The 72,089-nt window shown below is 44.0% G+C and overlaps 1 long non-coding RNA gene across 2 annotated transcripts; it reads right to left on the reverse strand.

The window, feature by feature from the left end:
* Positions 1–41,996: 41,996 nt before the first annotated feature.
* Positions 41,997–43,111, reverse strand: LOC310966200. Of its 2 annotated transcripts, XR_014593799.1 has the most exons (3): positions 43,045–43,111; positions 42,556–42,652; positions 41,997–42,279 (listed from the first exon to the last, which is right to left on the reverse strand). It is a non-coding gene; the product is annotated as an uncharacterized lncRNA (long non-coding RNA). The 2 variants fall into 2 exon arrangements; XR_014593800.1 differs by having other exon boundaries at positions 41,997–42,652.
* Positions 43,112–72,089: the final 28,978 nt, after the last annotated feature.

Raw genomic sequence — 72,089 nt, forward strand, 5'->3', positions numbered from 1 at the left:
CGTTAACGAACCTCTATCACGTGACGAAAACTAGACGAAACGAAACGAAAATGCTGGGCATGTGACGATGACTAAGACTAAATATATAATGCAATTTCGTTGACGAATAAAAACGAGACGAAATGTCTCTTCATTTTCGTTGACGAAAACGAGACGAAATAACGTTTCCCCTTTGGCTTCCAGTGGAGTTTAACACCGCAGAACCCACCTGGAAGGAAGTCCAGGAGGTGGTAACATCTGCAAGAGCAAGCTCTGCTCCAGGTCCCAGCCAAGTGCCTTACAAGGTATACAAGCGCTGTCCAAACCTCCTCAGAATCCTGTGGAACCTGCTGCGGGTGATTTGGCGCAGAGGAACCATCCCGGAATCAATGGAGACAGGCAGAGGGAATCTCGATTCCAAAAGAGGAGAATTCCACCAAGCTGGAGCAGTTCCGATCCATCTCACTTCTCAGTGTGGAGGGAAATATCTTCTTTAGTCTCCTCGCCAGAAGGATGACGGACTTCCTCCTGAAGAACAAGTACGTGGACACCTCAGTACAGAAGGGGGGCATTTCCGGAGTGCCCGGTTGTCTGGAACATACCGGAGTGGTCACCCAGCTGATCAGGGAGGCACGAGAGGGGAATGAAGACCTGGCGGTGCTTTGGCTCGACCTGGCCAATGCGTATGGGTCCATCCCCCATAAGCTTGTGGAAACCACCCTGGACCGTCACCACATTCCCTGCAAAATCAAGGACCTCATCCTGAACTACTATGGGAACTTCAGGCTGAGAGTTACATCAGGGAATGTATCATCTGACTGGCATCGGCTCGAGAAAGGGATCATAACTGGCTGTACGATCTCAGTTATCCTGTTCGCCCTTGCCATGAATATGTTGGTGAAAGCAGCTGAAACTGAGTGTAGAGGCCCCTTGTCAAAGTCTGGAGTTCGGCAATCCCCCATTCGTGCCTTTATGGACGACCTGACGGTAACCACCAGATCAGTGCCAGGGTGCAGGTGGATCCTACAGGGCCTGGAGAAGTTAATCCGCTGGGCTAGGATGAGCTTTAAACCAACAAAATCCAGGTCCATGGTCCTAGAGCGGGGAAAAGTGGTGGACAAGTTTCGCTTCGTTGTTGATGGAACGACCATACCATCGATCACTGAGAAACCAGTCACAAGCTCGGGAAAGACTTTTGATTGTAGCCTCAGAGACACAGCTTCCATCCAAGCAACCATCACGAAGCTGGAAGCTTGGTTGTCCACTGTAGACAAGTCTGGCCTACCCAGCAGGTTCAAGGCATGGCTGTACCAGCATGGCATTCTTCCCCGTATCCTTTGGCCTTTGTTGGATTACGAGGTGACTATGTCCACGGTAGAGACCCTGGAGAGAAAGATCAGTTCCTACCTCAGAAGATGGCTGGGTCCGCCACGCAGTCTCACAAGTGCAGCACTGTATGGCAGAAGTAACAAACTCCAGCTTCCTTTCAGCAGCCTGGAGGAGGAATTCAGGGTCTCTCGTACGAGAGAGGCACTAGTCTACCGAGACTCCAGCGATACCAGAGTTGCATCAGCAGGCATTGTGGTTCGGACAGGCAGAAAGTTCAAAGCTCAAGAGGGGCTGGAGCGGGCAGAGTCTCGACTGAGACACAAGGCCTTGGTGGGCACGGTGGCAATTGGGCGAGCAGGGCTGGGCGCCATCCCGCAGCCACGGTACGACAGGGCCCGGGGCAAAGAAAGGCGGGACCTCGTCTTGAAGGAGGTGCGGGCAGGGGTTGAGGATGTGAGGACCAGTAGGATGGTGAACATGCGGCAGCAGGGTGCATCAACAAGGTGGGAAGGAGCGCTGGAGAGGAAGCTGACCTGGAATGACATCTGGAAAGCAGAGCCCCAGCGCATTAAGTTCATGGTCCAAGCTGTCTATGACGTGCTACCAAGACCATCCAACCTGCATGTGTGGGGGAAGAGCGAATCTCCAACCTGCCCTCACTGTCCGGGAAGAGGCACGCTGGAGCACATCATGACCAGCTGCCCTGTAGCTCTTGGAGAAGGTTGTTACCGCTGGAGACACGGCCAGGTGCTGAAGGTAGTGGCCGAGACCATCTCCAGTGCAGTGGCTAACAACAAACAGGCCAGCAGCCAGAAGTCAATTCCATTTGTGAAAGCTGGAGAAAAGCCACGCTCAAAGCAAACACCATCGTCCGGCCTTCTCTCCTCGGCATCAGAATGGGAGCTGCGAGTTGACTTGGGCAGGCAGCTCAAGTTCCCAGAATGTGTAACAGCAACTTCATTGAGACCAGACCTGGTTCTGACATCTGTCTCTTCAAAGCAAGTCCTCCTATTGGAACTGACAGTCCCCTGGGAGGACCGAATGGAACAGGCCAATGAGCGTAAGCGGCTCAAATACCAGGAGCTCATCGAAGACTGCCGGAGGAGAGGCTGGAAAGCCTGCTGCGAGCCAATAGAGGTGGGATGTCGGGGCTTCGCTGCACGCTCCCTGTGCAGGTCCTACAGCCTTCTTGGCATCTTGGGTGCTGCTTGGAGGAGAGCCATCAAGTCCGCCACAGAGGCTGCAGAGAGAGCCTCCAGGTGGATCTGGATCAAAAGGTCCGAAAAGTGGGCTAACGGTACTGGGGCACAAGCCGGGGATTGATCACCCCGGCTGGGTCGCCTGAGGGAGGGTGTCTGATGTTGAGAGACCTGAAACGCCCGTCGATCTCAGGTTATAACATCACTGATGATGTGTCCCAGCCCATCCTAGGATGGATCTACACACTTACTTTGAAGTTTTTTTTTGTTTTCTTTAACATGAACTTTATTTAAATATGCAATTTACAAATTATGTCAAACCTTAATACAGAACACAGTTTATAAGAGCTGCTTCACAGATACAATACAAAAAGTCAATAAATAGAATAATACATGTACAAAGTACATTCCTGAGATCTCATAAGGTAGTATAACAATGAACCAACATAAGCAGATACTAGGAACTAATACAATATCATTCTGTCATCCCATAAATATATGTAATAATTTTTGCAGTCATAAATTTCACTAATTGCCAGAAGGTATATCAAATATCTTTTCATAGTTATCTAAAAATTGTATATTCTTTTTATTTTTAACCAGGGCTAGGGATTTATAGAGTAAGTTAAATTCAATCAAAAAATGAGGAAAGGTTGGCTTGGAGGCTGAAAACTTTTGCTTGTGAATAAAATATTTCCCTAACAAAATGAAAGGTTAACCAAATATTGTAGACACTGTTTTTCTTATTTTCATAATAGCATATAACATCTTTTAGGGAAAAACAATACAATATGTTAACATGGGTGAAAACATGAGAACTCAATTCTGACCAAAATTGCATTGTGACATTACATTAAAAGAACAAATGGATTAAAGTTTCATCAGCATGCCCACAAAAAACACAGAAGCTGTCCACATCCATGAATTTCGAAATAAAGGAGTTAACAGGATAGATTTTATGAAGAATTTTGAAATGGGTTTCTTTTACTTTGTTATGAATACAGTATTTGTAAGGTAAAAGCCATGCTTTTTCCCAGTTTATGTCCTCTAAATGAGAGCGCCAATAACATTTTCCTCTTGGAGAAAACCTCTTTTTACCTTGAAAAATCCTCCTTATATGTTTATTGTTACAATTTTTGTCTCTTATATTAATACCATTCAAAATAAAAAACAGATGTGCTCTGTGGTCCAATTCTATCACAGAAGGATAAGTGACTTCTCATCAAAATAATTAAGCCAGAGGGGATGGCTTTTATCACTGAGTTGTATTCCTTGAAAGGTATAGGAAAATCATGCCGAGACATAAAACTCTCATAGGAGAGGACAAAACCGTGTTCATCCAAAACAGATAGGATATTATTAATACTTTTTTCAAACCATCTGGAATAAAAAAGAGATTTATTCCTTATAGTTATACACTCGTTATTCCATATAAGAGTTTTGTGAGGAGAAAAATTGTGCGCAAAGCATAATTTCCAGGCGAGAAGTGATTGCTGATTAAATTTGGACAGTGTGACAGGAAGCTTGTTGGGTGAGTAGTTGCAGGATAAAAAATGAAAGCAAGCCCACCAATTTTGTAAAAAAATGGTTGGGGATGAAGAACCATTTTATGTGCCAAACATCTTTTTGACCAATTGATTTTAAAAGTATTTATAATATCAATGAAATTAAGCACTTCAAGACCAACTTCCGCTCTGCTGTTAGATAGAACTGCATTTTTAAGTTTGTACGTTTTATTTCTCCAGATGAAGTCCAGAAATAGTTTGTTAATTTCTTTAGCAGTGGCATAGTTCATAAAGAGGGAAAGAGACGGGTAAACAAAGTGAGAGACGCCTTCAGCTTTCGACATAAGGACCCTGCCGTATAATGTTAAGTCTCTCTGAAGCCAAAGATTAAAAATATCTCTAGTTTTTTTAAATCTTCCAGAAAAGTTTAGTTGTTGCCTTGCTATTAAATTTTTTGTTATAGCAATGCCCAAATACTTGACTGTGGTTTTTACTGGGATATTATCTATGAAGGTATCAACACAATTGTGTATGGGCAATAATTCACATTTAGATACATTGAGTTTCAAGCCTGATGCTAGTGAGAACTTTTTCACTAGATCAATAGCTTTAACCAACTGTTCTTTATCTTTCAGGAAAAGAGTTGATCGTCTGCCAGTTGAGAAATTCTTATTTCTCTATTAAATATAGAGATGCCTTTGAAATCTGTATCATGTACTATATTTAATGACAGTAATTCAACAACTAAAATAAATAGAAAAGGTGAAATTGGACATCCTTGCCTAACACCGCGATTTGTACCAAATCTATTAGAGGTGCTGTGGTTGATGATCACTGAGCTATTAATTCCTTTATAAAACATTTCGATAGTATCTATAAATTTGTTTCCAAAACCAAACAATTTAAGACATTTTGTAAGAAACTTATGTTGAATGGTGTCGAAAGCTTTGTAAGAGTCTAGAAAGAGAATGAACGCTTCTGAGTGTACTGAATCAGCATAGTCTAATAAATCCAAAATAAGTCTGATGTTATTACTTATGTGTCTGGGGCGGTAGTAGCTCAGTCCATAGGTGACTGGGCTGGGAACTGTAGGAATTTTACACACAATACGTTAGTCAATACAGAAGGACCTCACAGAGTATATATTGCGTAATTCAAATTCTCCAGGAGGCTTCCTGGAGTCAGAAGAGTCGTTGGTAGTTTAGTGCGCCAGCAGGCATTTATTAGCAGGAGAACATCGGAATGAAACAGACGTCTGGAGAAATGTTCTATTCTCTATCTAGAGCATCTGTGAACACACAGTACCCGTGATCAGAGTCAAGAAGTTCTGATATCTATTCTAACTACTCCAGCATATAAACTTGTTACAAAGGCGTGGTTATGTGTGCGCTTTGTGCGTGCATATGTTTATTTTTGAAACAGCCGTCATCTCGACACCCACGCGTAGGGGTTCCCTCTGTGTCCACAGGAGTCTTCTTCTTTATCTGTGAAGGAAACAAAACACGGACAGCAATTCTCCTAACTCTTACGCTATCTGCCAGATTCCTGTTTGAGCGCTGACTAGTTCTTTGTCTTTGTGACCTTTTCCTGTGCAGAAAAAGCAGATACAGATTGAGTGTCAAAAGTTTGTGTGCTTTGCTGGGAGCAGAAAAGTTTGAGCTTGAACTTAGAATCACTATTACACTTTAAATGATCATAATTTATAATCACACTTATCACATTCTTATTAATCATTACTAATACACACGCTAACATATGATTATTAATTGAGTCATTGATTATCACACTCTTATTAATCATTACTAATACACATGCTAACACATGATTACTATACTTCACACATTGATTTTTAATTCTTCAGAACCGGAGGGTTGCTGGTTCGAGTCCCTGTGGACCATGAATGGAGTGTGGACTGGTGGCTGGAGAGGTGCCAGTTCATCTCCTGGGCACTGCCAAGGTGCTGTTGAGCAAGGCACCGAACCCCTAACTGCTTGGGGCGCCGGTCACTGGCAGCCCCCTCGCTCTAACATCTCTCCATTGGTTGCATGTATATAGGTCCTGTCTGAGCATGTGTGTGTATTTCGGGCCTGTGTGTGTGTAAAATGAAAAAATAATAGAGTGAAAATTGAATTTCCCCATTCGCGGGACTAATAAAGGAATTCTTCTTCTTCTTCTTCTTCTATCTTTAATGAAACCTGATTGTGTTTCGGCAACAATATGAGGTAGACCCATTTTTAATCTAGTTGCGTAAACTGATGCTAGAATTTTGTAATCAATTGTTAGGAGAGTGATAGGTCTCCAGTTTTCTATCAATAAGTCCTTATCAATTGTCACTATGTGTTTTTTAACCTTACCAATAAACATTTCACAAGACGGATTGTTGAATTCTGATTTGTACAAGTTGCTGTAAATGGAGAAAACAGAATCAGAAATTATTTTTTGATACATACATTTACTACCATTAATATTAAGCATACTTAGTGATTTTCTTTGACTGTTTCTCTTCTGCAAAGCAAAAAAATAGCTGGAGTTTGTTTCCCCCTCCTCCAACCACTTGGCTCTAGATCTCACAAATGCACCTTTGGCTAGCTCAATGTAAATCTGATCGATTTTTAACTGTATTTCCTTTACTTTCAACTCCTCTTCAGAAGACAAGTTGGATTTAGATTAGAGAAAACCAATTCGGCTCAGCAATTCAGCTTCTGTTTTATCTTTGAGGGCTTTTAACTCTTTACTTCTTTTTACAGCAATACTCCTTATCATAAACTTGAAGTATTCCCATTTTTGTGTATATTCGTTGTCAGCAATTTCATTAAAAATTTCATTGGATAGACCTTTTATACTATCATTAAAGCAATTGTCATTAAGAAGGGCATTATTGAATTTCCAGTATCCTCGTAATTCAGACGTATTCTGTGAACCCCCTAACTTCAGAGTGATTTTCTTATGATCTGACAGTTTTGGAGGGAATCTATCTATTGCATTATCAGGACACTCATTAAAGTCGCCACCTAAAATAACATAAGAGTTAGGATATTTGTGTGATAGATAATTTATCTTTGATGTTATCTGATTAGAGTATCTTACTATATGAATGCATATTATGCCCATAAACATTACATACTATGAAATTTGAATTATCATGCTTGAAAATTACGAGAATCCATCTACCATCATGTGAAGACACCACCTCTGAGATTTCCCCTTTAAATTTATGCAATAAAATAGAGACTCCAGCAGAGCGGTTAGAACCATGACTACAGTAAATCTTATGTCCCCACTGCCCTTTCCAGAATTGTACATCTGACTCACTTGAATGTGTTTCTTGTAAAAATATTAAGTCAGCCCCACTATTTTTACAGAATAGGAAAGTGGCTTTTCTTTTCAACAGATCGCATATACCTCTAACCTCGGTGAGACGCAGCTTGTTGTCCCGCAGAAACTTGCAGCCCTTGGCACTCTTCCAAACAGCATCACGGATACGTCGCAGCGCGAAGAGGATGATTAGGGACCGGTGGGAGCCGTCCTTTGTCCTCTAACCAAGGCGATGCACAATGTCAACACCCTCCTGTAGATATTCATGAAGCCCAGGGGCAACTTTTCCAAAGATGTTAATCACCACTGCTCTCACGTCTTCATTTGTCTCCTCTCTTACTCCGTGTAGTTTCAGTGTCCATCTGTAACAATAGCGCTTGTTTTCAGCAACACAGAATCCGGTTCTCTTTTTTCAGTTGTTCCATTTCTAGCTCTGTCTTCTTTAAAATGTCTTTGTGGCAATTAATATCCACCACAAGTTGTTCAACTGTAAAAGAGAGTTTTTCAATGCGTTGAGACATTGCTTCTGTAGTGAGTTCAATCACTGAAATCTTACGGAAAGTCTTGTCATGTTTACTGGAGAGCTCTTGGATAGCTGCACCAAATTTTTTAGGTGTTACAGGTCTGGGGTCCGTTTCACAAAGCAGGTTCAAAAAACTCTGAGTCTAACCCTGAACTCGGAGTTGATCTACTCTGAGATAGGAAACTCTGTGTTTTCGGTTTCAGAACAGCAGATTTGCGTTAGGTTGATCAACTCAGAGTAGTTTGACCTGGAGTTAAGCGCGTGCACCACAAGTAAAAAAAGACAGCATCAATGGAGCCCTGATTCGACGAGTCACCATAGCAACGGGGAAGCGGAGGGCTACGCTACCACTGGAAATGGAAATATTAATGCGCTCATACGGTGAGTTTGAGCAGATTTACACCGCTGCTGCAGCAAAAGAGAGGGAGACGGTGCGGGAGAACATTGCTGCTCGGGTCAGTGCATAAGTTTAAATGTAGTCCTGTTGCAATCACAGTAATATCACAGGGGGAACTGCTTGAGTGGGAGCCTATTAGTTTATTTCATTTAAGTGCATTCCCACGGGGGAGAAGCGCAATTGGCAGCAGCTTAAGATGAAACATAAAAACATTGTTCAAACAGGTAAAACATCGGCACAATCTCATGGTGACGCCTCATTTTGAGCATGTTTTACATGGTAAAGTAAATATTACCGTAAGTGGCTGTTTTATATGTTGTATAAAAAACTCCCATTTGCAAAAAACGCAGCGCAACACACAATATCTGCTGGGATGTGAGAGCATGACTTTGGTTGTTAATGTTGGAAATGTAAGGACGGATGAGATGGACTGTGACGTGAAACAGTGTTGTGCCGTATTCAGCAGCCCTGCCGTGAAATTCACCCCTTCGCATTATAGGTGATATTCTGGATCAGAAGGCTGTTGTTTCCACCTATAGGAGTAGTTTATATACAGGTAACCCAACTAAAAGCACACACTTTTGAACCAATGAATTGCAAGAAAAGCTGGGATTATATTTAGGAAACGCTGAGTCAAATACATTCAACTTGCTTAAAAGATCCATTTCATTCATTTTGTAATTATGGCTGCAGTATATTAAGGACGTCTATGTGCAGTCTGATAATGTCTCGACAAATATTTAATTCTCTGCGCAGTAATGCTGCACCTTCATCCACGGGATCATTATCAAAAGGACATGCCATGGTCGTGAAATAGTCGCCACCTAATATACAGTAACTTCTAATGTAAGCCTACTGACTGATGTTTGCAGTGATTTTCTGAAAAAACAGACGACAGAACTATACTACGCCAAAACTGACTGAATGAATGAGGAAATCAAATACCGTGTGTGGCTGAAAGAGGGCTGAGACAGAGAAAAACTCAAGGTTTTCTGAGAAAAACCTGGTCCCGACCAGGTTAGTTTCAGAGAGCATGTTACCATGGTAACTGACGAAGAGGTTAAGTTACCTCTCTTTGTGAAACAGGCTAGAGTTACCCCTCTCTCTCTGGTTTGAGTTACCTCCCTTTGTGAAACGGAAAACTCAGAGTTTCCCTCATTTCAGGGTTAACAGACTCAGAGTTTTCACTAAACCTGCTTTGTGAAACAGGCCCCTGGTCTGAAAGTGTGTCCATTGTATCTTCCCATCCGGTGCATTCACCTCTCCTGACATTTTAGAGTCACTCAGGTTAGCGTTGGAAGTCATCTTCTTTCTGTCTTTGACGTTAACGTTCGTTGGTCCTAGCTAGCTTGTATTCAGACTTTTACCGTCTCGGTTTACCCTCTTTTTTAAATTTCCACGGAATAATAGTCCTGGTACCAAAGCATTCCTGTACTTAAGTCACTTTTTCATCATTACAACTTTAAAACTATTTCATATTATGTCTGCCTAATCACAAAGCCTCAAATTGTTTGACGGAGAAACTTTGCACCCCGCGTCTTACGCCTCCGCCATATTTCTTTCTTTTTCCACAACACATGCCGTTTTCCTTTCCACGTCTGTGTAATGAAAGACCACAAAATCACAGGAAAAAACACCACGGATCTTAAGAGACACCTCAGGGCATCCCATGATGACATTTAGGTGAGTCAAGACATAACGTAACGATACTTTCTGTTTTATTAAGCTCATGCGACATGAGGCTACCGTTAATGTGTCGGGTTTTAACGCTAGCTTTTCCGTTAGCCACTGGAGGTGTGTGTGTGCGTGCGTGTGTGTGAGAGAGACTAGCGTGTTTGTGAGAGAGACTAGCGTGTGTGTGTGTGTGTGTGTCTGTGTGCGCGCGTGGCTAGCGTGTGTACATGTATTTATTTGTGAGAGAGTGTAAAGTGTGTTTTTAGTTCCTACCTGACTGACTCACTCTATAGGTGCACTAAACTTCCCCTTGTTGGCCAAATACTTTCACTAGTTTTGTATTTCACAGAGCAAATAACACTGAACTGAATTTAGCATCAACATAAATTGGATTACTTATTCTAGACCTGTACATGCATGTAAACTTAAGATATCTGCATGGGTTTGGCTAAAAGAAAATGTTGGTTTCCTCAATACTACTAGGTACTTTTATTATATTGATTAAATATAATTGCATCACTAAAAAGAGACTAATATACAATTTTCTTTAACTAAAACTAGACTAAAATGTCATAGGTTTTGGTCGACTAAAACTAGACTAGACTAAAAGTAAAACAGGCCGCCAAAAACAACACTACTTCTAGATCACTAAGATCCTCTGAGGCCAATCTGTTAGTGGTTCGCAGAGTAAACTTAAATCAAGGGAAAGCATCTTTCAGTCATTATGCAACAAACAGCTGGAATAAAGTTCCTGAAGATGTGAGACTTTCACCCACTCCACTTTTAAAACTAGACTGAAAACTTTTATGTTCACCTTAGCTTTCTGCTAAATCTTTGCACTTTTAACGTCCGCACTGTTTTTATTATTGTTTATGTTTTTATTCTCTTTGTGTATGAAAAGTGCTATACAAATAAAGTTGCCTTGCCTTGCCTTGCCTATAATGCGAGGGGGTGCATTTCACGGCAGGGGTGCTGAATACGGCACAACACCGCTGCTCTTGCTCTGTAGCGGGGTTTGCCAGCGGGGTTATTAGGTATTCTGTTAGAGGATACCTTTGTCACCTAGAAGAACCATACCAAGATGTTAATCATCTGATACCTTGTTTGATTTAATGCAATTTATACACATTAATTCATTAATTCATCTTCAACCGCTTGTCCCTGTCGGGGTGGCGGGGGGCTGGAGCCGAGCTGTTTTGAAATGTAAAAGAATCGTGTGTGTGTCCGTTATGCGTTTTAAGAATCCGTTTTGATCTGTATTTAATATGTGACTACTTGCTTAATGACAGCTGAGGTTTGTTCATTATTTTCAGCCAGATTTTGCTGTGCTGCACCGCAAATACACAGGCTGAAATTTGCGTACACGATCTCAGACCAGACGTGAGATTTGATCGGAGCTCCTGCTCACGTCCAAATTGATAAATGCCGAAGTTTGCCAGGAAATGGTCGTACACACGTTTTTCTGCCGTACGTTCGTTTGATAAATGAGGGCCAGGGTGTTTATCCGGTTTCTGGCCAATTTGGAAAGAAGGAAGGGGGATGAGATTCCGGACAGAGTGGGGACAGTTAGGCTTAAGAAAGCAGTTTCACTGGAGCCTATGAGTGAACATGTTGTGTGGGGCCGTCTCCCCTCAGAGTCTTAACTCTCGGTTGATAGTACTGTAGTCGTGGAGCCAAGCTCATCACGTTGTGTGCCCCGAAACATACTAGTCGGCAGGGTAGTGACGCCTTTGTGGGGAGATGGTTGGGTTCCTGTGGTGGGTTTTCCCGTGCATTGCACTGGAGGATTTTGAGAAGGGTACTGAGCAGACAGTTCACCAAATGGGCGGGAAGGTAATCAGTGGCAGTAGTCATGGCAGCAGAGTGGGAGTCCTAAGCTCAGGGATTTGAGTCTTCAGGAGTTGCCAGTGGATGATTGTGAGGTTTCTCCAATTTGGAAAGAGATATTGACAGATTAAATTGTGAAGTATGAAAGCGTGTTTTCCAGACACAGTTTGGATTGTGGGGAAGCTACTGGTTTTTGTCATCGTATTCGGCTGACCGATGACCGGCCCTTTCGATTACCTTATTGCAGGCTCTCCCCAGTCCACTACCAGAAATTGAGGGAGACACGAGAGAAATGGGAGAGAAATGGAGGAGCAAGACATAATTAGGAAATCTAGTAGTGAGTAGGCTTCACCCCTGGTTTTGTGCTGGAAGAAAAACGGTGACCTGAGACTGTGCACAGATTTTTCGCTGGCTGAATGCCTGCCCAGTCAAAGACGCGCACCCTCTGCCTCATCAGGCGAACGTTCTGGCGGCGGATGGGGGGCAATGCCCTTTGTAGTACGCTGGACTCTCCACGAGGACGATAAGAAAGACACGGCTTTCTCATCACCATTGGGGCTACATGAGTACAATCGCATGCCTCAGGGTCTTTACAATAGCCCTGCAACTTTTATGAGGATGATGCTGACGGTTTTTGGCGACCAGAACTTTCTGTCTCTGCTTTGCTATCTGGATGATGTGCTAGTTTTTGGCAGAAAAGAAAGGGAAAGCTTAGAGCGGTTAGAACTGGTTTTCCAATGTTTGAAAGAACATGATCTGAAGCTCTCCCCAACTAAGTGCAAGCTTTTGTGAAGATATGTCAAGTTTTTGGGGCATGTGGTTTCTCTGGAGGGGATAGCCACTGATCCTGACAGGGTACAAGCTATAGTGAGTTTGAACGAGGCTGATATCATGGAGAGTGATGGGGTCACACCCTCCACTGACAAGATTCGCTCGTTCCTTGGCATGGCAGTGTATTACCAAGATTTCATTGAGAACTGTTCTGTGATTGCTAAGCCACTTTTCAGCAACAGCCACGTGGGGCGCATGGTAAAAAGCGGCTGAAAGCTGTATGCAGACTTGCTCCTATTGATTGGAGCACAGAGTGTAGACAAGCTTTTGAGACTTGAAACAGGCTCTTGTTGACCAAGTCTTGCTAGCCCATCCGGATTTTGCTAAACCATTTATCCTTTCTTGTCGATGCATCCACCAGAGGATTTGGAGCCGTACTTTCACAGGTTCAGGATGGTCATGATATAGCTTGGCTTATGGGTCAAGTCTAAGTACCCAGCTCATAGACTTGAGTTCTTTGCTATGAAATGGGCCATTCATGACAAGTTTAGTCATTGGATGCAGGAGCAGAAATTTACTGTGTGGACAGATAATAACCTGCTTAAATATGTTTTGATTAAACCAAAACTTTATGCATGTGAGTATAGGTGAATGTCAAAGCTGGCTCCTTTCGATTTTGACATTCAGTACATCCCTGGACCTAAGAATATTGTGGCTGACACTCTGAGCAGAGAACCTTTTGTGAGATGTAAGGTGATGCATTGGTTGACGAGGACTCCCTATCATGTGTTGTTGGAGAATGCAAGTGGTGTTTCTTTGCCTTATAAACAGGACACGTTTCGTCTCTCCTGCGAGCAGACGGACGTGGGAAGGCAGCCCCCTAACAGAACACTGAAGCAGTGGGAAAAACTTGTAATCTAGCTGGGTGTCCTTTATTGTGTTTCCAAGCATCCTGTGAGCAAAAAGAACATTTCCAGTATGTTGTCCCATTTGCTTTGAGGAGTCAAGTGCTTAAGGGTGTACATGATGATGCTGGCCACCAGGGGCAGCAACGCACTTTATGGCTTGCCAGGCAACGTTTCTGGGATACCATGTCCATTGACGTCAAGTCGTATGTCACACAATGTAAGCGGTATGTGTTGAGCAAGGCTCCAGAACCAGAAGCCAGAGCTCCATTGTTACTACTGCACCACTGGAGTTAGTATGTGTTAACATAATAACCAGTTGATGTTTAGTAGTTACTGATCATTCACCAGGCTAGCCTGTGCCCATCCCTGTTCAAACCAAACTGCAAAGACAGTCGCTTGCGTGTTGTGGAATAACTTATATTCTGTTTATGGATTCCCGGCGCCTCTTCATTCAGATCAAGGAGCTATTTTTGAGAGTACACTCATAGCTAAGCTTCTACAGTTGGCAGGGGTGGCAAAGTCCCATACTACACCGTATCACCCTATGGGTAATGGGCAGGCTGAGCGCTTTAACCGCACTTTGGGTTCCATGATCAGAGCTTTGCCGCCGCGTTCAAAAGCAAAGTGGCCTCCAATGTTGAACACACTGACTTTTACATATAACTGCACCGTTCATAAAACCACAGGGTTCCCACCTTTTTTTCTGATGTTTGGCCGCACTTCTCGCTTGCCTGTCGATGTGATGCTTGAGAGTGTTCTGTTGGATGGAGAGACAAATATTAGCAAACAACAAGCCAAGCAAGCCAAAATTTACAACAGAAAGATGAAGGGCTTCTCTGTTGAAGAGGGTGACAGGGTCTTATTGGCAAACAAAGGGAAAAGAGGGAAGAAGAAATTAGCCGACCGATGGGGAAGTGCAGTATATGTGGTTGTAAGTAAGAATGATGAGCTTCAAGCATATGGCATTCGTCATCCTATTACAGGTCGGATTAGGACAGTCCACAGGAACCTGATCATGCCTGTTAAATGTCTGCCTCTGCCTTCATGGGGGAATCTGATCAGGAAGAGTTTTCTGCCCTCAGTTCCGATCTGGGTCAGGTTTCTGTAGAAATGTTGGGTCAGATGGAGCAGAGTGATATTCGGACCACTCGCTGGGTATCTGAGCATTTGGAGTCTCAAGCTGATGATGAGACTGATCAGTCTGTCTTTTTTGGACAGGTCTGGTGTTCGCAGTGACTTAGAGGAGGGACAGCAGGTTGATGGAGAGGATGCCAGCGGACTTTCTACATGTGGTACAGAGGTTGAGAGAAGTAAGGAGCTACAAGCTCATGTGGACACAGAGTCAGTTATGCCAAACTCTGAAGACTGTCAGCTGTTTGACCAGTCTGTTGATGCCCACAGCGAAGGGTTTTCCTGTTGGCAACACTTTACACTCATGGATTTCATGTGTAAATGGCATATTTTCCTGGGGTTAAACGCGTGACTGATCAGCTCACGTTTACCTTGATCCTTAGCTGGATAGTTTTTCATAACTGGTATGGCTGGTTTATATTTCATGAGAAATAAGGGAATTACATAGTTACACATGCAGACACTGTATGTGAAGTTTCATTCGGTTTTTTTTTTCCGTCATTTTCTTCACCAGTGTGATTCGTGTTCATCATATAGCGCAAAACAGTGGGGGTTAATGTAGTGGGGTGTAGTGGTTGTTGCGCCATATTATGGACAAGGCAGTGAAGCGCAAACTTTTATTTTAAAGGGTAGCGTTTTGTGATGTCATGTTTTTTTTATTCCGTTGAGTTTTATTACTATGAGAGGAAATTGTGTAATTGTAAAATGTTCATAATAATGTTTTGAACAGTAGTGTATACTATGTATGTTGGAGTATTACTGGGAGTATAGCAATGTTTTATTTTCTAAAATAAATCAAATCTCTAAAGATAAAATCTATGTAAAATCTATGTTTTGTTGAACACAAGAAAGAAAAGGATTATTTTTGCATTTCATAAGATCTTGAAGATTCTACTTATTTTTAAAAACTGTAATCATCACAATCATGGTCATATAGTAATTCAGTTAAGTGAAGTTGTAGTTGTCATTGCTAAAGTGGCAATTAACTCAAAATTAATTTACAACATTTACATTTCTATTTATACATACAGATAACTTTGGTGTGACTTGCCTAATATGAGGTATCTGCCCTCACTCCAAACGCAACAAAAATGAACAAAAAATGGCACTTTGCTTGTGAAGCGATAAAGGATATTTCAAACTGAGCAATTCACACCGAAATAATGTGAGCAACTCCGCACTTTTATTAAGTTATCTTGGCGAGACGGCAGTGTTATTATTAATCATAAAATTCAGCAAACATTCAACACAATAAAAAAGATACATACACAACTTATAAAAACACTATTTGATATCTCAATATTACAGACATTTGTTCATGTAAACATTGAAATAAAACCAGTCTACTTCGTCTCTGATAACCTCTCTAGTGGTAAATTTGAATATTGCTTTGTCTTAATCACTTGAAATGCCTCCACACCCTACTTTTCCCCAAGGTATCAGATCTCTTTTTTTTTTGTTTGCTACCCATTTGTGTATTTTAATGTCTAGACCTTGAAATTGCATTTCGAGTTTCAGAGACACCCAACCTCACTTTCTCATAGTATACTCAAACTGTCACGTGGGGTGACGGAGAATACACAGAGGAACTCAGGAAACAGTATTAACAAATTTAATAAAACTTATTTACAAAAGGTACACTAAACACAAAGGTAAAACAAGAGGAGAACTGATACAAACTGACAAGATGAGTGGACACAAGAGGACAGGTACAAAGGGAGACATCAGGGTATGTAGAGGGTATGATCCGGCACTGAGTGAGGCTCATTACCGGGTTGATATACAGAGTGGCAGGTGATTAGTGCCAACAAGAATCACCTGCCAGGAAAACAAACTCAAACCAGACAACAGAAAGAAAGCACATACAGAAAAACACAGACAGAGGGAGACAAAAACAACGACTAAAAAGGAGAGAGAGAGACTGTCCAGAACCAATTACAACACAAACCCTTTTGTATTTTAAATTGTGTTGATTAGACCTCTTAATTCACACTCCAGGATGTCGGTGCCGAGACCTGTGAAAGACAAAAGTGTGAAAAGATACCCTGAGTAGGGGGCCGACCCCACAGCAGACAAAGGATGTAAAACACACCCAAGGGTGTCGGATCGTCCGGGATAGAACGCGGACAGTGAACAGGCCATCCTGGAAGAAAATAGCTTTCCAGCCTCCAACCTCAAAATCTCTTCTGAGAAGGGATGACTGACAGCAGACACCCCGGATCGTTACAGCTTCTGCGAACATAATTCAGCGAAATTTATCGGGTGAGCATTGAAATATTGACTCTTTTTCTCTTTAAAAAAATTGGGATTTAAGTTGACATAATATTTCTAATTTTCATTGTATCCACAATTGTCTCTAACCAATGACCCAGGGTCAAAGTTTAAATACTTTTGTTTCTTTTTTTGCTGATATAGTATAAATTAAGTGGTTTTCGTTTTTATCACTTGTGCGGGCTATATAATATTTTATTATATTGATATACATAACGAAGTGGTCCTTACAGAGACGTCTATATTGAGTGTTTATCGTGCATGAGCTCCAAAGCTATAAGTGGCAGTAAAGGGGAGTAAAGTCTCCAGCTAAAGGGCCTCCAGCTGAGTTTGGATTCCCAATAGGGGGAAATCTCAGGTTGAAAACTATCACTATTAAATGAAAAACTAAAGAAAAAAGAACCAGATATGAGAAGGAAAAATAAATTATCTGTAAAAAAAATTGGAAACTATAGAAGATCAAAGAAAATCTTTACAAATTTGGAAAACGGAAGCAGATGCAAGAAATGGGAGAATAATGCAGAAACAACTTCCTTTGCCACACGAAAGAACTGAAACCAATGAAAAGCAAGATTTACTCACAAAAAGAACATCAGACTCGCAGATTTCTTCTTCTTTGTTTTCACAGTTCGCAGCTTTGAAGCTGGATCCAGACCTCATAGGCAACCCAACCCCCCAACCTTCAGCTCTGCCACTATACAACTCTACGACCACCAACAAGAGAAGAGAAACAGGCGCCTTCAACAGGACACAACAAACAAGTTTGGGAGCAGCTAATCCTGATGCGCCTGTTCAAACAAAAAATTCTTCAGACAAACCACCTTCCCCACACATAGACTACGTCTTCCGAATCAAGATGCAGCCTTCAACATGCCTATGGTTGAAGTCTCTGGACCAGAAGGTGCAACATTGGTTTTCCGTGCATGGACTTCTGCTGACATTACAGCAGCCTCTCAAAATCTGCCCAATCCTACAGTAAAATATTTGCTGAGCAATTTTCTACCTTTTGTCGGGAGTTTAAAAACCACAAATTAACTAAAAAGACTCTTAATCACCAAAATGAAATCAACAGATTGGCAAAAGATATCTGGAAAATTCCCAAATGCAGATATCGGTTGTAAACACATTCCCTGGGAAGATGAGTCTAATGCCCTTTATAGAGATATTGTCCAACAACTCTGTAACGCAATAAGTCTCCGTTTTATTCTTTACCAAAAGCAGAAAAATTTCCACGACACCTCCAACACAACACAGTCTCTGTATATTCTTTGGATAAGAATGTCTTTTTTCAGCTGAGATTACAAAATCACACCAATTCATTCCAGTTAGTAGCATCTTGCCAGTAGTAAGCATGTTTGCTTTAGCTCCAATTTTCCTGACTTAATTTTTAGATATGGTTAGTCAACGTAGCTCTTAACATTTGGACATTTCATCTCAATTTGACCAAACTGATATGGCTCTGAAGGGTCAAAGATTAACCCATCTGGAGACGCCCCCAACGCAGGGGTAGTGGTTGACCCTCTTCATCTGGCAATACTCCCAGATAGCATCTGCCTCCATTTCGAGACCCCCTTTCATAGCTGCTGTTTAACGAGTCCCATGCAGTATCCAATCCGCCAGACCTTCTTCAGCGTTCTCTCCACCTTGAGAGATCTCCCTTAAACGTCAGTCTGGCCCTACTATTTTGCGCCATATCCGATGTGACCTCAAGGCTTCTAAGGTGTAGCTGTTGTGGTTCACTACATACAACTGCACAACTGGATGGCTGCAGGAAGGACAGGTCTCTCTTTGCCGTGGCTGGTTGCTGGTAGGACAGTGGACTTCCGGCTTGAACCTTGCCAAGGAGAGAGTTAACCAGAGGAATTTCACCACTGATGCCCATGCTGCAGATCATTGGTGCCTCAGCTGTGCAGAAAGCTTGATAGACCTCTTTCACTCGAAGGATGGAAATGTCAGGCAAGTCCCCACTGAGGCCATTGTAGAGTGTGCTCCTGTGAGGCATAGTGTAGCACAAGGCAACGAATATTTTCATTCATATAGCATATTGTAAAAAACACACATTGAACAGCTTTTAACTTACACAAGCGATAAAATGATTGTTGGTTCCCTATTCAATTGATTAGCGATTAATAAATGATTCATAATAATCTATTAATTGATTAATCTGTTAAATTTGTAATGGAAATAAATCATTAACATCCCTACCTTACACCCTCTGTTGGTGCTCTACTCTTTGGCTTAGCAGACAGCACAGCTGTCCACAGGGTCAGGCTCTATACCCTATGAAGTTAGGTAGGATAGTTTAGAAAATATTGCCAATAGATAAAATGACTTTTTTCTTGACTTGCCAAAGTTCTGGGCTTGTGCCATTGCTGTTCTCCCTCAGTAGAGCTTAGCACAGGGGGGGCTGCTGGCACCTTCAGCTGGGAGTAGTGTGCAGACCAGAACAGTAAAGCAACACAGTGGTTGCACAACACTGTTCTAATCACACACATGCAGCTGTGATGCATCATTTCCACAGGACTGGAATCTTTCAGCACCACCTACAAAACAAGAGTTGTTGTAAATACATATTTATCTTAGCTTGATTTATTGTTTAACCAGTCCATTTAGGATGCAATCTTGGTTTATAAAGTTTTTCTATGGCAAATAGTATTTTATATTTACAGATCAAGTGTTATGTGTGTGTATGTTATATAATATGTCAGATGCACTAGATCAAGATCAATAATCGTTTTCAATTTAATCTTGATATTTTAATAGTTTTAACACTAAACTACAGCTTAAATAAAAGGCCAAGCTGAGTTCAAACATAACAGAAGAACACATGCAAGAAGAGCTGATGAACAAAACATGAATGTATTAAGTCTCTGGCAACCAGCTAGGTAAACTTACCTGCCTACTTGGTATGTAGAGCTTGAATCCCTTTTCCCGCTTGCTTCTCTGAGCAGGGGATCAAGCATCAACGGTGCGATGCATATCGTTGACATTGATTTTTGGCAGATCTTGCAAACATCTTGAAAAAATTGCCATTTTTAAGGATGGAGATCGACACAGGAAGTAAACCAGAAACCAGTATGGTGATCACTGGCGAAAAAGGAAGTTCATCACCAGGCTTGTGAACAGAGCCTTATATCGGGTTTTGCGTCCGCGCATGCTCTGTAGGCAGTGTTGGGAGTAACAGCGATTAAGTGTAACAGCGTTTAAGTGTAACGCCGTTTAAGTATAACGGCGTAACTAACGCCCTTTTTTTTTCAGTCACAGGGTAATGTAACTAATTACTGTTTCCGCCGTTACAGCGCCGTTACTGTTACTTAGCGTTAAATACGGTGCGTTACTATGAATTGATTGAATAAAGTGCGTAATCCGAACGCAACCCTGGCTCCATGCTCTGCACACAAACTTCTAGCGAGGAGACCGCCTGGGTTAACAACCAGATAAGCGATTGGCTAAGGCAGAGTTATGTTTCATGGTAGCCAATCAGAGCCAGTGTTTTTACACACAAGCAAAGGACATGCGCGAGACACACACACACACACACACACACACACACACAGACAGACAGACACACACACACACAAAAACCCCCACCAAACTGATTCAAAGCAGCAGAACAGGAATAGCAAGACGGTTTATGTACAGCTAACCCACAACGGTCAGAACATTGGTTACTTACAGTCTTTAAACTATTTTAAAGAGTTGAAGAATCACAAACTTGGATAATACCAAACACAAAACAACACCTTTTTGTATGTTCTGTGGAAATATACTGCAGCCATGATTACAAAATGAATGAAATGGATCTTTTGAGCAAGTTGAATGTATTTGACTCAGCGTTTCCTAAATAAAATCTGAGCTTTTCTTGCAATTTATATGTTAAAAGGTGTGTGCTTTTAATTGGGTTACCTGCATATAAACTACTCCTTTAGGTGGAAACAACAGCCTTCTGATCCAGAATATCACCTATAATGCGAGGGGGTGCATTTCACAGCAGGGGTGCTGAATAAGGCACAACACCTGTCCAACAGTGCGCACAGGCGCACTCGGGTCACAGTGGACACTGCTTCGGGTTGACTGCCTCCGTTATTCTTTTCCATACAGCGTTTTTATGGGCCCCTTTTATTCCACTTTTAAGACTGACAAAAAGCACATCTGTATTTTGCTCCATCTCGGATGTCAGGATGCCGATCTGTGTGTCGGAAAAGTTTCTATTCTAACCTGCGTTCCTTCTCTCCGTGTTTGACCTCAGTGGGCGAGGCCTCCGAACCAGGAATATTTAAGGGCGTAACATGTTAAAGACGATCGAATTCAGCCGCCGCATTTATCAAGGCTCATTCGTACGCTGAGATTGGTCAGATACGAATGTTTCATAAATCACACGTGGGTCCTGCCATACGACCAATTCTGCACTCAGATCTGCGCCCGTTTTCACGCAAGATTGATAAATGAGGCCCATTGTGTTTCAGAAAGATGCCGAAAAACTTGTCCATGCATTTGTTACTTCTAGGCTGGACAATTGCAACTCCTTATTATCAATCCAATAAGTCTGTAAAGAGTCTCCAATCGATCCAAGATGCTGCAGCCTGAGTAATGACTAAAACAAATTAATACCTTCTTTGCACTGGCTACCTGTAAAATCTAGAATATAATTTAAAATCCTTCTCCTTACATACAAAGCTCTTATCGGTCAGGCTTCGTCGTATCTTAGAGAGCTCATAGTACCGTATTACCCGACTAGATCGCTGCACTCTAGGAACGACAGGTAGCCCTGCATTTTCAGAGTCTCCAAAAGTAGAATGGGAGGCAGAGCCTTCAGCTACCAAGCTCCTCTCCTGTGGAACTAACTCCCAAGATCCCTAAAAGTTCTTAGGGTTTATCATGATGCCAGAAAATAAAATAAAATGCCTGTATGTCTGATACTGGAGGAGTTTAATTACTTGACCAAGGAGAAGCACAACTGTCATCAACACAAAGTAGTGCGTGAAGCCATCTCAATTCTGAGGCTCAAACAGCAAAGCCCATATTTTTATACTAGGAAGGTGGATCCAGACAGCATTGAGATGTGCTATCATTTCATTGGCTTAAATGCATAAACATGACTTTAAGAATTTATGAAGATTACATAACAATTCAATGTGGCAATTATAGGCAATCAGTATCAGATTAAATGTATGAAGGTAATCATGAAACGTTCAAAGTGGAATCACAGTAAACAAGACAATAATAATAATAATTAACCTGAAGAGAGGGGATTGAAGATGACTATTGAATGACGGGAGAGTCTCTGAGTTCCTGGTGGCTGAGGCAGGTAGTTCCAAAGGGTAGGGGGCGGCGATGGCATTCTAGGTGGTAGGGCAGCGAGTTCCAAGGGGTAGGTGCAGCGATGGCGAAGACACTGTCCCCCAGGGTGCGATACTTGGTTCTGGTGATGGGGTCCGAAGGTCGGCGTCAGCAGAGTGGAGGCAGCAAGTGGGAGCAGGGGCGGGATTAGGAAATGGCTAATAGGGCCCTTTGCTGCATGTCTCCCCCTCTCTCGCTCTCTCTCTTTCAACCCATTTCCTGTCTGTCCAATATAATAAAGGCTTGAAAAAACTGCCAATGACCAACAAGCAACACCAAAGCTGGAACAGATGTTTCAGGTCTGTGAATTTTTAGATTAACACCCGGTGTGACAAGTAACGAACAGATAAAGTTTATTTTAAACTACTTTTTATAGTGTGTAGCGTCCGCTAAAAAACGAAAAATATAAAACAAAAAAGGTGTTAAAATGACCATAAGCTTTATATTCAAATAAAAACGATCTTGCAGTGCATGTAATCCTGATTGACATCTCATAAACTTCAGAACTGTGAAACATAAAAACAAGAAGTTAAATTTATTCTCTTAGATTTGATGCTGGCTGGCACCTCTGCTATCTGTCCTGCTCTGTTCTTCACTCCTCTCTTCTTAACTCAGTTTCAGCTCTTGTGTTCAGAAGTACTTTTTGCTTGATATCTTTAGTGCAAGACTGCTCTAAACTCAGTTTTATTTCTTGTGTTATGTGTTCTCAGTTTCTTTTCAAGATTACATGCACTGCAAGATCATTTTTATTTGAAAATATTGCTTATGATCAGTTTGACACCTTATTTGTTTTACATTTTCTTTTTTCAGTCTATGCAACACACCTGTTTGTGGATCCTTCAGGACAACACCTTTGTCTAGATAAAGTTGGTACGTATTTTCTGTATCAGCAATAATAAACAACAAAAGCAAAAAAAGGCCAGAACTTTGCGCTTACATCTTCCATCCCTCTGGGCCAGGCCTCAGATCTCCCATAATCCTAGATCCGCCCCTGAGAGGGGGAGTGCCAATTAAGGAGATCAGTCAGGTATGAGGGGAGGGCAGTGGAGAGGAGGTCATATAGGATGCTGTTCCAGTAGTCGAGTCTGGAGTTGATGAAGGCGTGCAATGTGGGAGAAAGACGTTTTGGTGACGTGGTTGATGTTTGACTTGAATAATAATGTAGGAGCCACAGTTGACAGGAAGATTATCTTTAACCATATGCACTTGACGCACAGTAGAGGGTCATAATCCACAAGAGGTTACTAGTACCTTAAAAAAAAAAAAAACATGGTGATGGAGAACCCATTTCCTTGATTGTCGACTTTTCCTCCTCATATGACAAGCAGACATATGTACCAATAATTTATTTTTCCAATGAGTGATGAGGGCACTTGGCCTCACCAGCAGATGAGATGACTTCAAACACAACAACAACACACATTGTAATGATCGCAAAGATATTTAAATGAAAAGATTTAGACCTAGAGACTTAGACTTCTCTTTATTGATCCTCTTGGATGACTCCTGCAAGGAAATTGAGTTTCCAGCAGCTTACAAAAACACGAAGGCGGTATATAAAAAAATACAGTATAAGATAACAAATAAACTCTTAGCTAAATTAATACAGGAACTATAAAAAAATCAATAAACAGTAAGCAATAAACTCTGAGTCAAATATATATATGGTAGATGTAAGAATACAGGTCAAAGCACGCTGGCGCTGTAGGAGACGGCTGTTTCTCCAGTATCTCTCTGGTTTTTAGCTCTTTTACCCTATTTTGATCTCTTTCTTCCTACTTTTTTACTCTTCTTGTGAAGAGATTGTGTGTTTTATGTATATCCTATGGATATTTCTAACTTTAAAATGCAACAAAGAGCCAGTTTTCTTAATTACTCAAGAGAGGAACTGCTGGCTCTACGCACAAAGGGATAGCGGGGATAGGACACCCTGTCCCGGCGGAGCTGAGGAGGAGACCCAGGGGCTGCAAGGCCAGGGCAAAGCTAAAGGCCGAGCGAGTGGAGAATCGGAGGTGCTACAAGCCATCGATTTCCTCCATAATCATGGGGAATGTGAACTCGCTGCCGAACAAGATCGACGAGTGGTCCGCGCTGAAAAACCAGCAGATCTACCGTGAGAGCAGCTTGTTCATCTTTACGGAGACATGGCTAAACCACCTTGTACTAGATGCTTACGTGGACCTACCGGGATTCACTGCTGTGAGAGCCGACAGAGACACAGAAGCGAGTGGAAAAAGCAAAGGTGGGGGACTCATCATGTATGTAAAGAACCGCTGGTGTAACCCAGGGGACATCTCAGTAAAGAAAGTCTCATGTTGCCGGGACCTCGAGCTGCTAGCTGTTAGCCTGCAGCCATATTATCTGCCTGGGGAGTTCAGTCACGTGATCACCCTCTGTGTCTACATCCCTCCGAGAGCAGATGCAGCCACTGCCTGTGACAAGATCCACTCAGTCACTGCAAGGCTTCAGACACAGCACCCTGAGGCATTTATGATCATCTCTGGGGACTTTAATCATGAAAGTTTAGATTCTACTTTGGATGTTTTTCGTCAGGTTGTAGACTGTCCCACCAGAAACAAAAGGACAATTGATCTCCTGTATGCTAATGTAAGGGATGCAAACAGAGCAACTCCCCTCCCCTACTGGGGAAGTCTGGTCACAACCTGGTTCACCTACAGCCACTGCATACCCCCCTGGTCCAAAAACAGCCGGTGACAACTCGCACCATCAGGTGGTGGTCCCCAAAGATGGAAAGTGCCCTGAGAGACTGTTACAACACTACAGTCTGGGATGTGCTGATCGACCCGCACGGTAAAGAAATAGAAGGGATGACACATTTTCTGACAGAGTACATGAACTTCTGCGCAGACGTGGTCTCCCCTGTCAAGACTGTCCGCTGTTACCCTAATAAAAAGCCATGGGTAAAGTTAAGGCTGTCCTCAACAAGAAGAAGGCTGCCTTCAGGAGCAGGGACAGGGAGGCCATGAAGGCCGCACAGCAGGAGGTGAAACACTGTGTGAGGGAAGCTAAGGACAGCTACAGGAGAGTGGTGGAGAGCAACATGAGGGAGGTCTGGGAAGGTGTGAGGACCATCACAGGTCACAACACAAAGACCAGAGCTACAGGGGGGACAATGGAGAGGGCGAACGAGCTGAATGACTTCTTCAACAGGTTTAACCAGCCCTTGAAGCCACGTTCTCAGGGGGTAACCACTGTCCCCTGGAGTCAAATCAAGGAAGAATACAACATGTGAAATAGATTTAATTTCCTTTGTTCATGCACCACTTGATTAAATCCTTTACTTTTCTAAAGATATATATATATATATAAAATCCCACTACTGTTCGTGGGAAAACAGACAGGACAGAACAACTTCATTACATGGATTGACAAGACTGATCACACTTATATAAATGACTGCAGAGGTGCGCCTTGGCTACTGCAGTGTGACATTTCCAACTTTACGCACGCGTTTAGTGAGACAAATACTGAACACTTACTCACCGAGAAGCCACCCATCGCGCACCGTGCCAGCCTCCAACCTGTTACCAACCATGCTATTGGTTAGAATGAACGAGTCATGCGTTGCCAGAAACCCCAGAGTGGTCAGCATCTGTGTGGGAACGGACAACCCCTGGCTCGTGGCTGTGTGTCGTTCTAGGGCTGGCCGCAGCTCTGCGCACAGCTCCGCGCACAGCTCCAGTTACACTGGCCTCGGCAACCTGAAACGACTCATGAGCCAGTTGTCGTCATTTGCCAACAGATCTTCCCGTTCTCTAAACACCCTCTCACGTCTGATATAACCATTTGCGATGTCTTCTAACAAGGCCCAGGCTGCCATTGTTAATGCCATTTTTCATTAAATTGCGCATGCTTTTAATTGTAATTTCATTTTTTAAATTTAATTGTCCATTAAGGTGTCTCTGATGTGCACATTACACTGAGGATGAATTGTTTTCACATAATTAACAGTTTCCCAGCATCACCTCTAAGTGTCGCCAAAGAAACAATAGCTGTAGAAACGTGCGTACGTCAGCCATGAAGCTTGCGTGGCGCACCGCACATTTCCACGGTCATTTCACTTTTGATACATCTGAACGTTGGCATTGAAAATGGCGTACGCCACGTTTTTGCGCATACGCAACATTGATACATGAGGCCCCAGGTCAGTGGACAGCTGAGGAAGCTCTGGCCCAGGAAAGCAGCAGGCCCGGATAAAGTGTGTCCCAGACTACTGAAGAACTGCGCTGCAGAACTGGGGGAACCACTACAACGGATCTTCAACCTTAACCTTCAGCTAGGGAGAGTGCCTACCCTCTGGCAGACATCCTGCATCGTTCTGTTTCCCAAGCAGAACAGGCCCAGTGAGCTGAATGACTTCCAACAACTTCACACCTGATGAAGACTTTGAAGCGGCTCTTCCTCAGACTCCTCAGACCCCAGGTACAACACGCCAAGGGCCGCCTGCAGTTTGCCTACCAGCCAGATGTTGGTGTTGAGGATGCCATACTCTATATGCTGCAGTCCACTCCCATTTGGTTCAGTGAAGCGGCACAGCGAGGATTCTCTTCCTGGACTTCTCCAGTGCCTTTACCACCATCCAGCCCCCTATACTTCAGGACAAACTGAACAGGATGGGAGTGGACCCCTATCTGGCGGACTGGGTCAGAGACTACCTCACTGACAGACCACAGTACGTCAGGCTGAAGGACACCACGTCTGACACTGTGGATAACAGCACTGGAGCCCCTTAGGGCACAGTGCTGGCCCCTCTCCTCTTCACCCTGTACACCTCGGACTTCTGCTACAATTCGGAGCTGTGTGTAGGAGAGGAGGAGTATCGGAGTCTGGTGGGGGACTTTGCTCTCTGGTGCCACACTAACCACCTACAGCTCAACACCTCCAAGACGAAGGAGCTGGTCATTGATTTTGGGAGGTCCAGAGCAAAACCACGACCAGTCCTGCTAGAGGGAGCTGAGGTGGAGGCTGTGGATACCTCGGGCTGTGGCTGGACAACAAACTGGACTGGACAACACACACTAGCCACCTATACAGGAAGACACAAGGCAGGTTGTACTTCCTGAGGAGACTGCGGTCCTTCAACATCTGCAGCAAACTGCTGTGGATGTTTTACCAGTCTGTGGTCACCAGTGTCCTCTTCTACACTGTGGTGTGGTGGGGCAGCATATCCAAGAAAGATATCTCCAGACTGGATAAACTGATCAGGCGGGCCTGCTCTGTGGTGGTATGAAACTGGACTCGCTGGTGACACTGGACAAACTAACTGCTGGACATTATGGACAATGCCAGCCACCCACTGCACACCGTCATCAGCAACCAGAGGAGCCTGTTCAGTGGAAGGATGCTCCTTCAGAAATCTACAAAATAGATTTCTGTCCTTGCGTCCTGTCAGCACAGAGATTCAATAACATAACTCTGGCTTTGTATCTCTAATTAACCTGTAACATAAATAGAATTAGCAACCTGGAAAGAAACACAATATATTATTATTAAATTTGTCAGCCAGCCCAACACTCTGCAAGGGGCAAACACCTTTTCTGCAAATCATTAGTGATCGAAAACATTAATCGTCAACGAAATCTGTAAAAAACAATTAGTGAATGAAAACATGAATTGTCAATAAAACATGTACATAAAATTAGATAGGCGTTGTATATCATAGACATTGAAGCAGAGATGTTAAAGAATAAAATAAATTCAAGTCACTTTAGCTGATTCCGTTTCAGCTCAATGCTATATGTTTAGTTTGTTGTGCTTGTGTTAATGTTTATATTTATGTAGGCACTGTCAAATCAAGTAAAATTCCTTGTAATGAAAATTGCCTGGCAATAAACCTGATTCTGATTCTGATAGTCTAAATTAAATGTAAAAATGCTAAACTATGAGGACAACTTGTAACTTATGGACTCGTTCATGTCACACCGCGGTGAGAGGTGTCCTGTCTTGAGTTTTTTTGTCTTTTGAAATTCATGTTTTATTTTGAAAGATAAATCTTCCTCTCGTTTAAGGTCACTTGCACTTCCTCCTGTGTCACCGGTCTGCTGTGTTCCCTAATTACCTAATTACCTGGACTACCCTAATTGTGTCCACCTGTGTCACCCTCCCTCATGTGTATATAGTCCTTGTCTTCCCCTGTCTTGTTGCCAGAGTATATCGTCTGTTCGTGTACTTCCAGCCATTACCACAGCTTTGTCAAGGACTAAAGCGTGCATTTATCGTATCCTGACTGCATTTGAGTCCTCCTTTGCCCAGGCCTAACAGTGTACTCTGGCCAACAGGAGGAGTTTCAGACGGCTGAAGTTCTCCTACTGACTCTTTGACCATCTGCTAAAACTCACAGGAGAGGAGTGTGAGATAAGAAGTTTTATAACTCTTGCAATATAAGATAAGGAGGGTTTTTTTTACGACTCTTGCCCTCCTGCTAGGATGATCAAAAACTGCACTCCGGAACATCTCCTCCCAGGATGGAGAACTCCCTTTCCTTTTAAATCAACATCAACATCTGACCGCTAATTGAACTAAGGGACGGTCTTCCCCAAGGAGACAGAGTGACATCCAGTGGTAGGACAGGGTATGGACAAGGAACAAGACTTTCATTAAGGAACAGAACAAAGATAAATTGAAAAAAACAGCTAAAGTTCACTGTTTCATCGCAACTGGCTCTTCAAAGACAATCTCTTAAATATGTAACTGTGTATGCTTTATTTGTATCTTGTTCGTGATTATGTTTATGTGCTTTCAGAAGTGCAAAGTCTCTGTTTAGTTCCTGAATATTCTGTGTATTAAATAATGCTTCCATTCACTCAGTTATCTGTCAAACTGCCTCTCTAAAGATTTTGGTTAAATTGGATATGAGAAAGATTAATAACGAAAAATCACCCAGAGATAGTTTAATCTTCCCTGTTAGAATGCTGGAATATAGACGCAGCTAATTTTTTCCGAACTCGAAAGTCAATCCGCCCCCAAGACATCCCCCCTGTGTGTTTCCTGGGCAAATCAAAGGCGGAGGTGACACTCAGGGCGCACTCACACTGTCCTTCCGCACCGCGACCCGTGCTTTAGGGTACTTGTCCCCCCTCCCTCTCCCCCCGAGCCCCAGCCCCGTTTGTACTCACACTGCCTGGGCCTCGGCCAATGCTCCTTGCTGTCCATACGACATCACGCCGTAACACGTCACACGCATTGATCGCGTGTGTGTGGCTTTGTTTACAAATCTTTCCACAGACCTCGGAGTTTTTGTGCGTCTTGTCGAATGTTTTTGAATATTTTCATCCGACCAAATCTGCAGTGAACACTCCACTTCCGCATCACACCAACGTGAACCTTTCACCGCCATTGTTGTTGTTGTTAAATGTCCGCGCATGGTCCGTCGTTCTATTTTCTATGTCCTAACAGGCGCACATACCGCTACCGCCGTAGGGCTCGTGCTCGTGCTCGTACACGTGCGCACGCTCGTGCTCATACATGTGCAAACGGCTCTGCTAAAGCCCACCTCTCTCAGGCGGGCCGTGAACTCTTCACCTCTCTTGACACCCTCTCTTCAGCGCTCTCCTGGCTGCTGTTTTTTTTGTTTCCTTTGTTTGCAGCACCTAGTCTTTACTCCCCGTGGAGAACACTTCTTTAACTTCAAATTTATAATTTTCCTTTGTTCAACTTCGTCGCTCAAGAGATTGCAAGAAACGTTACTTTTATATTTTATTTTCTTACTAAAGTGTTTTCATTTATTAATCTGAAAGGCCGGAAACAAAGCAGGGACGTGAAGCAGCAGCGGTACCGCTGCTACAACTGCGCCAGTCCTACAGTCAACCCAGTCCACAGAGAACTACAGGTCCGTCAAACACCGGGACTCGGACCCACAGACCCAGCATCTGTTACTGTGAGACGCCTAGGTGACTGTATTATCAACGTCAAAGTAAGGTTAGCCTTTTACTACAGCTTCTGGTTAAGACGTTGGTGATAATTAAGTTCTGATCCGAGTTCTGTTGAAAGGCTAATTAGAGCCAGTTTAAGTCCGCCAGTAATATTGTAAACCAGCCCTTTAGGTTTGAACTACTCTGGTCTTTAACTTTTTATATCCACATTTAACCCTTTGTCACTCATCTATTCAGTACTGCATTATTCTGTATTATCCTTGCCAGTTAATCAAATAAATGTTTATAACTTTACGTCGTTGTGAGAATCTTCCCTTCTGTGCAGAAGTTGATGGTCACTGTTATTTTATGGTACCAACTAACGCGTTTGAGACGAGACTGATGAAATTTAAATAATCAATTACTTTAAGTTGCTAACGGTTTTTACTATTAACAGGTATTAAACCTTCACCAAAGTTTAATAAACACCCTGTCTTATTTTGGTGTGGTGCCCTACTTCGAGGTAAATTGAATCCTAAATTTTAATGAGTTGAGTTAATTCACAATTAATTTGGTGATTAATCTATTTCGAGCCATAATATGTGTAGACTATCCCCTACACGGCGATGGTAGCGAACATAGGCCACCTCTCTTCCCAGCTGCAAGACCTACTCAGGGAGATTGCTACTTCCATACAGGACCTCCTCGTTCCCCTGGACCTACCCGATGACCTAGACGCCCTCATCGCACTCGCCATAAGGACAGACAACCGGCTTGCTGAGCTCAAGCGATAGTGAGGCAGAGGGTTGGCTGGAGCAGGAAGAGCCCCCCGTCCTTCGGCACCTAGCTGGTCGACCACACAGCGTTCTTCACCCTAGCCGCTACCTCATCTCTGCATTGATCGTGAGGAGGAGCCCATGCAGCAGGGAAGAGCCCAACTGACCCCAGAGGAGCGTTGAAAGCGGCTGATGGAGGGGAGATGTTTTTACTGTGGAGAGGGCGGCCAGCTTGTCTCTTCATGTCCGGCCAAGGGATCCCAGGGGGTTAGTTAGTTAGTTAATTCTTTATTGTCCACGGTGTGGAGATTCGTCTTTGGTCTCAACCAGCAGGACAACAACAACAACAGCAACAACAACAACAACAACAACAACATTTACACACAGACATCTTCAGGGCAAGAAGCAGGGCAGCAGTGACAGTATACACATCAGCGGGATATGGTGTTCAGTACCCCAATCGCTTTCGGAATGAAGGAATTTTTAAAAATGTTAGGATTTGCCCTTGGCACTTTGTAACGTCTACCCGAGGGAAGAAGTTCAAACTCCCTATGCAGTGGATGGGACGGATCGTTTGCTATTTTGACAGCTTTTTTCCTTAGCACTTCCTCGTACATACAACTTAATTGTTTCTGTTTTGTCCCTATGATTTTTGAGGCAAGGTTTATTATTCTCTGCAGCTTGCTTCTTCCTTTTACGTTTAGGTTACCATACCACGTACCCATATTAAAAGTTAAAATGCCCTCAATAAGGTTCTTATAAACTGTTTCCATAATGCGCTTGCTCACTCTGAATGAGTTGAGTTTGCGCAGTAGATGTAGACGTTGGTTACAGGTTTTAAAAATATAGTCTGTGTTTACACTAAAATTTAAATTGCAATCAATAAATGTACCTAAGTATTTGAAACTGTCTACTACCTCTACAACTTGTCCCCTAATTGTAAGGGGCTGCACATGGTCCTTTTCATAAAAAACAAGTTCCTGTGTTTTTGTGATAATCATCTCTAAAGAACTTGCATCACACCACTTATGAAGAGATGCCACATATGTTCTATATGCTCCCTCTCCGACTGTGTCCCCCTTCTTTAATAAGGCAACCAGGGCCATATCGTCAGCATAATTAAACAAACAAAAGTTTTCCAGATCTAATTGGAATTCGTTTGTATAAATGGAAAAAAGTAGTGGAGATAAAATTGTCCCTTGCGGGGTGCCAGTATTAAGTACAGTGATGTCGGACCGAGTAGTATTAACCAGAACCTGTTGAGGACGGTCAGAGAGGAAGTCCCTGACAAGGTGGATAATGCCACCGTTTACTCCTATCTCGATAAGTCTTTGCAGCAAGATGTGAATCTGCATGCTGTTGAAGGCAGAAGTAAAATCAATAAACAAGGCCCTAGCAAAGTGGGAGGGGGCTTGAAGGTGCTTTGAGAGAGTGTGGAACATACTGATGGTTGCGTCATCGGTTCCCCTATGGCTTTTGTAAGCAAACTGGAGATGATCTAAGCTGTTAGAAATCGATGCTGTGATTTGTCTGCTTATAACTCTCTCAAAACATTTTCCTAAGATAGAAGTAAGTGCAATGGGCCTGTAATCTTTTAATTCAGTAGCTCCAGGTTTTTTAGGGATAGGCACAATATGAGACATTTTCCATAATTTGGGCATAGTTAAGGAATTAAGCAAGCACTGAAATAACTCCAGCACAATACCTTTAAGTTCATAAACATTTTCTTTTAAAACTCTCCCTCTCAGGCCATCCGGCCCGGGGCCGAGTTGGGCTTAACACTAGACAGGCTGGCTACAATCTCCTGTTCATTCAGTGTAATAGGGACATATCCAGGAATTGATCTACACACTCTATCACGTTCAGCACTGAAATCATTCTTGACAAAACGACTGAAAAAGACATTTAAATCATTTGCAAAAGATGGAGAGGGGTGTGACAAGGGGGTAGACTTTTTCTTAGTCTCCCTGCCCATCATCACATTTAAACCTTCCCAGGCTTTCTTGGCATTTCCTGAGAAATAATGGCATTCGACTTTATCCTTACATTCTATTTTTGCTTTACTCAGTTTAGATCTTAGTTCACATCTTTTTTCCTTTAGTAATTCAGTATTACCATTACTAAAAGCGTGTTTTTCTCACAAATGCATTCCTTAAGATCACTAGACATCCATACATTGTTATTAGGAAATATTCTATCAGTTTTAGTTCGAGTGATTTTACTTTCATTAAACAACAGATAGGACGTGAAAGTGTCAATTAATTCATGAGGGGTGTCACATGAGTTAAGAAAGAGCCAGTCGGTGGTCTCCAGCTCGCCTTTCATCTCCTCCCTACAGTCCTCAGTCCAGATCTCAATTGCCTTGGTCACTGTCTTTTCCCGTCTCAACTTAGCCCTGTAACGTGGAAGTAGATGGACGACGTTATGGTCAGATTTCCCCAAGGCAGACCTACAGATGGATTTATAGGCGTCAGGTATGTTGCCATAACACTTATCCAGGGTACGTGCCAGGCGGGTGGGACAGTCCACGTATTGATGTATGGTGGGCAGATGATCGGACAGGTCACAAGAGTTAAAGTCCCCGAGCAGCAGGACGGGTTGGTTAACTGCACGGGACAGAGCAATGTTATAACTCTCGGCTATCCTGGCTGCAGCTCCCACAAAGTCCGGCCCAGGTACGTAGGCCAATATGATTGTAATCTGGCCAAACTCCCTCGGGAGGTAAAAGGGGCGAAACGATACAACCAGGATTTCATAGTCATGTGTGCACACACGTACCCGGACGGTGTACTGGGTAGCCCAGCGAGTGTCCATGTAGACGCACAAGCCACCGCCAATAGATTTTCGTGAGGAATTAGTGTCTCTGTCTGCCCGAATTATTGTGTAACCCGGTAAATTGGGGTCTGGCATCTCCTCTTTCAACCAGCTTTCCGTAAAACAGATGAGGTTACTCTGACGGTACTCATTGTCATATTGAACTTTAGCGGTCAGTTCATTCATCTTGTTGCTCAAAGAGCGAACATTAGAAAAAGTTATTACCGGTAGAGGATGTCTGCTGCCGCGCCTCCTTAGTCGTTCTCTCACGCCACCTCTGGATCCTCTTTTCTTTATTTTAGTCGTTTTCGCGTCCCGGTGTTTTTGAGTTGTGGATACTTGGTCAGCAGCTCCAGACCAGAGTCCTCCGGCTTGATTGAGTGCCTGAGTGACAACAGCTGGACCCGCGTGTAGGTAAGGATGCCGGCTTTTCCGTGTAAACTCCATACTTCAGCGATTAGACTACTGAGAAGGCACACAGCCAGCCAAAGTAATATGCTGTCGCTGAACTTCATTTTGCCACAAGGAGAATGCGGGCACGATCACTTAAACCAACAAAAAACATAGAAACGACAGGAGACGAGACAGACAGGTGAGACACTGGGTCAGCAGCAGAGCCGCGCCCCCCTGTGCTGCAACACATTTTGTTAGTTACGCTCCAGCGGGTAGCCAGAGGCCTTGTACCCTCACCAAGATCACAGTAATTCACCACACGGCCACAGATCTAGAGGCGCTAATCAACTGGGGGGCGGACGAGAGTCTGATGGACTGGGGCTTAGCTAGGAAGCTAGGTCTCAAATCAGAACCGCTAGCTAGACCCATTAAAGCCAGGGCACTGAATCCTGGACCTGAACTCTGTCCCCTCCTGTTATCACCCCCTCCGGCAGGTCTTCAGCATGACGAAGACTCTGTCTCTTCCTCCGCACCGACTATAGGACTGTGCCATAGATTTGCTACCCGGGGCCCCTATCCCCAAGGGACGCCTGTACTCCGTCTCTGGTCCTGAAAGGGTCTCCATGAATAATTACACCTCGGCGTCACTAGAAGCGGGCTTAATTCGTTTCTCATCGTCTCCAGCAGGGACAGGGTTTTTCTTCGTAAAGAAGAAAGACGGGTCCTTGAGACCCTGCATCAACTACAGCCCACTTAATGACATCACTATAAGGAACTGTTATCCTCTTCCTTCTTCATGTCTACTGTTTTTGACCAGCTTCACCAGGCATAAATATTCACCAAGTTGGACCTGTGCAACGCTTATCATCTGGTCCAAATTAGAGAGGGTGACGGGTGGAAGACCGAATTCAATGAAGGAGTAGGGGCAGTCCTGTCTCAACGCTCAGAACAGCACGGCAAGATGCATTCCTGTGCCTTTCTGTCACAGCAGAAAGAAACTATGATGTCTGCAATCGGGAGTTGATGGCGGGGAAGCGGCCTTGGAGGAGTGGAGGCATTGGCTTGAGGAGGCCGAACATCCATTCATTGTTTGGACTGACCATAAGAACTTAGAATATATTAAGAAGGCTCAGAAACTCAAGTCCCGCCAGGCCAGGACGGCACTGTTCTTTAACCGTTTTTCCTTTTCTCTCTCCTACAGGCCGGGGTCCCGCAACGTCAAGCCAGACGTCCTATCACGACTATTTGACCCCAGGTCTGAGGCCAAGCAAGGTCCCTGTGGACACTGTAGAGGAGTGTAAGTACCTGGGATGAACTTCAATAGTAAGTTGAACTGGACTAGAAACGCAGAGGCTGTTTACAAAAAGGGTTTTATGAGTCTGTTGTGGCCAGTGCGATCTTCTTCGCTGTCACATGCTGGAGCAGTAGGCTGATGGTCGCAGACACCAACAAACTGAACAAACTGACCAGGAGGGCCGGTGATGTCATGGGATGCTGTCAAGGCTCCGGTCTATCTTGGACAATGTCTCCCACCCTCTCTACGACACACTGGCCCAGCAGAAGACTCCTCGCACCCAGATGCACCACAGAGCGCCACAGGAAATCTTTCCTGCCTGTGGTCATTAAACTATACAATGCATCCCTTGGAGAGTCCGTCACCCCCTCTCAATCTGACTATCTGTTCTATTGCACATCAGTCTGATATTTTTTAACTTGTATATATTTCTTAAAAGTTTTTTATAATATATGTTTTCGGCTGTATAATATTTGTTTGTATATCTGAAGTTTCGTAGCAAAAAAATAATTCTCCCCTGGGATTATTAAAGTATTTCTGATTCTAATTCTGATTTTGCATCCACCATTGAACAACCTGCATTCACAATCTTAGTGTGAAATCACATACAGTACATAAGTTTATTCTGATTCTGAGGAATATATACTCATCAGTTAGTCAATTGTAAGTTGAGTTTTAGGTCTCTTCAAGTCTGTAGCACTTAATTATGCACAAATGAGGTCATTCATAAGGTCAAGTTCAGGGGAGAAAGAGTTTCCTTCAGTTCACTGTGATCACAGGCTCTTTAAAATGTTGAACAAACATTATGGCTTTTTTACATGTTTTACTCTTTTCTTTGATCCCTGTAGGAGCCTAAATTATTAAATAAACTGTAATAGTATTCTTCCTATGTTATTCATATTAATGAGCCATCGGAATCTGGTGTAACTCCTTCAATTGCAGCATTGAGTGAGTTTAAATGTATAATCAGATTTTGGTGTGATGAAGACTGATTGTATTTGTTTAAACAATCCCATATTACCTTGTCCTCGGCCCCCAAAGTCTCTGGAATGTCTTGTATGGCTGGGTGTTTTGAGTGACGTCATAGTTTGTTATCAAATACACTGCTATGGTGTCTGTGTGGTACCAAATGAACAGACCTGAAAGCATTAGACATATGTATATTTTAGCAAAATCTCTTCATAACTGGATTGTACTGAATCAATGAGTTTATTATTATTAGTGTGCATGAACTATGCATTAACATTCCAACCCTAGTCCAATTCTAGTTCAATTCTAAATTCAATTCTAATTAGTAGGCATGTGCCTCCATTTCTTATAAAGTGGTAAAGTGATTATTTTACTTGTTTGTTTTTTTATCAACACATGTTGCACCTACAGTAGATGCCATGACTGTTACTGTAGTTATTACTGAAGGAAAACATTGTGACTTTATCACGGGACCTTTCCTCCTTTTTCTGCATGTGTTAAACTTTTCACTTTTTTAAAACACTGTTATTAATTACCGGCTAAATCATCACGTCAAAACAGGTGTAGATAGAATTGGTAGATTATTTATACGCACATTTATGTTGGAAATAAGATAAGAAATAGTTTACTTTTTACTTTAACTGGAAAGGGAGCACTATTATGAGCTAAGATTTAAGTCTGGATAAAATCAATTCCAAAATATTCATTTTATTTTTTTAATAAACATTAATAAATAAACACAACAAATTCTACCATTGCTGCATGATTACATTTCATATTTTCACAATAAACATTCTTCATGAATTCAAAAATCTTTCTATGAAACACTAAACTAAACTTACTTCAATCCAAAATATATATAATTTAACATTTAGTCTTTTCTGAAATATTTTTTCTTCTAAAATCTTTCCCTTCTTGTCTGCTGTGCGTTTGTGAGTGTGTGTGTGTGTTATCTTCTTATCAAGTCACACAGAGTAATGCCTTTCAGAAATAATGTTTCCTGGTTCACCTACTGCATTTGAACTGCCTTATCTCTCTAATTATTTTACAAAGCATGACACATTTTCTTAAATAGCCAAAGAAGTATCACATCTATTATTTACTGTGTGTATTATGGCGTGTTCATTAGACTTATACTTAGACTTTTCTTTATTGATCCCTTTGGAATGACTCCCTCAACGAAATTGAGATTCCAGCAGCTTACAAAAACACAAGGGAGGTAAAAAAAAAAAGAAACAGTATAAGATAACCAATAAACTCTTAGCTAAATAAATACAGAAAGTATAAAAAAAACAATAAACAGTACGCAATAAACTCTTAGTCAAATATATATGAGGGAGATGTAAGAATACAGGAAAAACAAAATTCACAGAAAGTTAAATCAGATAAGTTAAATGTAGAGGAAATGTATAAGATAAAATATGTATGACTGTATATGACAGAAATGAGCAGTAAGATTAAATTATTGCACTTAAGTGGTGGATAAAAGTATTGCACAAAAAGAAGAAGGTAAGTGTCCAGGTGTGTAACAGTAGATTATTAATGTCACAGTGAGTGGCTCCCACTCCTTCCCTTCCGTCCTCTTTATTTCCTCCTCCAGAGTGAGGAGTTGTAGAGGATGACGGCCTGAGGGACAAAGGAGTTCTTGAGCCTGTTGGTCCTACACTGGCATTGTCCATAATGTCCAGCAGTTTGTCCAGCGTCCTCCTATCTGCCACTGTGGAAGAAAACATGATTGAGAAAGTGAATAACAGTACAAGGTCACAGTGTATTTGGGACATAGGCCTGATAAGCACACATTCTGTTTAGAGAATAATAGATATATTTGGGCATGATGACATCTGGACACACAGTAGACCCTACTGCTGGTAAATGTATGAGTGTGTATTGGAAAGACCTGATGGGGCGTGTAAACGTTGTCAGTACACAAACCTCAGTATAAGAGAGGAAGTTCTGTTAAAAGACAGGAATTTAGGATTTGGAATCTTGGAATTTGGAACTCTGTGATGAGAGAGTGTTAACCTTGATTAAATTCCCCTTGATGGCTGTGAGACGTCTCTGCTGACTCCTTCTTGTAGACCTTTCTATTTTTATAATACATTGTTCTACCATACCACCGTCACCAGCGAGTCCAGTTTCATGCCGACCACAGAGCAGGCCCGGCACAGCAGTTTGCTGCAGATGTTGAAGGACTGCAGTCTCCTCTGGAAGTACAACCTGCTTTGTGTCTTCCTATACGGGTGGCTAGTGTGTGTTGTCCAGTCCAGTTTATTGTCCAGCCACAGCCCGAGGTATTTGTAGTCCACAGCCTCCACCACAGCTCCCTCTAGCAGGAGTGGTCATTACGGTCTGGTCTGGACCTCCCAAAATCAATGACCAGCTCCTTCGTCTTGGAGGTTTTGAGCTGTAGGTGGTTAGTGTGGCACCAGAGAGCAAAGTCCCCCACCAGACTCCAATAGGCCTCCTCTCTGTCACCCCTGATACATCCCACGATGGCTGTGTCAAACTTCTGTATGTGACACAGCTCCGAATTGTAGCAGACGTCGGAGGTGTACAGGGTGAAGAGAAGAGGGGCCAACACTGTGCCCTGAGGGGTTCCAGTGCTGCTGACCACAGTGTCAGACGTGGTGCCTTCAGCCTGACGTACTGTGGCCTGTCAGTGAGGTAGTCTCTGACCCAGTCCACCAGATAGGGGTCCACTCCATCCTGTTCAATTTGTCCTGATGTATAGGGGGCTGGATGTTATTAAAAGCACTGAAGAAGTCCAGGAAGAGAATCCTCGCTGTGCCGCTTCCCTTATCCAGATGGGAGTTGACTCAGCAGCGGTGCAGCATGTAGAGGATGGCATCCTCCACACCAACATCTGGCTGGTACGCATACTGCAAGCGTTCCTTGGCGTGTTGTACCTGGGGTCTGAGGAGGCTGAGGAAGAGCCGCTCCAACGTCTTCATCAGGTGTGAAGTGAGTGCCACCGGTTGGAAGTCATTCAGCTCGCTTGGCCTGTTCTTCTTGGGAACCAGAACGATGCAGGATGTCTTCGGGAGGGCAGACACTCTCTCTAGCTGCAGGCTAAGGTTGAAGATCCGTTGTTGTGGTTCCCCCAGTTCTGCAGCGCAGGTCTTAAGTAATCTTGGACACACTTTATCCTGGCACCCTGCTTTCCTTGGCCAGAGCTTCCTCAGCTGTCCTTTGACCTGGTCTGTTGTGATGTGAGGAGGGGATTGTGTTGAGGTGGAGGAGGAGGGGGGTGTTGTTGTGGTGTCAGGGGGGAGGTGTGTAGAGGGAAGAAGGAGAGATGGCTGCAGTGAGGGTGGGGGGGGACAAGGACTGGTTGAACCTGTTGAAGAAGTCATTCAGCTTGTTTGACCTCTCCTTTGTCCCCCCTGTAGCTCTGGTCTTTGTGTTGTGACCTGTGATGATCCTCACACCTTCCCCGACCTCCCTCATGTTGATCTCCCTCAGTTTATGCTCCACCTTTCTCCTATAGCTGTCCTTAGCTTCCCTCACACAGTGTTTAATCTGCTGCCCTCATGGCAGACATGCCGCTGGTTACGGCAGCAGCAGCTTCCATGTGCTCCGTGGTTTCTAACCTGTCTCGTCTTGTTTTTTTGTTTTTGTGTCGCTATTAATGCTCACTTAAGTTGACTCACAAGTGATAAACTGCAACTATGCCTCACCTTAGTTTGATGGGACTTGCTGTCCTTTGGATACTCTTATTCCACCTTGTGTACGGACTCTGTGAAAACAGGGAACCGCTCCAGTATGGCCGGGAGTTTCTCCAACGCTTTAGCTACTCTGGAGTAGGTGCTGTGGACTCCTCGGCGGTCCTCCCCGCGGAGATCATCCGGCAGGATCACATGGGGGGCCAGAGGTGGTCATCCAAGCCGACAGGCGCGAGGAAAAAGGGCAGACGCTGTGGTATTCGCCAGCGCCTCAAAAGACTAGGACACCGCCATATTCCCCTGCCAACCATCATGCTTGCCAATGTCTAATCCCTTCGCAATACGGTGGATGAGCTCCAAGCTAATGTCAAGTTTCTGGAGGAGTATGGAAGTGCTTGCCTCCTCGCGATTACAGAAACCCGGCTCAAGGATTATGATTCACAGTCCGACTTGAGGATTGACGACTTTGGAGAGCCTTTTCGCCTGGATAGAGAGAGTTGGCCTGGCTCTCTATGTCAATCAGAACTGGTGTAGAAACGTGATGGTCAGGGAGAGTCTTTGTGCCCTGGACATTGTCGTCCAGAGCCCTTTCAACAGATTTGATGAAAGGGCTCTGGACCACCCCCTCTACGGCTCCTCCACAACCATCCACCTCCAAACCTCCAACCCTGCTGACACCTCCCCCTCAATTCCTTCCTGATTTTGCCCTACCTGTCCCCCCCCCGCCATCACCTCTCTCCACCCTCACCAACACACACATCAGACAGACCTTCACTGAGGAAGGAGCTGTGCAGACTCCGCCCAGGCAAGGCAGCCGGTCACGACGGTGTCAGCCCGAGGGTCCTCAAAACATGTGCGATCCAGCTGTGTGGAGTCCTGTAGTACATCCATAACCTCAGCCTGAGTCTTGAGAAGGTCCCTGTGCTGTGGAAGACATCCTGCCTGGTCCCAGCACCTCCGAAGACTACAGACCGGTGGCGCTGACGTCGCACCTGATGAAGTCCCTGGAGAGGCTGGTCCTTTCACTTCTTCGGCCCCTGGTCAGCTCATCACTGGACCCTCTACAGATTGCCTACCAGCCGAGACTAGGTGTGGAGGACGCTATCATCTTACTGCTCAACCGTGCCTTCGCCCACCTGGACATACCGGGAACCACAGTGAGAGTCTTGTTCATGGACTTCTCCAATGCGTTCAATACCATCCGGCCTGCTCTGCTGGGACGTAAGCTGACGGCGATGCAGGTGGACCCTCCCCTGGTTTCCTGGATTACGGAATACTTGACGGGTCAACCGCAGTATGTCAGACTGCAGGACGGAGTGTCTGACACTGTGGTCAGCAGCACTGGAGCTCCACAGGGAACTGTTCTTTCCCCATTTCTGTTCACCCTGTACACCTCAGACTTTCAGTTCCTCTCTGAGTCCTGCCACCTGCAGAAGTTTGCTGACGATTCTGCAATTGTTGGCTGTGTCAGTGAGGGGAAGGAGGAGGAGTACAGGGGCGTTGTGGACTCCTTCGTCGACTGGTGTGCAGCTAATCACCTGGGCCCAGTATTTCAAACGTGATCTGACAGGATTATCCTGGTCGGATTGGATTAAATCTAGATCTGATCTGAAAACTGGGTATTTCAACACAGATCAGGAGAATCCTGATCCTGAAGATCAGGGTTTCAGCTCTGGTAATCCAATCCTCCCCTGAATCCAGATAAAAGGCTGATTTGGGTATTTCAAAAGTTAAGTCAGATATCTGGATCAACTTGATACCAAAATTTCAGGATCATTTGAATCCCACCTCAGAGGTGGATTTGACTTGGATTGACAAACTCTCAGCGCATACTTCTCCTAGATATTGTTACTCAAGATGTTTGTTACACTTAAGTGTTAGTGTTGTACTTCTAACAAGTAATTTAAGTAATATCAAAAAATGTAAAGCATAGTAAAATTTTTGACCACACTGTAAAACTGCTGTAAATAAAATTACAATTATTTCTCAAATTCTAGTTCACCAAACATTGTAACTTGCATGTACCAAAACAGAGAAAGACAAAGGAATGCAGGGTCCAAACAAAGTTTTATTCCAACAAAAAATAATGTGACCACTAAGGACCATGCTATTTCAAATGTCAAGCTGTTTCTCTAACAGCTTGATTGTTAATTCTGTCTCTTTTTGCTGAAGCAGCGTCAGCTTAATTTGCCGTTTGGCCAGTTCAGTCTGTTTGACTGCCCTTTCGGTCTCCATTTTGAGGAGCCTCTCATAGGCTTCCTCATCCCCGGCATGCCTCTTCCGTCGCCGTCGCTCTGGCGCTGGCGCTGGCGCTGGCTCTGGCCCCCGTGCCTGATGTGGTAGATAGATAAGTTTATTGGTCACATGCAAAGCTAAAACCAAGGTTTAAAAACAGTGTAGTGAAATGCAAAAAAAAACAAGCTCTCACCAATGTTGGAGAGGAATTAGGATGAAGAAATGTTTCTAATTGTGTCACTGACCAATACCATGAAAGTAATGCCATTACAAATTTAAGCAGTTTCAAGCACTTTATTCAAACTCCAATTACTTGAAAGTCTTAAATGTATCAATACAATTAAAGCATTTTCAAGGATTTCCAGCACTCACCCTGTTGTAGCTGAGTGGTCCATGGCTGTGAGTGGACTCTGAAGGTAGAAGGTGTATGAGTATCTTAATCCACAATCCCAAATTGTGTTTATGTAGCCTACACAAAAACATGATATCATCACCAGCATTAGGCTACTGTAGCATTCTGAACCTTCTGAACAAACCTTGTAGTTAATACTCAAACTGTGTTGCGTTGTGTTTTCTAAGCACTGAGCAGGTCTGTACACAATGCAGCCTGCTTATACTGATAATCTGCCGTGTTGCAAATGCCTCGACGCTAATGATAGCCGCTAATGATAGCCCGCTAGCTGCTTAACACACAAGTCAATGGAGCCGCGTTAGCTCCCGTTAGCACGGCCGCGTCTCAATTAGAGATCGCCACGGCCTGCTTTTAATAAGGTGACAATTCAAATAGTTGGCTTGCATGATGTGTTGGTTGCCGTTCGTATGGTATTAAAACCGCTACACAATAGACGACGGTTAACTTACACTTTTGACGTGAAAGTCGGCTCTCTGCTACTCCTTTCATGAAGTAGTCCACCATGTTTCAGATCCCGGAGGCGGAGACTTGAGATTGGGAAATCCGTATCCGGCCAGGTAGGGATCACAGTGATCCACCCTGCCTGTGTTTTGAAATACTCAGATAAAGTCAGCAGGATCACCGTGATCCATGACTGAGAAAAGGAGGATTTCATTATCCGGATTATTCTGATCCAGATTACAAATTTTGAAATACTGGGCCCTGGTTCTAAACTGACTGGACTGGACTGGTCCAAGAACACTGAGGCTGTTTACAAGAAGGGCCAGAGTCCTCTCTATTTCCTGAGGAGGCTCCGGTCATTCAATGTATGTAACACCATGCTGAGGATGTTCTATCAGTTGGTGGTAGCCAGTGCCATCTTCTTTGCTGTTGTGTGCTGGGGCAGCAGACTGAGGGCAGCAGACACCAAGAGGATCGGTAAGATCATCAGGAAGGCTGGCTCCGTCCTGGGGGTCAAACTTGACTCTTTGGTGGCGGTGTCTGAGAGGAGGATGCTGTCTTAACTGCACAGCATCCTGGACAACAACTCTCACCCTCTCCACCATCTGCTGACCTCCAGCAGAAGCACCTTCAGCCATAGACTCATTCTCCCCCGGTGTAATACTGAACGCCGGAGGAAGTCTTTTCTTCCGGCGGCCATCAAACTTTATAATTCATCTCCCCCCGGTCAGGTAAGGAACAGTGGAGACACTGTATCCTGAAAATGTCACTTTGTCACTGCACCACTTTATTCAGTTGTACTGTCACTTACTTCAGTAAGAAATGCTGCTACACTTTACACTGTCACTTTATACCACCACTACATCACTTTATTTTGTGGTACTGTAACTACTGCTGCTACACTTTACACTGTCACTTTATATCACCACTACTTCACTTTATTTTGTGGTACTGTAACTATTTTAGGACATGCTGCTACATTTCACTGTGGTTTACTGTAACTTACTTCAGTATGAAATGCTGCTACACTCCACTGTGCCATACTGTCACTTAGTTCTGTAGGAAATGCTGCTACATTTTTAACACTTATAACTTATCACTCCTTCTCACTTATTTAGTTTGTACTCATTTCATTTCAATCTGCTGCTAAACTGCACAGTGCGTATTGTTGTATATTTTATATACCTACGCTTAACCACGATGTCTGTTGCACTCTGTCACACTTGATTTATTTTACGTTAGCTTTATTTTTGATTTGATTTATGTTTTTATGCTGATTGTTACTCTGACCCTTTCCCACCTTTGTATTGAAACTGTTGCACAATAATTTCCCTCGGGATAAATAAAGCTTCTTGAATCTTGAATCTTGAACATTGAACTTCTCTCTGTTTCGCTTAGGCCCTTTTATTTACCAAGGGAATTCACTCAGTTACTTGTCACACTGGTATATATTCACCCCAAAGCTAATATGGATAATGCTGTTTGGGCTATCACTCGCACAGTGCTACAGCTACAAGCTATATCGCCTGACACTCCTAGCTTTATCATGGGTGATTTTGATAACTGTACACAAGGGAAACACCTGGGGAACTTTTACCAGTATGTGACATGTGCTACTAGACTTACTAAGTGCCTGGATCTTTGTTATGGTTCCAGAGCTGGAGAGCTTTACTGGGTGCCTCAGACCATAACACCGTTTATTTGTTCCCGTCCTACAAACCAGTCCTGAAGAGACACAAACCGGAACGAAGATTAGTTCCGGTCTGGAAGGAGGAGTCTATCGGACGTCTCCAGGATTGTAACGATTGCACGGACTGGGACTTGTTCAAAAAGTCGTGCGAGACTGTGGATGAAATTACAGAGACGGTCTCTGACTATGTTACATTTTGGAGTTATGTATCCATTAAAAATATATCTCCATTTTCCCTAGCAATAAGCCATGGGTCTCAAAATCCGTCAAAAACATTATTAATAAAAGTTCAGTTTTAATACAGGTGATATGGATACGTATCCGGCTGTTAAGTCTGACGTGACGGCCTTTCAAAATAAGACTTCCAGATCCAAACCCTCCGTTGAAACAAAACAGACAACAACGGCCTAACGTGAACAATTACAATCACCTCTTTCGACAGTTAAACACCTTTTTCATCCATAAGAAAGAGGTAAAATGACAATCATGTTGCTTTTTTAAAAACTCAGATCTGTTCAAACAAGGGGGAACACGGCACTGCGTTGTGGAAGAAATACAGGGCTTCGACCTGCTTGGACCTGAAATCTTTGCTGGGGACGCAGCCCCATAAGAATAATATCTCCTTAGATATGAAGTCTGATTACGACCTGGCAAATGAAGTAAATATTTATTCAAACCATTTTAACGACCATGAATTTAGCCATGAACTGTCTGTGTTTAAGAGCACCGCGTTAGAGCCGAACAGCACAGTGGCGGTGCATGTCGACAAGGAGGGTAAAGGAGAGGAAAAGCTCGGGTCCTGATGGGATAGGAGGTCGGGTCTTGAGTAACTGCGCCGAACATCTTCAGCTTTAAATTCTCCTGGTCACTCCGGGCTCACAATGACCCTAAATGACTTTAGACCTGTTGCTCTTACCTCCCTGGTAATGAAGTCTTTTGAGAGGACTGTGAAAGACGAGCTCATGAACAATGTTCAGGCAAACTTGGACCCTCTCCAGTTTGCGTATCAGGCGGGGAGGGGGGTTGATGATGCAAAAATCACTTTTCTTAATATGATTGTGCCGCACTTAGAAGGGAACAAAAGCTTGTTCGTCTACTTTTTATTGATTTTATATCTGCTTTTAACTGCATCCAGCCCCATATTTTAGGCAAGCGTCTCTCAAATTATAATATCGACAGGGGTCTGATTTACTGGCTGTTGGACTTTTTAACTGTCAGATCACAGCGGGTGAGAGCCAATGGCATCCTGTCAGATGTTCTCTTCTCCTCCACCAACTCTTCTAGGGGATGCGTTCTCTCGCCTCTTTTATTTGTTTTATAAAATTGATAAAACTGGGGGAGGGAGGATGTGGGGTTTGAAATAAACAAGAGAAGGTCGTCAGCATATAAGGAGAGATTGTGGACTAGACTAAAACAAGTGATGCCTTCAAACTCATTCTGGTTTCTAAGCCAGATGGGTAATGGCTCGATGGCTATGTTGACCAACAAGTGTGAGAGCAGACAGCCCTGCCGGGTCCCACGTTTGAGAGGGAAATAGGCTGAACGGATACCATTAGTGTTTACAGATGCAGAGGGGGTTACATACAAAATCTTACTCCAAGTAATAAAGTTAGAATCAAAGCCAAATTTCTCTAAAATGAAAAATAGAAAGCCCCACTCTACCCAGTCGAAGGCGTTCTCTGCGTCTAGCGCCAAAACGGCCTCGGGAGTGTCTTACCCAGGTTAGAATATGATGTTGAGCAGCCTTCTGGTATTGAATAATGCATGTCTCCCTAATATGAAGCCTTTCTGATCTAGTGAAATAATGACATCAAACTTTGAAGGGCGGAGGGTGAGGACCGTAGCAAGGATCTTACAGTCTATGTGTAAAAGTGAGACCAGTCTGTAGCTGCCACATGAGGTAGGATCCCTGTCTTTCTTAAGGAGCAATGAAATAGATGCCTCAAACAAGGTTGCTGGCAGTCTGCCTTCAGTAAAGGAGTCATTGAACATTCTCACTAGGACGGGAGCCAATAGCATCGAGTACGCCTCGACTGAAACACCATCGGGACCTCGACTGAAAAACCATCGGGACCTATTTGGCATAGACATGATCGCTTCATGCACCTCCAATAGAGAGATGGGTCTACCAAGTTCCCCAGAGATATTTATATCAATATAAGGGTACGTTAAACAGTCTAAGGCAGGGATGTCAAAGTCTACTACATCAGAGGCCCAAAAAAAAAAAATGCTACAAGCCAAGGGCAGGACTGGTTCAATGTTTATTAAAACATATTAAAATGATTGCATATAAGTTATAACCTATTGAACCAAGACCTAACACAGTGTACCGTATTTTATTTTAATAATTAAATGAATAATACAATATGTCTGTATGGCTCTGTGTTACGACCTGGCTCATGGGTAAAGGGAAGCAACATAAACCAGAATGTTTTTGGTAAAATAGCAACTTATTTATTTGAAGAACAAAAAAAATCAAATCAAAGAAATAAATATAACTTAAAGAGGTCTCTCCAAACTGAGAGATAACCATTAGCCACTTCCAAAAAGAATTACCAAATTCAATAATAAACAGAAAATACAAAATAAGCAGCACCCTCTCAAACCTAGTGTATCTAACAAAGAAGTGCTACAGATGTCATGTTGGTATCAGTAAACCCCACTAAAACCTTGCCCAATTTCCTTACCGCACTTTTGGAAATAACAAAGAAACTCAAAGAGCACTACACACACACAAACACACACCAGGCCAGTTGGTCAAAGACAAAGGGCCAAAACCACAGTGAGGCAACTATTTAAGAGGGGCGGTCTGGAAGCTGGTAGGTGGTTGGTGGAGATTGCCAGACGCCGCCCAAATCAAATCACCAGCAGAACCAGGAAGTAGGAGGGTAGGTGGTTGGAGGAGATTGCCAGATGCCGCACCAATCAAATCCCCAGCAGAACCAGGAAGTAGCGGGTCTCGTGCCAGCCAAGCCTCAGCAAGGGATCCCACATCCTGCTTGGCATAGATGCACAACACAGATACACAGATACTGGAGGAGACCGTAACACTCTGTCAGTAATTTCCAGTGAAAACATTTTTCAACAGGCTCACAGACAAAAACAAACTTCCTCCAAAGAGAAAACACATGTCCTGGGGTCCGTTTCACAAAGCAGGTTCAACAAACTCTTAGTCTAACCCTGAACTCTGAGTTGATCTACTCTGAGATAGGAAACTCTGAGTTTTCAGTTCCAGAACAGCAGATTTGCGTTAGGTTGATCAACTCAGAGTAGTTTGACCTGGAGTTAAGCACGTGCACCACAAATAAAAAAAGACAGCATCAATGGAGCCCTGATTCGATGAGTCACCATAGCAACAGAGAAGGGGAGGGCTACGCTACAACTGGAACTGTAAATATTAATGCGCTGATACGGAGAGTGTGAGCATGTTTTTCGCCGAAAGTGTAACACCGCTGCAGCAGCAAAAGAGAGGGAGACGGTGCGGGAGGACATTGCTGCTCGGGTCAGTGCGTAAGTTTAAATGTAGTCCTGTTGCAATCACAGTAATATAACAGGGAGAACTGCTTGAGTGGTAGCCTATTAATTTATTTAATTTAGGTGCTTCACACGGGGCAGAATCTCATGGTGACGCCTCAGTTTGAGCATACATTGTAAAGAAAATATTACCGTAAGTGGCTGTTTTGTATGTTGTATAAAAAACTCCCATTTGCAAAAAAAAGCAGCGCAACACACAATATCTGCTGGGATGTGAGAGCATGACTTTGGTTATTAATGTTGGAAATGTAAGGACGGATAAGGTTGTGTATGTAAATGATGGACTGTGACATGAAACGGTGTATTCAGAACCCCTGTCGTGAAATGCACCCCCTCGCATTATAGATGATATTCTGGATCAGAAGGCTATATAGGAGTAGTTTATATACCGGTAACCCAATTAAAAGCACACACTTTTGAACCTATGAATTGCAAGAAAAGCTGGGATTATATTTAGGAAACGCTAAGTCAAATACATTCAACTTGCTCAAAAGATCCATTTAATTCATTTTGTAATTATGGCTGCAGTATATTAAGGACGTCTATGTGCAGTCTGATAATCATCTCCCGACGAATATTTAATTCTCTGCGCAGTAATGCTGCACCTTCATCCACAGGATCGTTATCAAAAGGACATGCCATGGTAGTGAAATAGTTGCCACCTAATAGAACTTCTAATGTAGGCCTACTGACTGATTTTTGCAATGATTTTCTGAAAAAACAGACGGAACTATACTAAGCCAAAACTCGCCCGCTGACTGAATGAATGAAGAAATCAAACACTGTGTGTGGCTGAAAGAGGGCAGAGACGGAGAGAAACTCAAGGTTTTCTGAGGAAAACCTGGTCCCGACCAGGTTAGTTTCAGAGAGCATGTTACCATGGTAACTGACCGAGAGGTTAAGTTACTTCTCTTTGTGAAACAGGCTAGAGTTACCCCTCTGTCTCTGGTTTGAGTTACCTCCCTTTGTGAAACGGAAAACTCAGAGTTTCCCTCATTTCAGGGTTAACAGACTCAGTTTTCACTAAACCTGCTTTGTGAAACGGACCCTGGTCTAAGGGATTAGATGTTGCTGCAGTAATTGGGCTGCATTCAGAAGTATATAGTGCGGTGTAGAAATCAGAAAAAGATAATCACTCGATCAGAAGTGTGGCTACCGTTCGGTAGTTGAATTTGATTGGATTGTTGCAGCTGCCTCTCAACTTTGCGTGTCATTAAGAGGCCGTGTTACAAATGCAGTAGTAGCTGCTGGGGGGGAGAGGTGGAGAAAGTTCCGTCGAGTTTTACCAGTTCCTCTTCAATTTCCGCCAGCTTTGCCCGTTCAGCCCTTCTCATTTGAGAAATATAGGATATGACTTGTCCCCGAATAGTTGCTTTTAGCGCTTCCCATAGAGTGCTACTGCTGACATCAGGGGTGTCATTAAATTCTATGTAGGAGCGGATTTGGGTCATAACAAAATCTTTAAACTTACTATTTGCATGCATTCACACAGTCGAGGCGATTGTTATCGACAAAAAAAGAAATCAATTCGGGAGACTGTGTTTTGTACATGGGAAAAAAAGGAGAAAGCTTTACTATGGGGATTTCTAAACCTCCAGCGATCTGAAACTCCCAACTGTGACGCATATGTTTTAACTGTGTGTGCTGATTTGGATAGTGTAATCTGTGTGGGAGAAGATCTGTCGAGAGTCACATCCTGCACCAGGTTGAAGTCCCCGCCCATGATAAGACGTTTGGGATTTTTGCAAATAGCCTTGTGAAAAACTGTTCATCGTCCCAGGTGGGCGCATAAACTGAAACTAAGACCACCAGTGTGCGCTGAAGTGTGCCCAAAATGATCACATAGCGGCCGTCAGTATCTAGGATTACATTTGTCCCCTCTAACTCTATCTGTAAATTTGGAATGGAATAAGTGACTCATCCACGCCCTCTTAATACGTGGGGTGTCAGCTGATTTGAGAAGTGTTTCCTGCAGGAAGATCACATCCCCCTTAAAGGGCTGTAGCTGTGTCACGACCTTACCGATGTTGATTGCGTTGTTCATTCCCTTAGTATTCCAGAAATCAGACGCAATCCAGTACCTGTCTTTACAGCATAAGCCATAGGAACAATAATAAAAAGTTAGAATGACACTGCGTGACCTGAAGTATTCTGTAGTAGTGGAGGAAGAGAGTGAGGAGGAAGGGTAAAACAGAACAAACAAAAAAAAGTAGAGCTGGGACTTTAACACGTTAATTACAATTAATCACAGAAAAAATAACGTAATAAAAAAATAACGCAATTAATTGCATTTTATTTTTCGCACATTGCAGAACGTTGTTCCTGCACGGCCAACAACACGAGAGAAATGAAACCGATGGGAAGCTGGGTTCAGTGGGTGGACATTTGAGTTCTAAAAAACGACCAAGTGGAAACATGGACAAGAGCACAGCTGTGTGCAAATTGTGCAAGAAAGAATTCACTCCCACTGGAGCTCTTCAGCGTCTGAACATGTTGCAGCTAACGTTAGCACAGACAACGCTGGAGGGAAGGCTATAAGTCGATGGATCATTTTTGTTCTGTGTTTTTGAAAACATTGGAGAAAAATCACTCTGTTTTTTTAAAGATTTTTTTTGGGGGCAGTTTTTCAAGCCTTTATTGTATAGGACAGACGGGAAATGGGGTGAGAGAGAGAGGGGGAGACATGCAGTAGAGGAGGCTCTGAGGCTAAAACAGCAAAGCCCAGATTCTTATACTAGGAAGGTGGACCGAGATAGCAATGAGATGTGCTATCATCTCATTGGCTAAAATGCATAAACATGACTTTAAGGAAGTGACGATGAGTGTTATCATTTAAGTCTGCAGAGTCATATTAAAGGCGCCAAGGGAATCTTGGCCTTAGCAGGCTCCAGGGAGTTTTCAGGGCAGCCTGACTGACACAGAAGTAATCTAACAGAAGCCCAATATACTAACGAGGACTAAACATCATGCTGCTATAGGCATTTAATTTCTCTTAGAGCCTGCATGTACAGGGCTTATTTTGTTATGCTTAATTATTCTGCTATAGGCCCAGTCTGCCGGGGGATAATCCTGTTCCTGATACTCTGAGCTTCTATCCTCTCTGTTGGTATCATTCATGTCTCATCAATGCATGTTACTTATTCAACTTCTTCCCCGAGGTTGTTTGTGTCGTCTCGCCGGTTTCTGCCGTGGTCCTGCATGACGCTTCCTGCTGCTATTATAACTATTACTCGTATATACAGTACTAACATTCGTTTTATGAATTATAAAATGTGTAGCCATAAAAACATTATCAGTAATAGATCTCACTGTATCACAGCTGTAATTACCACTACTCATTATTGATCATATTTACCACCATAATTATTATCAGTCATATTCATCATCTATCACCTTAGCTGTGCTTGTTTCTACTATTCTACTATATTAACTGCCATAACATATGAGTCATATTCACATTACTATAGCTATTATTATAGTTACTGTTACTTTTGTGGTTGCATGCATCTCTGGGACTGTCTGCCTTTGTCTCTCTCTGTCCATCTGTCTGTCTGCTTCTCTTTCTCTCTACTTCTCTTCACTTCAACTATATTAATTATTACTACTTTTATCAAAGATAGTGTGACTTGCTGCTGCTCATGGTGGAGATGACGACATGCTGCTGCTCATGGTGGAGATGACGACAGTCTTCACACGGCCTCCTCTGTGAGTAGCAAGAAATGGAGCAAGACCAGCTTGCGAAACTAATGTCGCCAACCAGTCATCACCTAGCTGGCAGACCGAGGTGCAAGAGGCCAGAGGGACATTGCACGTCCATGTCAGGATGAGTGGCTATCCCGACCATCAAGTATCAACGTCTGTCAGTGCTCCAACTTAATGGAGAGGGCCTCACCACCGCCAAAATGGAAGTCATCTACCATCTCGCTGACTCCCACAAAGTAGCAGCCGTCCTCCTCCAGGAGACACATTGTGACAGTGACAACATCTTCAAACTGCCTGGTTTCCAGCTTGCTGGGTCTACCCACAGCAAACAGCATGGACTTGCAACCTTTGGAAGGAACAACCTTAGTTGGACAGCCACAGGCCAATCACCACCAGGCTCGAGTATCGAGTGGCTGTCCACTAAGGGCGCACTCACACTGTCCGTCCGTACCATGCCCAAACAGGTTTTACGGGTAAAGCCTAGTTCGTTTGACCAGTGTGAGTGCAACGACTCCGCGCCTAGCTGCGGCAAGCTGGCCGTCCACGGCCGTTTGAGAGAGGTGGGCTCTTGTAAAGCGTGTTTGCACATGTACGAACACGAGCGTGCGCACGTGTACGAGCACGAGCACGAGGCCTACGGCGGCTCTGACGTCATTTTATGTGCTCCTGTTCGGACATAGAAAACCATGCGCGGACATTTAACAACAACAACATTGGTGGCAAAAGATTCACGTTGGTGTGATGCTGAGGTGGAGTGTTTACTGCAGATTTGGTCGGATGAAAATATTTAAAAACAGTCGGACTAGACGCACAAAAACTCAGAGGTCTATGGGAAGATTTGTAAACAAAGCGTGTGACGTGTTACGCCGTGATGACGTATGAACCGGCAAGAAGCATTTGTGCGAGGCCCAGGCAGTGTGAGTACAAACGGGCTGGCCAGCGGGGGGAGAGGGAGGGGGGGAAAAGTACCCTAAAGCCCGGGGCACGGTACGGACGGACAGTGTGAGTGCGCCCTAATGTCTACAAGCCCCCACCGTCAATGCTGACTGACCATGGCATCACTCCCAACGGCACCTGCACCCGCCATCTACGCAGGGTACTTCAACTGCCAACACATAGACTGGGGTTACAGCCATACTACACCAAATGGAGAGACATTAAGCCAATGGGCCTCCAGTGCCAATACACTGCTTCTGTTCGACCCCAAAGAACCGCCAAGCTTCTTTTCAGCAGGCTGGAATACCCACACTAACCCGGACTTGGCCTTCGCTGTATGTCACACGGCTCAAAAGCCAGAGAGACGTGTCCTGGATAGGTTCCCCCGCTCACACCAACGACCGTCCATCATAAAGGTCCCATCCCTGGTGCAGCCAGCAGCAGGGAAACCCGTCAGGAGATGGAACTTTCGTAAGGCTGTAGGTGCAACCGGCAACCAAAGATGATTGTTCATTTTCTGGATTAACTCGAACTGTCAGTTTGATTAAAAGTAGGCCCAAAGCCTGCTGGAACAAAGGCCTCAGCAACTAGGCCCAAAAGCCTTTGCTGCCATGCCTTCTCCCCCACAACAGGTCACACCCAGGTGTGAATTCTCCAAGGCACCCAAACTGTTCATTGGCTGAATTGACCCCCAGGTGATGACATCATCCGGGCCTATATAAAGTGAAGCCTCCCATCTCTCACTCTCTTGCTCCCGGATCTTCCTCCCGCTCTCTCTCCCGGATCACTCAACTCCAGGAGACCAGCTTCCAGCTGTCCCCTCGGCCCTGGACCTGGCCTATGGCGTGGGATCACCACGAAGGTTAACCAACCGGTTATCCTCAACTGAGCACAGCACAGAGCAGTCTGTTTCCTCTTTTGCCTAAGAGCCACAATCAGACAAGAACTACCACGGAGCTTCCTTTCTTCACCCAGCCACTGGCATCAAGCAACGCAACATCTCCCATCTCATGGACTGGTAACTAATCACCAACTGGGCATTACTACATGTTATAGGACTTTATGAACGGCTAGAAACAATTGTAACTTTGTCATAAGAATGAGAACAGAGATTTCAAGTTGCTGGTGCTTTGTGTAACTTAAGTGTTCACACTTTCTCTGCAGGGGACCGAGCCCCCACCACTTCTCTTTGTCTCTCTCTCTCTCACACACACACACACACACACACACACACACACACACACACACACACACACACACACACACACACACACACACACACACACACACACAAACACACACATTTGCTGTTAGCTTTAGTTAGTTTATTGTGTTTTGTTTGTTGCATTTATTAACCTGTTAATAAATGTTTGTGTTTACCATATGTCTGTTTATTTAATATTACACAAAGATGAATGAGCCAGCTTCTACTAAGAAAAGAACTTTTAAATCCTTCAACTAATTAAACTACTACACTTATCGGTGTTTAACCCTTAATTCGTAGTTTAATATATTTTATGAGACTTTAATATTAGTTATCACTCCGTCTATGACGGTTGTGCCCCGAGGAACTCTGGTTTGACTAGAGTCATTTTTATTATTATCTTTGATAATTATTGGTGATAACTAATATTTACTTGATTAACGTTAAGTTTATTGAGAATATTCAATCTCATAATCTGAACGTGAGTCAAGGCCCTATATTTGATTGGTTCTCCGTGTGACGTTTTTAATAAATTGAAGTTATTAATTTTTAGTAATTTTTCTTTATTAATTTTCCTTATCAAATATTTCATTTGATAGTCACACTATTGATCCAATTAAACCCAAAGTACCTACATTGGTGCCCCATGTGAGGCTTAGTTATGTTGGCTTGGCAATAATTCATAATTGTGTGATATTAATATTCGTCATATTTTTGGACATTTTACAATTTTTGGATTTTTCATCTAAAATTTTCCAAAGTCGTTCCATTTAACCCCACTTGTCTTCCACAGGAGTAGACATTCAGCTGTACTTACAAACAAGTACAAAGTGTTGTTATTTGATTATTTCTCCAAATTTAGCTAAGGCGATTTGAGAATATTGATAACCTCTGTAAGCCTGATAGTTACCCTTAAGATTTTGCTGTTGCTGCTAGCTATTGAAGTTTGTTTTAGCATTTGAATATCACATATTCAATGCAATCCAATGAGTCTTGTCATAAATTGTTGCTAAATTAAGTGCTCCTTCCCCTTAACTCATAGCGTGCCCCCGGCCCTATGAACCCGAGAGCTTGAACTGTTGGAACTGCCTTGCATTTCAACCTGAGTGGAGATAGATAGAGCCACAGTGTGCTACCAGCCCTGTGAAATAAAGTTACATGCCCAGCTGTTTCTTCCACGTGTCTCAGCTTGAGTAGTACTTTATAGATATTATTCCCTGACTGACTGCCCTGCATCTCAGTTAGTGTAAATTCTGGTCCCAGAACCACATGGTGCTGTAGTTGCCCCTCCCCGTGCAGGAAGCAAGCTACCCACATACTGTAGATCAGAGGAACTGTTGTTTAGGCTAGTGTACTGCCCAAGTCACATCACACGCTATCTGCCAAGCAACACCAGAGCCAAAACAATTGCATTGTTGTACTAGACAACAAGTTTTAATCTTACCTTCCATTTGAAACAATGGAGAACCCAAGTGTAGAGAATTTCATTTCTTCCCTTGCACAGAGCCTTAAACCTGGCTACCCTGAGTTCATTAACACATTGAACTTAAGTGAGTGCAGTAAAGAAATAGACTCCCTTCTCAGCGACACATCAAAAGGGTCAGTGTTGAGATGTTTGCTCCTGAACCTTCACCGGCAAATTAACATTGTCTGTCAGAGCAAAATAGCATTTGAAAAGGAGATAGAATCCCTTAAAGCTCAAAATGCTAATCTCATCAGTGAAGTTCAGATAGCAAATCACAAAGTCCTGCGTTATTTAGAAGATTTGCACTCAGCAGAGTCACAACTCTTCTCCCACAAAAAGGAATTGTTAGGGCTTAGATCAGAAACTCTTGCCCCATCAAAGTAATTCAGCCTTGCTGATTCTGGCCTTTCAAATTCAAATTCCTCCCTCAATGAGAGATTAACGCCCTCTCCAGAGCAGACCAAGGAAGTTCAGTCCTGCTCTACCTCCTCACTGCATCACTTTGAGAGTGATGACAGAGCTAGCATAGTCTTGCCTTCACAAACGGTGACCTCACAATGTCCCCGCCTTGAAGAGCTTGAGCTTCTAGCTACAGATATGGACGTGTTTGATCCAGACAACTGCGATCATAACATTGAGGACCATTTTAGGGAATTAGATCAAAATCTAATTGACCTGCCCAATGCAACACAGAGAGAGAAAGTTAAACTTGTGTGGAAAACCAGCTCAAAAGCTGTCCGCAAAGTTATACAGTCTCAACCTGCCAGAGTCAGAAATGACTACAATGAGCTCCGTCATGCACTGACAGAAGAATTCTCTTCTACTGCAAACGCAATCGCTTCTTTGGTTGCAGCTAGTCAAATTAAACATTCCTGTCAAGAGAGTCCCAGAGACTATTACAGACGTTTGAGACACGTATACTTCCAAGGAAAGAATGCACCAGGCTTAGAAGAGAACCCAACCTTTAAGTCCCTGTACTTGCAGAATCTTCATCCTTGTATACGTACACACGTTATTCTTGAGACAAGAAAAGATAACCTCTCTCTTAACGAGGTTAGGAAAATAGCACAGGTGGCTTGGGAAACTGTTGTCAATTGCAAAGCAAGGGAAACAACATCTGCTTCCAGCTGCTCAGGGCGCGCTCACACTATCCTCCCGGACCGAGACCCGGACTTTAGGGTACTTGTCCCCCCTCCCTCTCCCCCCCGCGCCCCAGCCCCGTTTGTACTCACACTACCTGGGCCTCGGCCAATACTTCTTGCTGTCCATACGCCATCACGCCGTAACACGTCACACGCATTGATCGCGTGTGTGTGGCTTTGTTTACAAATCTTTCCATAGACCTCGGAGTTTTTGTGCGTCTTGTCGACTGTTTTTGAATATTTTCATCCGACCAAATCTGCAGTAAACACTCCACCTCCGCACCACACCAACGTGAACCTTTCACCGCCATTGTTGTTGTTGTTAAATGTCCGCGCATGGTCCGTCCTTCTATTTACATGTCCGAACAGGCGGACATAACGCTACTGCTCTAGGGCTCGTGCGCGCGCGCGTGCACGTGCGCACGCTCGTGCTCGTACATGTGCAAACGGCTCCGCTAAAGCCCACCTCTTTCAAGCGGGCCGTGGCGGCCCAGCTGGCCCCAGTTGAGCACGGAGCGGGTGCGCTCACACTACTTAAAGGTACTAGGCTTTAGCTGAAAAACCGGTTTTGGCCGCGGCCAAAAGGACAGTGTGAGCACGCTGTCAAACACCGTGAGGTCAAACAGACCTTCTGTCTCAGAACCCCACCCTCAGAACAGATCGAAAGGGGGGGACAAAACACAGCATAGGGACGCAGAGCGTAAACGCCATGTCCGCCAGCTGCCACGGGATAGTCATGCCCAGAGCAGGAGCTGTAGAAGGCCATATTCTGAGATCCTGGCCCAGCATAATGACCTACCAAACCACTGTTCAGATGATGACCACAGCATCTCTGACCGCAGCTCAGAATCAGAGAGTGACAGCGCCTCTGAGGGTCTTTCTGTACAAAGCTACAGGCAGCATTACAGCCCTGAGCCACGAGTTACGAAGAACTTCAAACAACAGAGCTCCAGAGTCCGCTCCTCTCGGTTCTGTAGGTAACAGTCCGTCTGCACTGATAGTAAGATTAATGCAAGCTCAGCAGCCTTACTTTTCTTACAGTTAAATTGGTAAACTTTGATTTGTTAGCAGCCGCAGCAAACTCAATAAGACCCAAATTGTAATTGGACTTAACACCTTGTACAAACTTTGCAAATACTTTTGGATCAACTCCTTGTATTTTGTAATAAGCTCACTGGTAAACACTAGTTTAGGACACATCTCATGATTGAAGCACCAGTCATACACCTGTCCTCATGCAACTGACAGCTGCATCACATCTGTATCTCACCCTAAGACATTTACATAACTAACACTTCTGTTCTCACTAACCTGAAGAGTAGCTGAGAAACAATGTTTATTATGTATTTCGTATAGTGCCATTGTCATGTTTAGATTTTGTTTTGTAACTTTTGTTCTTGCCTAGTCGAGATATTAGTAGTGTTTAGCCAATTCCCAGTTGGTGAAATAACTGCCCAAAACGTTGCAAACACTAAATGAACTGACAAATGAACTCTGTACATCTATGGACTGTGAAAGATGCCCTTAAAACCGCACATCAGGTGCAGTCTCAAGGACATCGGGGGGATATGTAGGTGCAACCGGCAACCAAAGATGATTGTTCATTTTCTGGATTAACTCGAACTGTCAGTTTGATTAAAAGTAGGCCCAAAGCCTGCTGGAACAAAGGCCTCAGCAACTAGGCCCAAAAGCCTTTGCTGCCATGCCTTCTCCCCCACAACAGGTCACACCCAGGTGTGAATTCTCCAAGGCACCCAAACTGTTCATTGGCTGAATTGACCCCCAGGTGATGACATCATCCGGGCCCATATAAAGTGAAGCCTCCCATCTCTCACTCTCTTGCTCCCGGATCTTCCTCCCGCTCTCTCTCCCGGATCACTCAACTCCAGGAGCAGTCTGTTTCCTCTTTTGCCTAAGAGCCACAATCAGACAAGAACTACCACGGAGCTTCCTTTCTTCACCCAGCCACTGGCATCAAGCAACGCAACATCTCCCATCTCATGGACTGGTAACTAATCACCAACTGGGCATTACTACATGTTATAGGACTTTATGAACGGCTAGAAACAATTGTAACTTTGTCATAAGAATGAGAACAGAAATTTCAAGTTGCTGGTGCTTTGTGTAACTTAAGTGATCACACTTTCTCTGCAGGGGACCGAGCCCCCACCACTTCTCTTTGTCTCTCTCTCTCTCTCACACACACACACACACACACACACACACACAAACACACACATTTGCTGTTAGCTTTAGTTAGTTTATTGTGTTTTGTTTGTTGCATTTATTAACCTGTTAATAAATGTTTGTGTTTACCATATGTCTGTTTATTTAATATTACACAAAGATGAATGAGCCAGCTTCTACTAAGAAAAGAACTTTTAAATCCTTCAACTAATTAAACTACTACACTTATCGGTGTTTAACCCTTAATTCGTAGTTTAATATATTTTATGAGACTTTAATATTAGTTATCACTCCGTCTATGACGGTGGTGCCCCGAGGAACTCTGGTTTGACTAGAGTCATTTTTATTATTATCTTTGATAATTATTGGTGATAACTAATATTTACTTGATTAACGTTAAGTTTATTGAGAATATTCAATCTCATAATCTGAACGTGAGTCAAGGCCCTATATTTGATTGGTTCTCCGTGTGACGTTTTTAATAAATTGAAGTTATTAATTTTTAGTAATTTTTCTTTATTAATTTTCCTTATCAAATATTTCATTTGATAGTCACACTATTGATCCAATTAAACCCAAAGTACCTACAAGGCTAATTGGCATTTGTCATTCACTGAGGAGACAGAAAGAACATCATCCTGCCTCCCAGACTACTATCGAGCCAATAGTGAACCCCCAACTCCCACAGGAACACGCTGGCTTCCGGCGCAGACGGTCAACGGTTAACCAGGTGACACTGCTTAACCGACGAGAGAGTGCTACCCTTGCTCTTGCAAGGAAAGCCCAAAGACACAACTGGCATACCCTGCACAATACCACCATAACAGCACTGCCTCCTTATAGACTGAAGTCTCGCCACCCGTAAAACAAGGCGGCACAAGAGTTGCTCAGGTCCAACCCTGAGGACCTGTCTACAGAGGCATGGCTGGCGGCAGCCTGGAAGCAGGAGTGGGAGTCAGCGGGATCCATTAAGGACCGCCTGCGAACTGGGGTCAAACAGACAAAATAAAAGAAAGAAGAGAATCATTACTAATGGGAGCAGTGATGAGGAAAAGGAGGAATGGAAAGTAGTTATCATGCTTAGTAATGATAAGGGACACTTCCATCCAACCAAAGCAATGAAAAAATTGGAAAAATTAAATTCGCAAAAAAAAAAAAAAGAATCTTATCTCAGCCGTTAGTAAGAAACAGCGGGAAATGATCCTTAAAATGTCGCATCTTGATGGTGGAAGGATTAAGGCCCATGTACCCGGAATGGCAGCAAAACTGTGTGGGGTTATCACAAAAATATTTTTAAAAAATGGAGTAAAACAGGATAGTTTATCAGTGCTGCTTGTTTTTGATAAAACAATGCCCTCTGAAATTCACATTGGTTGGTGTGAGAAATAACCAAAGATTGACCTAACTTTTTTTGTAACTCTTTATTTATTTATGATGTAAATCCCGGTATGTTGATTAACATAAACATTCAAGCTGTGAATGAGTGCTGGGGATTGTGGAGAAGGAGTCACAGGGGGTTTGCAAATGGTGACATTCGGTGGTCGTAAAACACTGATAACATCCACTGGGGTCATAAACATTGGGTAGGGTGTTTTTGTTACTTTGATGTCCTTGTGTTTGTAAGATGCTTTGATGTGAGTGTATATCTGCTGAAGAGATTTGGAGACAGGGAGAGATTGTTGAAGACCCGGCTGTTGGCAGGATGTCTCTCCTGTATGCATACAGTATTTAGTAAAGACATGATTTGAGAAACACTGAGGACTCAAAAGAATTTCTTTCACATTTGGCGACGAGGATGGGATGGACGTTCTGCTGATCAGGCCTGAGTCCTGACTGAAGGTAAAACCGGTAAGGAAAAATTCCGCTCCGCCAAGGAGGACAGGATTCCGCCTGATGTCAGGAACGGGTGCTGGACAGCGGACGATCCATCCATTTTAAACGTGAGTACAGTGTTTTTAGATCATATCTTGTGTGTAATTTTGAAGACAAGCTTCATTTACTTGTGGGGTTTTGAAGCTCAGAAGAAGGTGTGTAAAACCTAGGCGACAGTTCGAGAACCTGTGTGTGGTCTGCTGTCAAGATATTCTGTAATTCCTGTGAGTTTGAATATAAGGTCCGACGAGTTTGTAGAGGTCGGACCGTCTTCATATGTCCTTTGTGGTTTTGAAGACTAGTTTCATTTTCTGTGTGATTTTGAGGCTCTGAGAAGGCGTGGTAACCTAGGTGACAGTTCGCGTCAATGTGGTCTGCTGTCTGATATTCTATAAATCCTATAGGGTTGAATATCGAGGTCCGATGAGTCCCTTTTGGAGGTTGTGACCGTCTTCATATTTTCTGTGTAATTTTATTTTGTAGACTAGTTTAATAAAAAAATATATATATGCACTTAAAGGTATATAAGTGATGTCTTAAAATAGACATAAATGAATATAATGTGCTGTGAGAGGTTGGTGCGACCTAACAAATGAGAGAAGTGTTTATGGAAAATACACAAGCATTTGGGGAGAAAATTAAGGATTTCTGAATCAATTATTTAAAGGAGTAGACATTTTTTAAATGCAAATATAATTTGCGTGAGTGTAGGGATTCCCAACTACAATAAAATGGGCGTATGAATGTGGTAAGAAAAAAAATCCGAAGGTTATCCGAAGTTAGTGGATGTGTGATAAGATCTAACCATCTTTGTATGGGAAGATCAGCGTGTGTGAAATAGTCTGAGTGATTGATAAGCCCATTGAAAGTGAAAAGCACATCCGTTTAAGTGAATCAATAGACAACATGGGTAACAAAACTGGAAAGCTCAAGTCAGTATCTGATCCTCTTACGGGTCCTTCTAAATTAATGGCCGAGAAATGGGGTAAAAGTGTTGTTGAAAATGTTCCACTGTGGCACCATTTGACTGAAGAAGTTTTTCCTATAATAGGCACATTGAGCACTGATTGTTTGAAAAGGTGTAGAGTGTTGTTAGAAGAGAAAAGGGGAAAGAAAGTAAGAAAAACTATAGACTGGCAAGCATTTGAAAAATGGGAAAGAGAAGCAGCTTTTAAGGAAGCTAAGTCTGTTGCAGGTTTAATGTTAAAACAGGAAATAGGAGAAGAAGGTGATACAAAGAAAGAAAAACAAAGACGTAGGGCCAAAGAATGGAATATGCCTCCCCCATATGGTGCCCCCATGTCTGTAACCCCTCCTCCCACAAACAGCAGGACAATCACCTAAAGCTGACTACGCCCAAAAGGGTGCAGAAGGGGAGAAGGAGGAGAAACCAGAGCTGTACCCTGATCTGTCAAATCTTTCAACACCGAGGAGTGACAACAAACAGACTGGAATTCCCAACAATTAGTTAACACCACCTCTCCCAGTAATGTCTCTTCTCCAGTAGCACCTTCTTTCGATTACTGGCTCAGGGGTCACAAAGACAAAGGACACGTGCACCAGATGCCTATGCTGACGTTTCCAAATCCACAGCCACGGCCAACAGATGAAGAGGCACAGGCTCACTGGAATCCAGAAGTATTGGTATACAGGCCGTGGCAACCGGATGAACTGAAGGAGATTGCAGGAGAACTGCCAGATCCTCAAAGGACTGGAGGTGAGAAATGGGTGGCGGCAATGCAACAGCTGTTAACAATGTATAATCCAACTCTGCAGGAGGTAGAAGCTGTGTGTCGGAGGTGCTTTAAGCTCAGATGGGCCAACATCCGACCGGCCAACTGGTCTTCATCCCCATCTGTTGGATCAATGTGTTTCAATGACATGATGACCAGACTGGCTGAAGCTGTCCGTGCTGCCTTCCCCTTAAGAGTGTGTTGGCCTGAGATCCACAACACATAACAAAAGGAGGGTGAGTTAGCAGCTGACTATCGCACTCGCATGGAATCTGTTTTCGCAGCTCACTCCGGCATCGACGCAGACAATGAGGTATACAATGATTTGCTGAAAACAGCTTTGATTAATGGACTTCATCCCAGCCTCAAGGATCGTGTCATGGCTACATGTATTGGATGGGAGACTGGGACCATAGCGAATGTTTGGACACATGTTCTACACGCTGAACGAAATAAGGTAGATTTGGACTCTAAAAAGACACAAGAACTTCAGACTGCTCAACTGATGTATTACCAGCAGGGTGGGGCATATAATCCTGAAAAGAAATGGAAGCCGCACCAACCCAACATCAGAGGGAGGCGTAGACTGGGTCCAAGCCAGGATTTCCAGGAGCACACCAACAGCCGAGACAGATACAAGATACAGTGCTACAATTGCGGGGGCCATGGGCATTTGTCATATGATTGTCCTACAATGACATCCGACCAGCGAGGAGGACAAAATCCAGGGGAATCATGGCCACACGCACCACCAAGAGGTCTCTCTGTGCAGTCTCTGGGGCTACAGGTAGCGCAACCATAGGAAACCGTGGAGGCAGGTCAGAGAATACAACACATCGACACATATACACATGTAGACACTGTTGAGGATAGTGACAAACCAGTTGTCACATATCAACAATATATACACTTAACACAAGCCTCTAAAACACCCCCTACATTGCTATTAAACATAAAGGTATTAATTTGACATTCCTTGTAGATACGGGAGCACAAGTCTCTGTAATCCAATCCAAATTGCTCCCTGAGGCACCCAAAACAAGTAAATTCTTAAAGACAATAGGAGCTTCAGGGGTTCCAGGCTTTGAGCCATTGTCTCAGCCACTGACTGTATGGTTTGGAGATTACAGAGGTGAGCATCAATTCCTTCTCCTGATAATTTGTTAGCACGTGACCTTATGTGTGCTCTAGGCATTGATGTACATTGTGATTCCACAGGAATCAAGGTGACATGTGCCACAGCTGGTCTATATCCTGTCTCTGTTTCTGGGCGTGATTATCAATATTCTTGGGACCTAATTCTTGGGCTAAATTTAAAGGATATAGACCAACTGTTGTCCAATGATACCACAGATTACCGAGACACCTAAGTATCTGCAGTGTGTGTCACATTTCTCACAAAAATCTAAAGATTACACCTATGAAGATACCTGGAATGTGGGAGGGTATAAGGATGCAATAGGTATAGATACAGTTTTTGTGGGTTTAGAGTTTGCAGCTGCGTCAGTAAGTCTGTCTGAAACTCAGTTGACCTTGGTTTCAATGCCTGGGTCTGTGCCTCACATTCCACTGAAAAAAAAAAAAAAAAATCCGATGCTGCATGGACCAAATTGGGACCCTGGGTTAAGGCAGCTTTACTGACTACAGATTGACAAAATAGACCAAATGGTAGTTTTTACTCCCCATCAATGAAAATCACATCTTATCCTGTAAACATGAAAGCAGCAGTCAATCGAAAAATTCACACATACACAAATGAGGTGACACTAATGACATTAACTACTGAAGAGGAAGCATTGGTTTCAACAAGTACCTGGGAAATTGTGGGCTCAAAATAAATTTGATTTTGGAAATGTAAAAGGAGCAATTCCTGTTACTGTTCAGCCAAAATCTGTTTTCAGACCATGCAAAAGACAATATCCACGTAGCCCAGAATCTGTTGAAGGCATAGATCCTGTCATTCTGTCTCTCATAAAACAAGGTGCCATTGTGGAATATCTCAAATATACCTCCCATTTTACCTGGAGAGGCATCATAGATGTCACAGGTTTGAGTTTCTGGTGATTGATTATAGAAAATGCAATATTCTGGGTTTTCTTTTTTGCTTTCACTCTCAATGGTATTTGAATTTTTGGAATTTAATGGTAGTTTTCTGGGAAAACCTGGTAAAAAAAACTGCCATAGTGATGGTGAAGTTTTCAGAAACATACGTCTTGTTTTTGCAAATTGAAGCATTAGATATAACAATAATAATAAGGATATTTTTATTAATAATGATAATAAGTGGGTCCTGACTGCATCCATAGGAACTGGATGGGTTTTTAAACAAAAATAAATAAATAAATAAATTAAATTCTATGCCACTTATGGATTATTTTATGTTTTTGTGGAGATCTCCCAAACCCTGTATAAAGAAACCTGGCCAATGACTGACTTTTTAGACTGTGACTGCTGAGGAAAACAGCCTGTACCGACTTAAAATGACCTACCCGATCGAGCTCTGATTGTTTCTTTTTAATTTTTGCATGATAGTTGTATGTCAGTAGTTTTATGTCAATAAACAAACACTAACAAATTAACAGCTGACACTATTGTATTTTCAAAGTATGCATGTTCTGCATGATACTCATTGTCACACTTATGTTTAATGTCAGCCTGAAGCGCTGTACCGTCTTAATTTTTGGGCCTTTGATCCTACAGCTGAAGATGGAGAACCATTCTTGAATGGAAATGTTTAACAGTGGATCAAAACCATGGGATGCATTGTTTGATACATAGTGTCTAACGATGATTCTGTTTTTCTTTATAGATGGTTCTGCGAGGAATCCGTCTAACTGCTCTTTCTGTGTTTGCCTTTGAACCAAACTGCCAAATAACTCTTCTGCTAAGGCGACAGAGTTATTTGTATTAATCTGTGGTTTTCTTTCTAGGCGCAACAGATGATACAGTGTCAGAGTCACAATATGCTTTAATATTGTCCATAACTTTCACGCTCTGGGAACAACTGTGGCATTCTCACTCCTACAGGAAACCCTTGTCCTTAACCTTTTGTCTTTTACCTGTTTACAGTTAAAAGAGTTCACACTGACTGTAACAACTCAGTTTTCACAGGGCAACGCCATTGCAGATGATGGTGCTAAAGAAGAAAATAAATGAGACGGTGGTAAAGACTTGTTTCCGACAGTGTGCAGTGTGTTAAGCGCTGGTAACCTCTGACACCAGAAGGACATGGAAGAGAGAAGAAAATAGCATCGAATGAGGCAAAATAAAGCAAAGAAACCTATATAGTGGCTTAGATGATGATACGGTGTAAATAGAATTGTGTTTGTTTTAATGTTTTTCGTTGTTTTTATTTTTCCTTGTCATATTCGGAGAGTTAAAAGTGAACCTCTGTGTAGTCAAAGAAGGAGTTAGTTGATGATATTGTGTTATTTCCAAAAAATTATTTGACACTTTGTGTCAAAAGGGGGGGATGTGAGAAATAACCAAAGATTGACCTAACTTTTTTTGTAACTCTTTATTTATTTATGATGTAAATCCCGGTATGTTGATTAACATAAACATTCAAGCTGTGAATGAGTGCTGGGGATTGTGGAGAAGGAGTCACAGGGGGTTTGCAAATGGTGACATTCGGTGGTCGTAAAACACTGATAACATCCACTGGGGTCATAAACATTGGGTAGGGTGTTTTTGTTACTTTGATGTCCTTGTGTTTGTAAGATGCTTTGATGTGAGTGTATATCTGCTGAAGAGATTTGGAGACAGGGAGAGATTGTTGGAGACCCGGCTGTTGGTAGGATGTCTCTCCTGTATGCATACAGTATTTAGTAAAGACATGATTTGAGAAACACTGAGGACTCAAGAGAATTTCTTCAACTATGTTGCTGCGTGTCAAGGAAGAGGACCCAAAAGTGGAAGACTGAGTGAATGAACACAGGCGTTTATTAACAAAAGGTGGAAAAAAAGAACAGAAGGTGTCCGCAGCTGCAAAACGGCATGCGGCAGGCGTAACTGAGGGAGTCCGCGTTGGCTGGCGAGCTTGTGGCAGGCAAGCTCAACTCCTGTGCCAGATAATTCTGTCTCATCGGTAGAGTCAGATCTGGCTTCTTATGAAGCAGGTGATTAGGTGAAGATGGGAACCAGGTGTGCCTCGCTGTGCTTGCCTAAGTGGTTCAGCCTCCTGCCGCTCTTCACACTGAAAGTAAAAACACAGGAAAAGCAGGGTGCACACAATCATACGTCCGGTTGGGGGTGCAGGGGGCTATCAAACACAGGTTTCAGAAGTGACACGTGAAAAACTGGGTGTACCTTGAGTGCTGCAGGGAGCTTCAGGCGGATGCTGTATGGGCCGATATATCTGGGAGCCATCTTCCGGGAGTCCGTCTGGAGAGGAAGGTCCCTATAGGACAACCAGACTTGTTGACCCACCTTATTGTCCGGTGTGCGATGACGATCCGCTATCCGTCGGTTCCTGGTGGCTGTTCTTTCCAGGGCGGCTCGGGCTTCCCGCCAGACTCAGCGGGCTCGTTGAAACTGGGCTCGAACAGAAGTAACGGCTGTCTCCGCCTCCTGAATGGGGAAGAAGGGGGGTTGGAACCCGTGCGTGACCATGAATGGGGACAGTCCGGTGGCAGAGCTGATCAGGGAGTAGTGGGCGTATTCCAGCCAGGGCAGGTGCGTCGACCAGGAAGCCGGGAGACGAGACGCCACACAGCGGAGGGAGGACTCCAGACCTTGGTTGGCCTGCTCCCTCTGGCCATTGGATTGTGGGTGGTAACCTGAAGTGAGACTGACTGAGGCCCCCAACGCTTGGCAGAAAGCCTCCCAGACTCGGGAGGTGAACTGGGGACCCTGGTCTGACACAATGTCCTGGGGGATGCCGTGCAAGCGGAAGACATGCTGTACCAGCAGGTCGGCTGTCTCCAGGGCTGTAGGGAGCTTGGGAAGGGGGATGAAGTGGACAGCCTTGGAAAAACGGTCTACGACGGTCAGGATGGTGTTGTTGCCCTCCGATGGGGGGAGTCCAGTGACGAAGTCGACCGCAATGTAGGACCAGGGGCCAGGGATGGGTAGTGGCTGCAGGAGACCAGCGGGAGGGTGGTGAGAGGGTTTATTCCGGGCGCAGTCAGAGCAGGCCGCGATTAACTTCCTGGTGTCTGTTGCCATTGACGGCCACCAGAAGCGCTGTCGGATGAGGGAGAGGGTTTGGTGAGTGCCCGGATGACAGGCCAGCCTCGACGAGTGTCCCCACTGCAACACCGGAGCCCTGGCAGGCGGCGGAACGAACAGCCGCCCAAGAGGGCATCCGTCTGGGGCTGGGTGAGCCTGGAGGGCCTCCTCAACCCGAGGATGGTCTCCGTCTCAGGCTTCTCATCTGCAGGGGCGAACTGGCGTTAGCGTCGGGCTTTAGGTTTCTTGAGCCCGGTCTGTAGGTGAGCTTGACGTTACACTGACGAGTCCGGTCTTTTGGCACCTCCGGGCATTGGGCGAGAAAATGTCCCTCCTGGGCACAATAAATGTAGAGCTGGTTGTGGAGGCGCCGCTGTCTCTCCGCAGGGGCAAGCCGGGCTCGCCCCAGCTGCATGGGCTCCTCAGGAGATGCCGGGGCAGGCTTCCGGGGGGAGGTCTCAGGTAGGGCAGGACGAGGGGAGGGCAATGGTGAAGAGGCCGCTGTGGTGGTGTAGACAGGCAAGTGGGAGAAAGAGTGGAACCTCTGCCTGTCTGTCCTTTCCCTACGCCTCTCTCTCATCCTGTTATCTAGACGGGTGGCCAATTCCATCAGCTCCCTCAACGACAACGTCTGGTCCCTCACCGCTAACCTGTCCTTTATATCACCTGACAAACCTTTTAGAAACACGGCTTGGAGAGCGGACTCGTCCCAACCACTCTCCGCAGCCAAAATCTGGAAGGTCACAGCATACTGGGCGACTGATTGCCCCCCCTGTCTTAAGTTCAGTAGCTGACCCTCCGCCTCTCTCCCTTTAACGGGATGGTCGAAGACCCTCTTCATCTCGTCGGAAAAGCGCAGATAGTCTGTGCTCAAATCGGGTCGCTGACTCGAGACCGCAAAAGCCCAGGCCGCAGCTTGCCCGGACAGCCACCAAACCAAAGAGCACTGTTGTAGAAACTGCGCACATGTCCCTAAGTCACCTGGGTATCTGGCGGGGATAGGGATGTAAGGCTCTCGTGGGGGGGGGGGCGTAGAAGTGCCGGGTGGACCCTCTGCGGGCGGAGACTCCGTGGCAGGGGCTGGGGAAGTGAGCCGGTCCGTGAGCGAATCCATCCGCCCACTGAGCTGGTTGACGTTGGTGGCGAGATCCCGGATGTGCTCCAGAACCTGCCTCAGCGGGGTGTCGTGTTGGCCCACCAGGGTGCCTTGGTTCGCGAGGGCGTGCCTCATGCGCTCGGTCTCCGCTGGGTCCATTTTGGCCGGATAATTCTGTTTTGTTCGGCGTGTCAAGGAGGAGGACCCAAAAGTGGAAGACTGAGTGAATGAACACAGGCAAATATTAACAAAAGGTGGAAAAAAAGATCAAAAGAAGGTGTCCTCAGCTGCAAAACGGCATGCGGCAGGCGTAACTGAGGGAGTCCGCGGCGGCTGGTGGCTAGAGTCGGGTTGGAACAAAAGGTGTCCGCGTTGGCTGGCGGCTGGAGGCGAGCTCGTGGCGAAGGGCGGCGAGGCACGGAGCTGACGAGGAGGACAAAAAACAAGGTCAGGGCAAAACTCTTTTCAAACATCAATGTGTTACCAGGACGCAGAGAACGCTGGCGACAAGCTCTACCGATGAGACTGAATTATCTGCGCTTGCCTAAGTGGGTCAGCCCCGCCTCCTGCCGCTCTCCACACTGAAAGTAAAAACACAGAAAAAGCAGGGTGCACACAATCATACGTCCCCGAATAAATCGGGGCAGCCCGAGCCATGACAAACTACAAAGTCAGGGAGTACATTCCTCAACCTTTGAGATGTTACAAATGTCAGATAATGGGACACACCACAGCAATGTAAATGGGAGTATGGAAAATGTATAAGGATGCTAAGATTAAATTCTGTAATTGTGGAGGGGAGCATAGTGCAGCTTTTGCTGGATGTGTGGTACGAAGACAAGCCAAATAAGTACAGAGAATTAAAATCATTAACAAAGTTTCATATGCTGAGGCCCTAAGAACTGGTAATGCAAGTGTAAACAAGCAAACAAGGACAAATGAGATCATTGATAACATCATTGGCAATCTTACTAAAAAATTATATTGTGCCCCAGAGACCAGGAATAAGGAAACTCCAACCTGAGAAGTCAGCCCCCCCTGAGAAGACATGCACTCACAAGTGTATTGTCCAGGAAGATACAATGCTTGTTAACAAAAAGAGCTTTGTAGCCTTCATATGCAAAGTTGTTAATGTCGCAGCATGGCATGAAAAGAGAAGTGATAGAATCAAAATAGTGGTAGAAGCTGCAGAAGAGTTTCGAGGCATTAAAGAACTGAAAGCTGAAGATATTCATGGTATACTAAGGGCAAATAATGATGGAGGGTCTCAAAATAATAGAAAACCATTAATATATTAACTTTCTCTTGCAGTGGAATGCTAGAAGCTTGATTGCGAATGGACAAGAATTTAAGAAGTTTGTAGAAGAAACAGAAGTTAAACCGGTTATTATTTGCATTCAGGAAACATGGCTCTAACCGCACCTTGATTTCATTTTACCTGGTGTAGGAATTTTACACACAATACTTTAGTCAAATCAGAAGGACCTCAGAGTATATATTGCGTAATTCAAATTCTACAGGAGGCTTTCTGGAGTCAGCAGAGTCGTTGGTAGTTTAGTGCGCCAGCAGGCATTTATTAGCAGGAGGACATCGGAAGAAACAGACGTCTGGAGAAATGTTCTATTCTCTATCTAGAGTAACTGTGTGCAACACAGTACCCAGGATCAGAGGCAAGAAGTACCTGATCTCTATTCTATCTGCTCCAGCATATAAACGTGTTACAAAGCCGTGGTTATGTGTCCGCTTGTGCGTGCATATATGTGTATTTCAGAAGCAGTCGCTGCTCCAGCCTCCATCTTCCTCCCTGCGCGTCGGAGTGTCATCTGTTTGGCATGACTCGTCTTCTTTATGTGTGAAAAAAGCACAGCACTCATCCTCCCTCATACCTTGCCTCCTTATATGGTTGTTTGCGAACGGCGATGCTCTATCTCAACTAGTTACCAGGTGCGCTGGTGCAAGCTGGCTATTTAATTGTCTTTGTGACCTTGACTGACTGCCAAAAGTTCATCTGCTTTTGGAGAAAGCAGAATAGCTTGAGCCTGGTCAAATAATAGCAGAGGCACATACTATCACAATCTTAAATGATTATACTTATTGCGTCTTATTATCACACTCATTAATCATTACTAACAAACGCTAACACATGATCATTAATTCTTCACTGGATATGTTATGATGAACAACAGAGGTTGAACCCAAGTGCACAACTCGACTCAGGTGATTCAGTTCAAGGTAATATTTATCGTAACCCAGTGAAAGTACCACCGTGCAGGAAGAAATAATGGCGTGCTAGGAGGGGTCCAGGAGTCCCACGAGGAGTGCTGGTGGTGCTGGGTGAAAACGTGGTGATCTCCCCGGTAATGGCGGAGCCGCGTTTCAACGCGGTCTTCGCCGTTCTGGTCGGAAGCTTCCCCAAGATGGAGGTCGGGTGGCTGCAGTGACCGGCAGTGGCAGGAGGAGACGAACAGGCGTGGTAGCAAGCAGGCAGACGAACTGGCAGGCAGGCAGGCAGGATTAACTGGACAGAGGACTAAACAGGTTACAACAAGCGAAACACACAAGGGATAACTAGAGGCCAGTGTCAAACTAGGTACCGCTCAGGCTGAGAGTATGAACTGGCAAGGAGTGGCTGGAAATCCGGAGGTTATATGGAGAGGTTGATTAGTGGGATGAGATGCACCTGGCTCTACCTGCTGGAGAGAGAAGACCACGCCCATGCACAACACTGACTGGGAAGGGGAGAGACGAGGATCAAACATACACAGAGCAGACACAAAGGAGAGGAGGGACTGCCAAGATGTAGATCATGACAGGATATGAGTCAATAAGATCTGATAGAACTGACAATCAAGGTGGGGGTTGTGCAACATTTGTAAGGGAAGGGATAGCATTTAGAAGAATAGCAACTATGCTATGTGGAGCAGTCAACCACACGCTTTCTGAGAGACGTAGGAGTGACAGGAGGGAGCCTGAAGAAGCAACCAAGGAGCTGGCAGAGGAGACTGAGAAAGGAAGCTTTTGGCTCGGGTTAAGGAGGAAGGACAAGCGCTGGGGAACGAACAACTAACACCAACAACAGCCGCAGGGGGGAACTCCTATTAGCTGCAGGGGGTGGCAGGGAGATGTCCCTGTCACTGCTCCGCCACCAGGATATGTTCCAGGATTAAAGGAGAGAAACGTTGGGGATTGGTGGTTCCCGGCTGATGACCCGCCTGACCCGTGAGCACCAGGAGGTGCGACTGGCAACAATGTCTAGCAGGTGATTCCATCTTCCTGTTATCTCTACTATTCTACCACTACTCTCTTCTGTAGTAAATGAAATA

Source organism: Echiichthys vipera, assembly GCF_963691815.1.
Source record: "Echiichthys vipera genome assembly, chromosome: Y".
Taxonomy (NCBI): domain Eukaryota; kingdom Metazoa; phylum Chordata; class Actinopteri; order Perciformes; family Trachinidae; genus Echiichthys; species Echiichthys vipera.